This window comes from Psittacula echo (assembly GCF_963264785.1).
Source record: "Psittacula echo genome assembly, chromosome: 7".
NCBI classification, from domain to species: domain Eukaryota; kingdom Metazoa; phylum Chordata; class Aves; order Psittaciformes; family Psittacidae; genus Psittacula; species Psittacula echo.
In genome coordinates, this window is record NC_137740.1 from 25,319,266 (window position 1) to 25,391,354 (window position 72,089).

General features: G+C 44.1%; 2 protein-coding genes across 2 annotated transcripts in view; one reads left to right on the plus strand and one right to left on the minus strand.

Moving 5' to 3' along the window:
- Nucleotides 1-657: 657 nt before the first annotated feature.
- LOC308224212 (procollagen galactosyltransferase 2-like) lies at nucleotides 658-58,847 on the minus strand (the record flags this gene model as incomplete). Its single annotated transcript, XM_080623948.1, has 12 exons — nucleotides 658-934; nucleotides 1,402-1,608; nucleotides 2,042-2,169; nucleotides 7,354-7,486; nucleotides 8,297-8,403; nucleotides 10,284-10,360; nucleotides 10,861-10,980; nucleotides 16,079-16,283; nucleotides 20,598-20,732; nucleotides 21,522-21,639; nucleotides 23,249-23,359; nucleotides 58,579-58,847. 12 exons carry the CDS (start codon nucleotides 58,845-58,847, stop codon nucleotides 658-660), a joined length of 1,887 nt encoding a protein of 628 aa, XP_080480074.1.
- Nucleotides 58,848-63,095: 4,248 nt separating this feature from the next.
- Nucleotides 63,096-72,089, plus strand: part of TSEN15 (tRNA splicing endonuclease subunit 15) — a 12,342-nt gene continuing 3,348 nt past the window's right edge. The window contains exons 1-3 of the mRNA XM_080624337.1: nucleotides 63,096-63,286; nucleotides 64,007-64,088; nucleotides 65,324-65,459. Of these exons, the coding sequence (XP_080480463.1) occupies nucleotides 63,152-63,286; nucleotides 64,007-64,088; nucleotides 65,324-65,459 (353 nt within the window). The 5' untranslated portion in view covers nucleotides 63,096-63,151. The remainder of the gene's footprint in view (nucleotides 63,287-64,006; nucleotides 64,089-65,323; nucleotides 65,460-72,089) is intronic.

Here is a 72,089-nt window from a genome sequence, read left to right on the forward strand (position 1 = left end):
CCAAGACATCAGTTCTGGGCTGGGAGGCCTGTTCCAACGGGATCTAGCAAGTTTTGAAGTCTGCGGAGGGGAAGCTAGCAACAGCTTTCTTTTGAGATGAGATGAGGGAGCAGAGGCTACAGAGGAGCACTGCTCCAGAGCACTCAACATTTTTGGAAACCATCTTGATTCTGACAAGGATCAGTTTCAAAACCAAACAACCCAAATGCTTGCCTGCAGTTTCTCTCAGTGAACAGGGCTATAAAAGCCTGCAAACCTTCAAGAAGTTATAGTTACACAGCAGCCCAGTTACAGCTACCCAGAAAGGTATTAACACTTGTACACCTCTATATATTAATCTTTATAAATACAGTGTTCTGCATGAAGAACTATAGAAAGATGTCATTCAAGGCTGGCGTTTTTTACAAAAGCTTCTGAGGGCTTTTGTTCACATCTCTGCCTTTTTTCTGCCACTCTGGAACACTTGTTCTTTTTCCTCCTTCATCTCCCACCCAGTCCTAAGCGGCTCGGTTAGTCAGCAGGTCCAACCTCTGTGCTTTGCCACTCAAAGCAGTGGGAAGAAGGCCACATGAAGAGCTGCTCTACAACTTTCAAGGGTGAAAAGCCAAAGTGTGAGGCAGGTTCAGCTGTCAACAGAGTTCCAGGGGAAGCGGGCAGTCATAGCTCATCCCTGGAGGATGGTGCGTTGAGAGGTGAGTGGGAAGGCAGAGCATCCTTGCCCTGGGCATCGCTGTGGATCTTGCCCTGTTGATGGGCTTTCCAGGAGTGTGTTCTGTCCCAGTCCGTTGACACAGTCTCATTGTCCCAGATTGTAGAGGTCTCTGTGTCACTGAGGTAGCCTGGCTGCCCTGTGTAGTGCGTAGGATACACAAGAAGGGGTTCTGCTGAAAAGGCTTTCAAGTCTCTGGACTCATAGTACTCCATGTACTTCGCTCTAAAGAGGAGAGAAAAATCACCCCAGTAACAGAGTGAACGTTCACCAGTGCCACTGCTTATAACTGAGAGATACAAGCCAACTTACCAAGCAAACAGATCCCAGGCAGTGGAGGAAGTTGCTGGGTGGCGTTCTAGTAGAGAGTTCTGACTCTCTACAGCCAGAACCTCCCGTCTTACAACCACACACAACCTATACAATCAACACCTTCATTACCAGAGATAGCCAAGTGTCTCAGGACCGGTCCCTACTCAGTTCAGGGCCTGTGGACAATAACCCCTCTGCAGCAGGTCTGTCACCTCCTTTGACCTGTTTCAGGAGCTCTGCTCTAGAGAGCCAAAAAGCCCGAGTAGCCCTGTCTCCCACCAACCAGGCTACAGATGTGAGATACACCAACACGATCTGGCTTAAGGACATCAGCAAGATCCAGCTCATGTCAACATAAGCAACAAAGACTTGCTACTTACACGGGGTGCTTGTTGTACATAACTGGCAGAAATTCATCTACAGGCAGCATCTTGCTGAAAGGCTCAGCTCCAATGAGTTTCTGAGCCCCTTGGAAAGAGATTGCATACCCCAGGGTCCAATACGAGTAATCAGCTTCCACCAAATTCATGACGTTGGGAACTGCTTTCTCAGGCTCTTGCACCTGCATCCTTTTCCGGCCAATGTAGCTTAAAGGGTGAAAAAAAACCAAGGAAACTGAAACCAAAGTGAATCTGAAGCAACTAGGACCACAGGACTATTCATGTCAACCAAGGACGGGCAAAGGGGCAATCCAAGAACTAAGCCCTGACCAGGCCCATAGATTTCTATCCTGCACCACTCCCAGACATCCATGCCTTAACCCACTGGGTGGCAAAACTGTGAAAGACTTCACAAGGGAGCAAAGATGACATGGTCCAAACCTCAGGACTGAACCAACACCACCCATTCCAGCCTGCCCCAGAAGGCAGATCTGTCCTGACGGCAAGAGCCTCTGAGAAGTCTCTGCCACCTTCCCCTGCACTCCAGCATTAACCTGCATCTCCACCATGACACCGCAGGAGCTGCTGACCTCCCCTGTGTGCCCAGCAGTTCCCAGCTGGCTGAGGGACAGTTACTTACATAAGCTCCCAGTCTAGCTGGGCTTGTTGAATGTCACCCATCAGCTTCATGAGCTTCCTCTTAAACTGGTGTTCAAAGCGCACATCGTCCTCGATAACAAGCGTCTTCTCCAGTTCTCTGTTCACCACCTGAAAACAAAAGGTTCAGAAGCAATCACAGTGGCACATCCCCATCTGAGGTCGCACGCACCACCTAGAAGCCAAGAGCTGCCATCTCGTATGAGCACAGCAACCACCTCCTCAGACGAACATGCAGCAGCCTTTGATGCCAAAGCTGCTGTTCAGAAAACACTCCTTCTTAGGAGAAAGTGTTTGTGAAGTCTGTGAAGAAGAACAATCTAGCATATCCAGAGTCTGGCCCTGACAACCTGAAGAGCACACGTGCAAAGACATCCTGTACGTGGCTTCCCACATTATCAACTGATTGCTGCATTGCCCGACTTCTCAGCACTGAAGTCACTCCTGCTGGCTCTAGGCTCTTTGGAGCAGTGCCCTGCCCTGCTGAGAAGTGCTGCAACTAACACCTCCCATGGCAAAGGGCTGTCTGCATCTGAGTAACCACTGCCATTGCCCAGTATTCTTTCAGTACAAAGTCCTTCTCCCTGCCTCTGTCACACCGTACATGAAATAATCCCTCCCGCTGACGTCGGGCTGTGTAACTGCAGCATCTACGACCAGCACAGCCCAGATCCTCTCAAGCATCGCTCTTCAGGTGACCAGGGACACATGGAAGCTTTTATCACCCAAGCAAGATCTCTTAGCTCAGGTAACAGAGGTGCCTACTATTAAGCATCCTCATGACATGCCAACTCAAAAAAGCCAGTCAGCAGAGTCACTGGAACTGACTTCAGTCCACATGCAGAACAAGAGATAAAAAGAGGAGGTTTTTTGTGGAGACATGGTTAGCAAGCAAAGGTCATGTTCCCATGTCTGAGCTTAATTAAGCACAGATTCTGTGAAAGTGAGAAAAAACACCAGTTGTGTACAGTTGCCGACAGTGGAAAAACCCTGGAAGTTAACCAATAGAGATAGAAGACCAGCTGGCCTACCTTGTAGCTAAAAATTGCCTGAGAACTAGGAGCAGAGACCTTGAGAGGAGGAGGTGTATATGAGCAGGGGAAAATCACTGAAATGCACCTGGAATGTACCCAATGCTGTATATGCCAACCAATCACTACGGGAAGCTGTGTGTACGTGGCAGTTTGACACTATATATACCCATTATTTGAGCACAATAAACGGATCACTTTTATCAATCATATTGATTGTGCATGTGTTCCCTCCGTGCGCAACGACATATTGGCGCCCGAACAGGGACCAACAGAGGAACCCGGGTACCCGTAGTGGCTGGGAGAATTGCGCACAGAGCGGGAAAGCACCGGAGAAGCAGCATCCGGAGGGCTGAAAGAAGAAAAAATGCTCGGTTTTGCTGGTCGAAGATGCCGGGCAGAGAACGGGCAGTGAAAGAAGAAAAAAGAGGCCAATCCTGAAAGAGAAGAGGAGCCTATGATAAAAAAAAAAAAAAAAAGAATCGGACTACTAAGTAGTCCTAAGGTAAAGCCCGGAGAAGAGACAGAGGTCAATCCTGAAAGAGAATAGGAGCCTCTGAGCCTGGAGGACGAAGAGGGAGCCTCCGCCACCCGCTGAGTTGGCCTGCTTGCTGGTGAGCTGCATTGGTACCAAAACTTAAAAAAGAGAGAGTAGTGAATAATGGAAAGACAAGCGGCCTTTGATTTATTTAAGTGCTTCTTAGAGAAGTGGGATCTAGGAAAAGGGCTTACTGCCCTCTTTGATTATGGAAGGAGACATGGGGTGCTATCGAGAACGTTGTCTCCAGGAGAGGAGCTGCTGGAGCGCTGCGAGTGGAGGAGCCGCGAGTGCAGAGCTTTGCGCGGGAGCTGTGGAGGAAGGTGCCCCAGGAGGCGCGGCCGGAGCTCTCGGGCCACGCGGCCGAGCGGGCAGCGCTGGAGCTGCAGCGAGACTGCCAGAAACCGCGGCAACAGCAACAACGGCAGCTGCAGGAAAACGCGAAGTGGAGTCCTGGTAACACTCCCCTTTGTGCGACAGGGCGAGGGACAGGGGGGTTCCCCACAACGAGCGACAGCAACCCTCAAAGACTACCCTGGGGGAATCCTCCCTGCTGACGACAAATTGGCCCCTACAGAAAAAAAAAAAAAAAGAAAAAAAAAAAAGAAAAGAAAAAGTACCTTTATAGCCTTTTGAACATGTTATATGAGTATACAGCTCATTTGATAGTCTCTTTGTTATCCACATGTACTAGAAGTTAGGAAATATATATCCATGTATATTTGTGTTTCTATTAGCCCTTGGAGACTTTTTAAGGATATTGCTGACCACTTCTTCCCATGTAGGCTGGCCACCTGCATCGGAATGAGTGTGCATTTTGGTCAGTGTAAAAGCCCAAGGCTCATGCAATGTGGGGGAGGCAGAGCCTCTGCGGGGACGCCCGCTGAAGTTGAGCCTGCAACCTCACACTGTGATGATGCTGCTTGGAGCTGATTTTTGATTGTCTTCACAGGGTCCTTACGCCACGTTCCGTATGAGGGACTGTGTAGTGGAAGTAATGATTGTCTGGGCTTTGTGTTTTGAATATTGTAGTTGTATGGAGTGTGCTTGTGGGATCCCATACATATATGTGTGTGTGTGTGTGTGTGTGTTGAGGACAGACAGTGTTCTGTGTATTTTTTGTTTTTGGGTTTGTATAAAAGTTTTAATGGGTAGCAGATTAACATTTTGGACAAGAAAGGGTTAATGCAAAAATGTAGTTGCTGGCAGGTATTTATGGCTGCTGCTAAACAGGCAGGCAGCTGTAGCTTCACATTCCTTTCCCATCAGAATGTCTTTGAATCACTCTAACCCAGCTCCTTCTCAGGAGCTGATAGGGGGTATGTTTGTATCCTCCTACCTACAGATCCATGGTGGCTACCTGCAAAGTTTGTTAACCCTTACCATAAGTTGGACAGACAAGTGGAGAAACCTGATACCTCAGCTATAGGAGCTGACAGTAAATACCCCAAGCAGAATGAGATAGAGGAAGAGAAAAATAAATGATTGCAGGACATCACTTGGGGGCAACTGAAAAGTAACAACTTGAATATGTGTGCTTGTAAGGTAGCTATTATTAGAGGCTGTGATTTTGTGTATAAAACCACCTGTATTTACTAGCCAGTTACTAACAAGAAACTATACCTTGTACTGTGTGGATTTGTTACTTGTAAAAGAGATGTTAGAGCATGCAAATTTGCAGCAGCTACTAGAAAATGCTAAGACAAAAACTAGAAAGATTGTAATACAATGGCAGTGTAGAGGGTGGAAAAAAAAAAAAAAAAAAAAAAAAAAAAAGCCGTCTTCAACATGCTGCACAAGAAGCTGCACCAGTAGACCTGGGCGAGAGCCTGAACATCTGGACTCTTATCAACCACAAACCTTGAAAGAAGTGAAAGGGACAAGTTGGGAAGAACCGGAGAAAGAACATCGGGTGGAACCGAAGAGAGAACAGCAAGATAATTTCTGAGGACTGTAAATTTGAACACAGGAGGATGCTTAAGACATGATAAAGAATGTGTAGTCAAGGGGAAGTGAAAGTTTCAATATAATGAGTAGTGATGGCAAAGAACTATGTTTAGAAATAATTGGTCAAGCAAAAGTGCGTGGACAGTAATGTGATTAGCTGAGAAAGTGCGTGATCAATAAGATTGTTTCGTGATGGAAAAGTACCAAAGGAACTAACCACTACTAACTGCTAGGCAGAATACTATAAAAGCCTGTAAGCTCACTCAATAAGGGATTTTGTTTGTAGCCAGAAACGGAGTCAGTGCCTTAGTTGCCACAGGATCGGGCCTGGAAGGGGGTGCCGTCCTATGTAAAGTCCCATATAATTGCCCATGTACAGTAGGTATCTTAGGCATGTTTATCCCTAATAGCACTATGATAATATAAAAAAGAGGATTGTGTTCTTGAAGGTCAAAGCATGCTTTTCATTTGAGCTGTGATTACAAAGTAAATTTTTGGAACCTGGGTGAAATAATAGCTGCCTCATTTTTAGCTCCCAAAGTAGCTAGAGCTCAAGCTTTAGCAACATTAAATAAACTAGGTTGTTGGCTTGCAAGACAGACAAATGCTACTTCACTTGTTATAAGCGGACTTTTAACTGATGTCGATAGTATTCGTCATGCCACCTTACAGAATAGAGCAGAAATCGATTTTTTGTTGTTGGCACAAGGACATGGTTGTGCAGTTTGAAGGGATGTGCTGTATGAATTTGTCAGACCATTCGGAGTCAATCTATAAAAGCATAAAACAATTAAGAGAAGGGGTCAAACGACTAATGAAGGATGATGGTTTGGACTGGTTGACAAAACTCTTTAAAGGATGGGGAATTTCTGGATGGCTTAAAGATTTGCTTATGCAAGGTGCAACTATATTATGTGCAGTAGTCTTATTCGTATTAATAGCAAGTTGTATGCTGCGATGTGTGACGTCAATGCTTAAGAAAAGTGTAGCATCCGTCTGGCTTGCTCAAAAAGAAAAAGGGGGAATTGTGGAGACATGGTTAGCAAGCAAAGGTCATGTTCCCATGTCTGAGCTTAATTAAGCACAGGTTCTGTGAAAGTGAGAAAAAACACCAGTTGTGTACAGTTGCCGACAGTGGAAAAACCCTGGAAGTTAACCAATAGAGATAGAAGACCAGCTGGCCTACCTTGTAGCTAAAAATTGTCTGTGAACTAGGAGCAGAGACCTTGAGAGGAGGAGGTGTATATGAGCAGGGGAAAATCACTGAAATGCACCTGGAATGTACTCAATGCTGTATATGCCAACCAATCACTACGGGAAGCTGTGTGTACGTGGCAGTTTGACACTATATATACCCATTATTTGAGCACAATAAACGGATCACTTTTATCAATCATATTGATTGTGCATGTGTTCCCTCCGTGAGCGACGACAGTTTTTGAAACAACATTTGTTCTTCAAAACCTTCTTGCCTTCCTCCTAAACAAACTCGCTCCAAGCAGGCTACTGGATGGTTTGCAAACAGTCATGAAAGTATTCTGATAAAAATCGTTTATCTCTGTTGGCAAACGGAAAGCGGAGATGAGAAAGCTGAATACTGTATTCAAGAAAATGCCCATGCCTGATCCCCTACAAACCAAGGAAAATGGTTCCATCCTACAATTCCAGAAACCAGGATCGTACTTGATGCTCTGCCCTAGGACTGGCTGTGTTCCTTCCTCCTGCACCTACCTTCAGCACCTTCCTGCAGGAACACCAAGGCACCTGCAAACTCCTTACCTCCTTCCAGATGTAATAGTGACTAAGGAAGCAGCCAATCTCTCCTCTGGTTAGTGGTCTGGAAGAGTATGGGTCCCGGTATCCCGGGAGCATATCGATGCTGAGAGCTTTGAGCTGACTCGCGTTAAGTGCTCTGAGAAAAGAGAAAACATCTATCACCAGTTAAAAGAAAAGTGAATTCAAGTCAGACACCAACACAACACGGGAAACACTGCTGATGTTCAAAGAAAACCTCTATCTTGAGAAATGCCTGCAATTGTTTCACTCAAAAACCCCGAGAAAAATTAACTTACTGATTTACATTTCTAAATCAAGCCGACAAATCGTAGCCTTAACTCTGCTAACAGCTTCTTGTGGAAGCGTCAATGTGGCAGGTGCTTGACTCAGATTGTTTTCCTAAGAGGTCTTGAGGGGTGCCGAAGTCTTCAAGACCGCTAGATGGCATGTTGGTTCCTAGCTCCCTAGGCCTTTCACAACTCCCAGACCAAAAGTTTCTGCTTTGGTTTCTCATCATAAAAAGTTCTTAACTCACCTCAGAGTAAACTTGGAAAGGGCTCTGTCAGGGTTAATGCTGTAACACAACAGCTCTGCAGCACTAGGGTGGACAGCCTTCCCAGGAGATAATTGCTCTCGCTTTTACTGCTGACTCCTTTGAACTGTGTGCAAGCCTTACAGTTCACAGAAATCAGCATGATTTTAACCCCATTTTCGCCTTACTCTGAACCACCCTGCCCTGGTTCTCTCATGGAAACTGACTAATTGCAAAAGAAGAAAGAGAGCAAAACTGCCCCAAACAGACTGTTAGGTAGATAAAAGCGATATTCACCTCTCCCCTCAGCCCAGCCTTTCCCACCAGAAAGGAGGCCAGGGCATCCAAGGAGATGGTGTTACGCAGTTTTGCACAACCCGCTCCTGGCAAACACCAGCCCCAGCCTAAACTCACTTTCCATCCACAGCCTCCACTATCTTGACTGCAATCTCCTGCTCATAGAGAGTCCGTAGCATCCGATCCCGCCTGTCTTTCCGACGCTTCAGATTGATCATGAAAATCTGGATAGAAGAGAAAGCCATCAGCCTCCCAGTTTGGGACTGAGGAAGAAAAGGGAGTCCTGATCCACTCTTCTCCAGCAGCCCCATTGGAAAAGCACATCTTTTGAAAATATTGGGGGTGTTTTCATCCAGGTTACCTAGAATTTGCCAAAAAAATGGAGTTGGTTCTGAGTTGAAAGCTTAGAGGCTAGTTCTCAATCTTAAAACCATTTTTTATGGATGCTCACAGGGGAAACTTGCTCTTTCAGGGTCAATAAAGGTGAGGGGAGACCAGTCACAGCAAAGTCTGTAACTTACAGAGATATAGGATGCTTTGATTTACATTAAACACAGAGTATCATGGTCATCTCCAGCCTCAGTCCTAGAGGAACACTGACTCACGTACTTCTCCACAGCGCTGCCACTGCCTCTATTTAGTATTATCAGTGGGGCCACCATTCAAGTACAAAGGCACAGTAAGAAGAGGATTTTTGTCATTACTTCAGGCACTGAAAATCCACTGCTACGCCTGTCAGAGGAGAAAGCCTAGCAGAGAGCCAGCACTAGGGATAGAGACATCTGGGCAGGGCTCCACCTGGGCCTTGAGGAGACAGACTCTCTGGTGGAGGGCAGAGGACTTAAGCCCTCTTTTGCAGGTAAATTGCAGAGGGTCAGGGATATTTTTCAGTCCCTGGCAAGCAAGTGCAGCCCGGTAAGGAGCAGATCAAATTCCAGCTCAGTACAAATGCAAAAATAATAAATTGCATAAATAAAGTGCAGCCACAAAGGACAGCATGGAAGAAAACTACACCAGCTCTGTCCTCAACACAGAGACACAGAGCCAAATCAGTTTCAGACTTTACTATTCCTATAAACAGATAGAGCAGGATACACCAGGAAAACAAAGGCTCCTCTCATCATCACAACTCCCTTGGTCACAGTGCCACTGCCACTCTGGGAGAAGCACACACAGGGGCTGCTGGCTCTGTGAATAACATGGACACTGGTTAATTAAAGCACAGCAGAGCCCTATCCAGTCTGTTCTCAATGCCTGCCCTCTTCACAACATGAGTCAGAGTCGGGAGAGGAATTTCTGCGGCTTCTTGGGGCACTACCAGTGTCAGCAACCGTCTTTGTAGTTCACTGCTACTTAAGGCCATAGCAGAAAAATGTGGAATCAAGAAGGGCAGGGGGAGGAGCTGCCCCAGTAAAGAGACAGCGTGCATGCTTTTCATCACTCCTGACCATACCCAGCTTGGGCTAGAAACCAGCTGGCAGCCGGCATCCCACAGCTGCTCCAGAACTCCAGAGTTTCTCTCGGGTGAGAGAAATCACTCCCTTCTGTCACTGGAAAGCAGGAGAGGTTTCCCAAAAGACCAGGTATTGGCACAGAATGGAAGGACTGCCAAGCTGCTTTGCAGGATCGGATGTAGAGGAAACACACAAGAACTGGGGAAATAACTTGCACTTCAGGCCAACTTCTCCATCTCCTCCTGGCTGGATTCAAACATCCATACCTTCAAGACAGGAAGCCCAAAGGTTTGCTGGGCACTGCCCTTGCACACAAGTCTACACTTCTAAACGTGGTTCTCATAGCAGGTACTAAGTGCCCACAGACCTGACTGGCCTTGTGTCTCTAGAGCAAACACCACAGGGAAAGAGCATGTCCTGAGCCCTTTCCGTTCTGCTCCCCTGAGCTCAGCATTTCTCCCCAAATAAAAAATGGCTGTTTTCTCCTTGCAAAAGATTTAAGACCAAAAGAGGAGCGATCAGGAAAGAACTAACAATGTGAAAAGACAATATACTTTTAGGGAAATAGCTAGAAGCTCAGCAGCAGGGAGAACCCAGGTCCTCTAGGTGATGAAATGGGAAGACGGTAACAGTAAAGTTAAGTTCCTTACTTCATCAAATCCCATCTTGTCGGGGTGCTTTGGAGGAACAGAGACATACTGAGAGGGTTCAATGGGAGGACGATCGACTGAAAGAGAGGAGAGATCCCAAGCATCACCTTCACGTACATGTTGCATCGATACAAGGTATCGCCACGTGTTTTCATCACTGGGCCGAAAGCCCCAAGGAGCTGGGACGCGCGCAAAGTCAGGCCAGGAGCGGGTACAGCAGAAAGCATCCATGGTGCAAAGCAGAAGCCAGCAGCCACATGCCAGAGACAGACATCATGACAAAACAACGGGTTCTGCAGCATCTGCTCCACATTAAAGATGCATCTTTGCTTTTGATCTGGGGAAGTTGAGGGATTTTGCGAATGGGGCTGACCTGACTGTGAACTGATTACATCCCTGGGGAGAAAATGGGAAACCGCATATCAAAACCGCATGAGGACAATCAGATCAGGATGCAGGCTCCCAAGGGGAAGAAAGCTGGGCTGCTGGCAAGAGAGCTCCACAAACATTAACTGGGGGTACTGGGAGTGAGGGCTGGCGTGTGGGGTGTCCATCATGGCAGGGCACAGCAACTTACTCATAGCCTCGATTAGCATGTGCACAAAGTTCTCCGTTTCTTCCTGCAGTGTCTGCTGTGATTTCAGGGGCATGGGAAGGAAACCATAGTGTTCACGGTTGCAGATGAACATCTGTATTCCTGGGGATCACACAAAAAATGAAATTAGACTCAGACCTTTACCAGCAGATTCCACTGCTTTGTTGCTATGTCACCACAATCCAGCTTATGCCAGGACCTCAGTCCCAAGAAGGTCTGCTTCGGAAGCAATCAATCGAAAAACACCACAGTGCTATTTTCCGTCTTATTCGGCCAGCAGCAAGTGACCTCTCCTATGAGATCAATTTTTACTTGCTCCCTAACAGCAGGTATTTTTACCCTGCAATCAGTTTTCTTCTAGGAGAGACTGGAAACCCTCCTCTTAGAACAGATAAAGGATCTTTTTCAGCCTTTGCCTTCACACTACAGAAACAATCATACAGCAGAGGCATACATGCCCTTTAGCAGAAGCAGCGTCTGATACACAGACACATACAGCAGGACTCCTGCGGGTACCTGGGGAGTACCACAGGAACCCCCATCCCCAAAACCCCACCTGCACTGCTCAGACCTGGCACCTCACCTGACAATCCCTTCATAAAACCAGAGCCAAAAGCAGCAACAGGTTTTCAGCCTCTGAGTAAGCCAGCCTCGAGTGGTGCAATGGGCTTCCACCTGCAGCTATGATGAACCAGATGCAGCAGCAATCCTAGGACATGGGGCCTCCCTCCCTGCTCAGGGAGAGCTCAGGGAGACCCAGGGCTCAGCAATGGCCTCCAAAGAAGGGATGGGGGGGCGGAATGTGACAAGACAAGGGGGAATAGCGTTAACATGAAAGAAAAGAGATTTAGACATCAGGAACAAGTTCTTCACTTATGAGGGTGGTGAGATACTGCCATAGGTTGCCCAGAGAAGCTGGGGCTGCCACATCCCTGGAAGTGTTTAAGGCCAGGGTGGACAGGGCTTTGAGCAACGTGATGTAGTGGAAGGTGTCCCTGCCCGTGCCAAGGGGGTTGCAACTAGATGGATCTTTAAGGTCCCTTACAACACAAATCAGCCTATGATTCTATAAATGGGGCTCAAAAGTAGGGTAAACACACAGGTTTCAAAGTTCAGAGTGAAGGGTGGAGGCATTTCTACTCAGGAGTGGGCAGGCAGGACTCCTCCCTGAGCAAAGGAAGGCTGTATTTGTTACACATCTGCGAGGGATGAAGTGGTGCAGATGAAAGGGAAGCAGTCCTCCTGCAGGAGAGGAGGCCCTGCCATGCATGTGGGCACAGAGGGGTGCAGGTCTAGCAGAGCAGGCAGCCTTAGAGAGGGAAAAGTTCAAACAAACCCAGCATGCCCAGGAGTGACGGAAGCTTTCGTCTGCACTTTGCAAGGAGTCTCCGCCAGATCGCAGAAAGTATGGAATGACTCTTCCAGAGTGGAGGAGCCAAGGCTGATCCCCAGCTCCAACAGCACACAGTAGGTCAAATGTGGGCCCAGGCACTCAGCTCCCCTGGGACCACAAGGCATGGAGCTGCAAGGCCCAAGGCATCAGGATAGCTGCAGGGTCTGTTCCTAGCCTAACAAGGGATTCAGGCTGAGTTTTGCAGTCAAGCATTTTCCTGCTTCTGTTTGCCTTGGCTACAAAATAAGAGAGGATGTTTTCACCTGTGCTGGCAAAAGACTTTGAGGAATATATATGATGACCATCTTGGAAGTGCCAAGCTGCCACCAAACATCAATCCTTTCCTTTCCGATACTAGTTTGTGCGGTGCCCTGAACATTACAGGAAAATCCCAGAGAGAGACACCAGTAAGGAGAAGAGATCCTTTCAAAAAGAGGTCATAACATGACATCCTCCCACTCAAAAGCTTTTGCAGCTGCTTGTTCAAGGAGCTGAATCTGAAGGTGAGAAAACAGAGAGAACACACAAAGTCTCTCCTTGGAGCAGATGCCTTTGCAAGAGAGAGTCCCACCCACCGCTGAGCTTGTTCACTGGCAATGTCCCAGCAACCTGTGATCAGCAAAACCCTGTTCCCCCTGCACTGACAGAGGGTTTGCTCACGATCAGCTGTAACTGCAGCAGCACTGGGCCTGATGTCACATCAGGCAGCCCACTCAAAACCTACATCCAGAGAAGCCAAGGGAAAGTAGTTTGTTGTTTTTCATTGAGCTCTGGTGACACCTTTTACTATTTAACCACAATCTGAAAGACACTTCCTTTTTTTCCAAAGCTTTTCTTTTTCTTTTTTTTTAATTTTAGCTTTAATGAAATAAGCACAACCACCCCCCTCCCTCTAGGAAATAAAATGAAAAGCAGACACCACATGAATGCATCAACATACAAGGTATTAGTTCCCCTAATCCTTGGTATTTTTAGCAGAGCAGAATTGTCTGCATTAATGCCCCCAGCGTTTCTACCACTTTAAGTTCTGCAGTAAATTGCAGGCTACACTACTTGCCAAGACACACTCAGCTGTCAGCTGCAATTTAGGTAGATGGCATAATAAAAAATACTACCTGCTGACATTCACAGATTTGGCACTGATCTAATCAACTAATCTTATCTGGCCCACTGAGCTCTGTTCTTATCACCTGCTGACTTAAACACAGTTGATCTGTACAGATTCAAGCCAGTATTTCTGTTCCTTCTGGGATAAAAGCTGCTTTAGAATGGTAAAACTACCTTAAAATGGGGAGGCGGACTTGTTCTTGGGCTCTGTTTTTGTCATCAAGTAAACGATTGCTACCAGGGACAGAAAAGGTATAGATAGTTGTATAATGATCAGCCTTTGTCAGGCAGTGACCAGCATTCACAGCTACGCCCTAAACCCACAGCCACATTTAGGCAACTTCTATTTCCCCCAGGGCCCTGTGAGCAGACCTTCCTGCTGGCTGGCTCCAGTTCTTCAGAGCCTCAGCCTGAAAGGAAGCTCAGGATATCTGGCTGGCTAAATGCTATCTTGCCTAGGAGTGCAAGGGGCCCTACAGAGTCCAGCCACACTGAGATTTTGGTCTGAGTCAGTACTCCCACCACAGGCCACATCCTCCCAGCAGAGGTGGGATGGTCTCTTTGGAGCATCACAAAACAGTCGCTTTGAGCAGTAGATCCACTGTGGAAAACCCAGGGTTTGACCCAAGGCGTTTTCCCATTTCTGAACTTGGATGTCATCCTTTTACCCTGGGTGACAAAACTCAGCCCAGGACAACAATCTGAGCAGACCACTGGGCCAGGGTGTTGAAGCAAAGCCTTTGATGTCATGGGTCAGTCCCGGAAAAAGCTAAAGTGCTCCAGGATGGAAGGGAAAATGATGGATTTCAATCCCTAAAGTATTTCTTACACAGATGGAGCTAATGCAATGCAGTTACCACACTCACTGGATGCTGCATTTCTGGGAGAGCTGTCAGAGGGAACAAGTGGGGCAAGTAGACTGGAGAGAGCCTGCTTTGCTAGCCGGGCTTAAACTTCAGTTCTCCTCTGGAGCCAGTATTTCTGTGTCCTGACCATGAAAGTCAGGACCTCATCTCACCTCTGCCTCCCAAGGCTCCAGTTTCAGCTCTTGCTGCCTCTGCCATTTGTCTCTCTGATGTCATGCCCCTCATGCTCTCATAGCTGAGTTTCAAAATGCCTTGCTTAGTCTGCCAAGACAATGCCATCTTTTTCAGTGCTGTCAAGAACTTCACACCAGAAACATCCCTAAAAGGAAAGCTACAGACATCCGGTGTCTGCTGTGCTGGTCTGGAAACGGTGGCAAAGGCAGTTTTCTCAGCCCATCTCTTCTGCAGAAGCAACTGCCAAAACCAACCAGCTATACTTCTGCACTTTCCCTCTGTTTGTCTGAAGGACAGCCCTTCTTCCTCACCTTAACTTTGCCTCCTTTACAAACAGCACAGCTAAGACCAAATGCACGGCACTCGGAGGACCCACAAGCCATTTTTCTCCACTGCTTCACTTCAGTAAGTCAGAAAACCAGTCATGAAGCTCTAAACAGAAGCGCATTTCATTGGTGCTGCTGAGCTTTCATCAGTCCCTTTTGCCTTATAAGGCCCCAAACTTTCACTTTTTCAACACAGCAGGGCAAAGAACAATATAGGTGGCCATTACAACCATATCCTTCCCAGGAGCTCCTTTCAGCTCTGACACTGCTATACACAGGTCTGCCAGCCAGGACTTCACAGGAGACACAATACCCACCAGATACACTCTCCAAAAATAAATGGGACTGAACATCTTCACCAGAAGCACAGCAAGATCAGCCCTTAAAAGTTTTGACAGTGATTTCTGAGAGACAACTGGGGCTCTCGGCAAACACCAAGAGCCATTCCAGACAAGGAAAGAGGACACTGAGGTTGTGACTTGGCCTGAACGGACCCCTGTATTTCACATCTAACTGAAATCCTCCTGTGGCCACGTAGAAACCAATCATGGTATCAGCCAAAGCAGTACCCATTTTCTCTCCGCTATGCCCCAAGGGTTTCAAGGCAGCACAGTGCTCACCTGGTTCTCTCAAAGTACCAATAATACAATGGCAATCATGCAGCGATTTTACTGCTCACACACCAGCTCTGATCCACTTTTGCCTGCAAGAGATTTTCTCTCAGCACAGCCCACAGGCTCCACATCATTCCCCTAAAAGTTGCACTTTTGAGATGCTGCTTTCAAGAAAACCCAACCAAACAAACAAAAAACCCCACAAAACCCCAAAACAAAACCCACCTACCTCAGACAATTCCTGCTGAGCTGCCACGAAGCAAAACCTCATAAACACTGTGGATGATCATCTTGGGCTTTGTTTTCCACAAAGGCTGCTACATTTAAAGAGTCTCTGGCTTTCACCCCTTCCCCATGGATCTCCTAGAAGTGGTGACTTTAAATACCTTACCTTCAGTCTTCAGAATACTCTCACAGTATTCACCTTTGTTCACTACTCTCTTGCTGTGACACAAATTAAGGGTGGATGCCACAAATTTTGTCTCTGAAACACTGCCCCTATCCCAAGAACAGCTCCTATTTCCTTTGAAGCTAGCTGTGAATCAAAAGTCCATCACCAGTCCTTTGCTGCTGGCTATCCCTTACCAGATCCAAAAGAGTAAAGAGAACAGGGTCTTAAGTCACTACTGAAGTCACACAGGACTTCTGGCTTGTGAACTCAGTGTAGAGGTCTGCATGCCTCTACAAGTGAATCCTCCAAAGCAAAGGCTCCAAACATACCTGCTTGGCGACTGGAGAAGGCAAAGACCATGATATCATCAAAGCTCCAGGTGTAGTCCTGGTGGGGGGGGTAGAACTTCAGCTTGGTGCAGGCCTCTTTCCTCAAGTCAATGAGGAATGTGGAATGAATCATTGGGACAGCAAAACAGCCTGTCCTCTTCCATTCCCGTATCAGGGGATAATCCAGGGTTCTTTTGTAATAGCCCTGAAATCACAGCAAGGGGGCAGCTTGTTACAAGAGATTTCTGTTTCATAGATGAGCTCCTTAGCAAAAGCTCTCACCCTTAGCCCTCCCTCAGCAGAGATTGATCAGCTTAATTCTCAGATTTTTAAGTGTCTCCCATTTGGAAAGGGCTCAGTCAAGTATTTAGAAACAATCTCCATCCCAAAAGTTTAAGCTTGACCTTCTCTCTCCTTTTTACAGCTATTGGAAATCCAGGCCTTTCCATTGCAAAATTCCCTTGCAATAGTGCTTCAAACCTTGGACTATTTTCTCCTGGCTTTTCAAAAACCTTTTTTTGCACATACATCTCAGGTCTGATCCTGGAAGCTGCTGAGCATCCATGACATCCTCCATATTCAACAGGCACAGAAGACATTCATTGTCTCACAGAATAGGACCTGCAAATTACTCACTTCACTGCTGCAAAGGCATCATCTCAGTGTCCATCAGTTGTATAAGAATTCCCGCTTCCTCCATCCCAGGGCAAGCAGGTTTAATACTCACACCTGAGCTCTCCCCACACACCCTGTCTGGGGGAGGCACTTCAGTCAGCACATTTCTCTGTAGCCATGATCTTTGCTAGTCTTCCAGCATGCACATTGTGTGGCTCACAGCTGGTTTTGCAGGTACAGTATGTCTAAAGCTATCACATTTGGAAATAAATACACTAAATTCCTCCAGAAAGAAAATCCTAACAGAGCAATTTGACATCTGGTTGGATCCAGAGCAGAGTCTGGTCTTTACAGAAATGATGAGTCACTAAAGTAAGTTACTTTTACATCATATTTTCCATCAGCATCCTAGCAACAGCTAAGCAAATCACTGCAGAACCACCTTACCCTGGTTTTGTGTAGAAACATGGTATGATGCATTTGTCTGATGTATCTGTCAATCCTTCCCTCTGCCCTTCAGATGCTTTCTTGCCATACTGTGAGGACTAGGTATCTCAAACACAGCTGGTCTGATTTTCATGAAAAGGAGTGAGTAGGCAGAGATCTTACTAACATTCCCACTGAAGGAGGGGTTAAGATGTTCAACCTTTAACAGACATTCAAGAATGCCCACAGGTGAAAGATGCTGGAAATCAATCTTACCTCCTCCAGACACTCACTAAGGGGTTTGGGGGCTTTTCACTGCTCATAAATCCTGTGTAGTCAAGAAAGACTCCAATTTGTCAGCACTGCTGCCATGCTCTCCTAAGGTTAGCTTCATGACAACTAAATGTCAAGCAGGTGGGAGTTGTTTCTCAGTGCCAGAGGCTGTGTTTCAGGGTGTGCTCCAGCTGTTACTTCCCTCACCAAGTTCCCAGGGAGAGCAAGGCTGACAGCATGAAGCTGTGGGACTGCAAGCACAGAAACAAGAAGCAGCAACTAAGAATAATAAAATCAAGTGGGAACTTTCCATTTGAGTAGCTTTTCACCCAGAATTCAGCAAGATGCATTTGCTGCTATGTTTCCCACGCACACTCTCCTTTTGTCAGTTAATGCTGGTAATGATGGAAAATAGGTAACGCTAGGGGCCAGGGCTGAGGCTGGTGCACACAGGCAGAATCTACTTCATCCTGTGGAGCAATGCTGATTTATATCAGTGGAAAATCTGACTGTCTCAGGACTTAGCCTTAAAAACTTGAAGGACAATGCCTTCGCTATGAAATTTATATCTCCATTTCAAAACAAATACTGAAACAAGCAAACACCCCCCTTTCCTATATATTTACTTCCAAGAATCTGGAAAGTTCAGGGACTATTCCTGCTATTTTTAGCTTTTTAGCTGAATTGTGGAACCTCTTGCCACAAGATGGCGCGGGTACCCAAAAAAAAAAAAAAAAAAAAAAAGAGAGAGAGTAAAAAAATAAATAAATAAAAATAAATCACTGGGGGCTTTAAAGACAAAGATCTTCCTCAAGAGCTCATGAAGGAGATTCCCAGAGGATGGAAAAATAATTTGGGGAAGTATCATTCACTTGTTTGCTATGTTCTTATACTATTCCTTAGGAATCTGCTAGGAACTGCTGCTAACAGATGGACCTTTGGTCTGACCCAGTACAACTGTTATATTTTCACCCTACGTGTGGTCGCTGGTTGTGTCCTTGATAACGCTGGGAAGGAAGAATGATTTATTTTTTTTTTTAACGCCAGGTAAATAGAAGAAAGAGGCAATGGAGCTTGTTTTTTCTTTCACTCCAGTGATGATGACAACAATTAGTATCTGGTTAGCTCTCTAGAATAAAGCAAGAGGGAGGGATTGGCAGGACAATGGAGCCTCTCTAAAGTACTCACATGCCTCAGGGAGGGCTCAAAGATCTATGTGCAGCACAGGCTTAAACTCATTTGTCTAAGCAGTAGGGCAAGCTTGTCTTTATGAACAAGGAAACACAAGACTCCGGCTTGGATGTAAAAAAGGAAATCCTGAAGCTTTTGCAGGGCTAATGTGAGCAAAAAGGGAAAATTTTCAAGAGAACAAAAGCCCTCTTGCTATTCTAGTACACATGCAGATTAGGAACCCACTTCCTCAAAGGATGCCAACACACAAGCCAGGAGCAGACTGGCCAACAGGTCAAAAAGCTGATCTCATTATTGAGGCTTAGCTGGGATAAAAGAAAAGCATTAACTACAGTTCCCATTTCAGCTTGAATGTCTTGTAAAGTCCATTTAGAGCTTAGTCAAGAACATTTCAAAGGTCGAGAATGAAAAGGAGCAAAAAAATTACGGTGACAATAGATCTGCCTTTCTATACCTTTGATTCTGCTGCTGAAATCTTTTTATGGACAAGGTGATTGTAATGGGTTTGGTTGGGATACAGTTAATTTTCTTCATAGCAGCCCACATAGTGCTGTGTTTCAGACTGCTGACCAAAGCAGTATTAATAACAAGCTGATGCTTTAGCTGCTGATGAATAGTGTTTCCACAGCACTAGGCCTTCTCTGTTTCTCCCTCTTGCTCACACTTGCCTCCCATAGCAAGAGGTTGGGAGGAGACAGCTGGCACAGCTGACCCAAAGTGACCAAAGTTATTTTCTGTGCTCTGTAACATCATGTTCAGCAATAACATTGACATGAGGGGGGACAGAGAGGGGAGGGTGTTGGGCGTCCAAAGAAACTGGTGCTGGGGGAATGGCTGGGCATCCGTCTGGTGATGGTGACTGGTTTTGCATCACTTGTTTTTTTGGGGCTTTTCTTCCCCTATTCACTTATTAACCTGTCCATATCTCAGCCACTGAGGGCTACTTCTGGGCTTGGTCTTGGTTTTTTCCCCTTCCTGTTTTTGCCATTCCAGTTTGCTTCCCCATCCCACCAGGTGGGAGCAAGCGACTCGGTGGGTACTTACGTACCAGCCAGGGTCAACACATCACAGTAATGAGGAATAACTTGTAAAGCAATAGCTCAATCTCATTCTGGCTCTAAAAATAATGCTATTTCTACTACACAACATTTTTGTATCTGATACTTTCTGCAGTATATGTGATGTGAAAAAGTAACATTAAATTTCTAGGCTTAGCACTTCTGTCCTACACAGCAGTACCCTTTACATACACACTTCAGAGCACACACTCCCAACAAAGCAAAGGGTGCTGCCCCACTACATAAATCTTGTTCATATGTGAGAAAAATAACCTATCCATAATGGAGAGCTATATAGAGAAAAACAAATTCATCTTAGATTAGCATCACTATACAGGAAAAGCTGGTCTAAAATTATGTACCAAGAGTTTTAAGGCCATTACACAAACATATGGAAACAACTCAAATTCTGGTGGGTATATCAATATCTTTCATATAGTTAGTGGGATTGTATCACTTCCCAAAACTTTTGGCTAAGCAAGCTCTGCTTCCTCCAGATTCAGCTTTTTCACATGAGGAATCTCAGATAAGAAAGCAAGTTTAGCTATGTGCCTGCACACCCAATACAGAACATGTATTCCTTTGCTGATACATACAGGTCAGTTCGAAAACAAAAAAAAAAAAAGATTCACAGACTGAAATGTCCTCTCTACTCTTATTCTCAGATTCCCTATAAACGTATAGGCCTTTCCCAAAGATACTCACCCAAGATTTGAGGTGCCACCAACAGCAGGCACAAGCTGAGATGACTGCATGACACCACTATCCTCACTACATGCTAACACTGCCTCTGCATGTCTCAGAGCTACAGCAGTTTCTTTCCAGAAGGCCACTAAAAAGCAGATGGCAAAGCCCATAGAACAGAACCAATGTCCACTGCGTCACAGACACAAGGCAGGAGGCCTTTGAACACATAGCTTGCACAGTCACCCAGCACCATTCATGAGGTCACTTGCCTGCGGGGTGATGCCACACCAGAAGTTAGAGTAGAGGGAGCGAGATTCAAGCATTGGTGCCACCAACGTCTTGTTTTCTGCTATCATCAGGTTCAGGGTTTGAGGGTTGGTCAGTAAATTATCTGCATCAATAAACTAAAGAAGGAAGAGGGGAAGAGAAAAGGAAATCTGTTATTAGATTAAATGATATGCTTCCCCTGACAGCTTCTTGGTAAGAGGTTGACAAAAAAACCCAGAGGCAAAAAAACCAGCCAGACGCAAGAGGTTAGCAAAAACTCCACAAAAAAGCCAAAAAGCACTTGAGCTGGTGGTTTTGATACTACAGGGCACTGTTACAGGTAAGCCCATGGGTGGCTGCCCCTACCAGAAAGCTATGAGATGAGAAAAGGTGGAGTTTCCCTCTGACTCTCCACAATGTTACTCCAGCATGGGGGCAAGGGAGCTGCAAGGTGAAAAAAAACATTGCTGAAAATTCAGGACAAGCTTATTCTGTAAAGAAGATCACAAAAACTCTGAAAAAACAGGCCTCATCCTTGCTTTGTTCAGGTGGCAACACCACCACTAACTGCTGCTGCAGTGACCGAAGGCGTGCATCTTCCCAGAACTTTTCTGCGGAACAATTTCCCTTACATTTCATCAATAACAAGTGGAGTTTCAATCTGGGGGTCCCTTGCAGGTACCTACTTATGACCAGGGCTACATTTAATCCTGACACCTTTGGAGAAAACCTTGGGCTTACTGAGGGACTTACCTCCCTAGCTGCAAAATCCCTTGCTCATCAGAACAAGAAATAACACAGAGCATCTCGTTGCAGACAGCTTTATCGTTAGATGGAAAGGAAAATTTTGACAGCCCCAAGTATCAAAGTGACTACCTGAAAAGCTTTTGCCTGAGGTCAGTTAATAAATCAAACCTTGTATTTACCAGGATGTAGTCTGACCACTTTTCTCGTGCAGCACGCAGGGCAGCCTGTCGGAGTTTCATCACATGAGTGAATCTGGAGCTTGGCCAATGTTTTGGCCCCATTTCTTCTGGGTAAGACCTGGCAAATTAAAAAAATAGAAAAAGTGACTGCAAACCATGTCTGGGCAATATTACACGAGTCAAAAAAAAACCCAAAAAACAAAACCCCAAACAACAAACAAACCCAACCAACCAAAGAAACAAAAATAGTTCCCTTACTGCCTTCTTTCCAAAACGAAAACAGTGTTAGTAACCTCAGGCAACCCAGGAGAGGTTCTGAGGGAGAATAATTCCAAGTTTTGTGCTGGCATGTGTACACAGGGCAGCAGAGAACAAGCAGTGCCGCAGCATTTCCTGCCGACTAAGCAACCACAAGCACTATCAAAACCAGGAGTTTCTTCTGCAGCGGCAGCCCCTCACCTGGCATAAGCAGAGGTTACCTCACCAAAATGAACTGAAGTTGATTCACCTCATCTAACCCTCTGGCAGGAAGTCATCTGTCCACTGCTAGGCTTTCAGTTTAAGAAGGTAAATGCAGCCTCCTTATGTCCAGTAGAATCAACAAGCTGAGGATGTGAAGATAAAGGCTATTTGGATTCCCTCAGGGCCTGGGCTTTATCATTACTGTTAACAGATCCTAATAACAGCTCTTATATCTACAAACACCCAACACAACAGGACTAATCATGCGAGTGAAGTTATGAACATGTCTGTTTTCAGAATCCGGTCCAAAAGCAAACGCTTTGTAACAAAGATGGATGGAAACAGGGACAGATCCCTATGTGGAATAAAAATTCCAGACTTTGAAACAGTGCCAGCATAAGCCAGTGAAGGAACTAAGAATTTAAAAAAATTTACAGTACTTTAGAAAGCCAAGTTTGACAAGATTAAGAAAACTCAATTCCAATGAAAGGATTCAAAAAAGTCAATAAAACAAGCATTCCCTGTGGGTTTGTACCACACATGTCCCACCACTGCACCGAGGACCTTGAAAATCAACAACAAAAGCCAAACAAGCCTAAAGAAAGGGGAAACTGATGTAATCTTCTCTGATAGAAGAAATAGAAGAGAAAGAAAAATGAGCAACAGCTGATCTTGAGGAAAATAAATAAATAGATAAACCAAAGCAATAAAAGTCCAATACACTTAATGTCATATTTCAAAGCAATGATGCTGCAATTCATGCAGTACTGAATTAAATCTAGTTCACTCCTCAGAACTTACTGAATATTTGATGCATCTCAGAACTTTCACAGACACTGTGGGAATGGGCTATGATTTCTCTGCTCCTTTGCAAATAAATATGATCATTTTTATTCCCTGTAGCTTTTGATGCTATTTGTTTACCGTGCAAAGACAGCAGCTGCAGATGCTAAATAACTGAATGGAAAATGCTTTCTTCCCTGAAGTTCTGCACGAGTTGTTTCACTGAAGTTAGAAACCTTTTTATGGGCTCCATAAGAACACAACTTTGATGGAGCAGACCCACAAAAACACAACTAAAAAAAAACCAACAAAACAAAAAAAAACCCAAAATCAAACAACCCAAAACAAACCTGCACACCAAAAAACCCACAACATTTTAACGCTTGGACATTTAGTATATCTCCTAGTTTGAAAACAGAAAACCTAGAAAATTTGACATATACACCAAACAGCTTTAGTCAGCCCCTCACGGTAGTACTCACTGGGGGTCTTCCACTGGCCTCCACTCCACATCATGGTAAAGGTTCTGCACATTCTTCAGCCACTCTCTAAGGATTGCTGTGGTGTTATCAATATTGTGGTCAGTGGCCACCCTGGGGAAACAAGAGCACAGAGGAAGCCTGTTAACCCAAGATTTAAGTCCTTTGACTTTTCCCAGCTGGTAAATGAGTCAGAGGCAGAATCCATTTCTTACAAGCACATCCAGCACCTGGCAGAACTCAGGGCAGCTCCACAATTGTGTAAGTCCTTGCTAAGGTACACAGCAGTGCCCTACTTCCCCACAGAGACAGCACTCCCTTAACATAGACTTGCCTGGACACTTCTCTGCTTTCGGTCATCTCCAGCCTCACAGGAATCACAGCAGCTTTATCATAAGGCAGATGCAGGACTGAACACTTTGTTCAGTTCCTTCACTGGAAAAGACAAGACTGGCCATCTCAAGATGCATGGCCCAAGGTAAACTAACCACAAACATCCTATCTCTAGAAGCACCAGGATTTTGCTCTGCTTGCTGTTTCATCCTGCAAGCCCACTATTTAAGCTGCACAGCCCGGCTGAGAGCACATGTTCACTGTTGCCTCACCCTATGTCCTGGGAATCACTCATGCTAGGTTGGGGGACTCTGTTAAGACACTGAGAGGAGCCCCCGCTAGCACACTGCTAGCACAAGGAAGGAACACGTCACTCGATGCTCTACAGCATGGATAATTAGAACCAAGGCCTTGAAAGCCACTTGCCTCCAGTTTGCAACCTGCAATTAGCACAGCCCCTCACAACTGTCCTGTGTATAGCCAAGCTGAGGACAGAGGTGCCGGGGAAAGGCAGGTATGCTCAACATACCAGGATCAGCATCAGACTTCCTTCCCCCCACCCTGCTACAGCCAGCAAGCAGCAAGGCTGAGGCTCAGAGAGGCAGTTGCTTTCTTACTGTTTCCTGATGCAGAGGTTACAAGTTTGTGAAAACACACAGAGCTTTGCAGATGTTAAAACACTGCAGTAGCACCCAGTCTCAAACAGTGGGGTGAGAGAAACCTGCCTGCTTCCTCTCTGGCCTCTGCCATGCTCCCCGAAAGCAGCATCTGAAGAATGTTTTTCCCCTGGAATTGAATAGTATATCTGCACAAACTGGAACAGAAAGCACAGATCCATGTTTCTGCAGTAATCATGTGGAAAAGCTCCCAAAAGAGCCACAATGTCTGCCTGTGACCCTCAAGCCTTTGGGGTAGAGGGTGAACAAGCCAAATCACATCCCAGCTGCTCCTTTCCAGCATTTGTTTCCCCGGGATCAGGACTATGCACATCCAACACCTGGCCACCCATGTGGTCGTGGCAGCTCCCACAGCAAATTCCCTTAGGTGAAAAGGCTGCTCATTTTTCCTGGCCAGCAGGCAGAAAAGCACAGCCCTGTGGTAGGACACAGCTTGTGCAGCTACAGCTTGGCAAGCTCCACTGAGAATTTACAACCCCTTTATATTCCTCTGGGAGTATAAATACTTTCAAAAGAGATAGCAAAGATGGTGTGAAACATGTCCCTAAATGGAGTGCGCTGGAAGGACATGCTAGGCCCCCATCAACTGCTATAAATTGCCTATTTTGACCTCCAGTTCCAGAAACCCCAAAGCACTTCCCATAGCATCTTCCACCCTACTTAAAACCTGAGATACCTGTAATTAGGGGAGAGCACACAAAAGGGAGAGAAGGGGCACATCCCAAACCCTTGAGCTACTTCCAGCATAACACCTCTACCCCAAGTCATCATATGATCCTCCAGATGAGAATAAGGGCATGAACCATTTCTAGTTCATGCATCTGGAAGACATAATTCCCATGAGGTTTAGCCTGCTTTAAATTAAAAATAATAAAAAAATATTTTTTAAAAAAATCAATAATTTAATTTCAAGTTTATAAATAAACAGAAGAGCACAATCACTTAAAAACAGGAAGCTTATTTGTTGAATATTTATTCCTGCCTATTAAAACTACAAATAACAGAAGTTCAGCAATTGAATAGAGGCTGATTTCTTTGCTTTTAACTGCTCTGCTATGACAGAGCAAGGCTGGGTTTAGTTGTATCTTCAGGGTTTGATTTTGACCAAGACCCTGGGTCAGACTGCACGATAGATCTAGTTTACAGGATGTTTAACTGGACTAAAACAGTAATAGTGCTGACTTGGTAGAACAGACTAAGTCAAACTTGCTCCACTTTGTGGATCACAGCTTATCCACTTAACCCATGTTTTAGCACACTTGCTTGGGCCTCCCACAGCCACTGCGCATTTCACTAGTTTTATTCCACCTTCCTGCACACTCCAGCTGCACGGTCACTGAACAATGGCTCCAAAATCCCTAAAATACCAGAGAACTGTGAAAATGGCTTAATGTGCATGAGCATCACTGAAGTTGCAGTGGCACCAAGAAGCTCCTGCTATACAATGGGACCATACTGAAATTAGGTGTCACACAAACCAGGTGAAGATGATGATGGCCATCCTGAAGACTGTCAGAGGCAATCTTACACCATACTCATTGCCAGGTCCAGGCTAGTCTTGAGGATCCCACAAACCCTTAAAGTAAACACACAATTCCCAGTGAGGTCCTGTTTCTCTCAGCAAACATCATGCCAGTCCTTCTAACCCCACATAAGATCAGTGGGAACATGTGTAGGGGTTTGCTACAGTCCAGGGAGGGAAACAGGAAGCTTCAACTGCAAGCATGTTAAATTAGTCCTGGCTTTATGCTGGCTCCTCCCTTGTCTCAGCCAGGAGATTTTTCTCCATTCAGCTCTGTGCACACACAAGCCCAAAAATGTAATTGTAGAAAGCTGTTTGCCCAGATGTGCAATGGAAACCCAAAGCTCACAAATAAAACATCATTTTCTTGACAAAAACACACAAAACCAACCAACCAAAACCAAAATAAAAACCAAAACAAACACACACACAAAACAAACAAACAAACAAAAAAAAACCCACAAAAAAACAAAACAAAACAAAAAAAAAAAAAAAAAACACACCACCCCACACACCAGACATTCAACTTCAGAGAAAATTATTAACATAAAGGCTGTTTCCTCAGTTGCTCAGAGTTGTTTCATGAAGCCCAAAATTTTAACTAGCAGAAGAAACCTTGAAGTTGAAAGACAGTGGTTGAAAAGAGATATTGCAACTCTGCCCTCAAAAGCTAGCTACCCTCAATAGCTAAACCTTCTTTGCTTCCCCAAGCAAGACAAGGGACTGAAGGATGCTTTCCTCTCACGTCTTTATCTCCAGTTTCTACCAGGTCAGACCTCACAAGTTTTACTGCATGAACACACCACCATCCTAAGAGAAGAGTGCAGCACACCAAAGACTGCTATTACCTCATCTTGCCCTGCACTACCAGCTGCTTAGGGAAAGAATTTCTCAATATTCATTTCAGACCTCCCACACCTGATGTTCTCCATCCTGCTTCTGGTAAGGCAGCATGCCCTTGACAAAATTCACCCCAGCAGACCCCAACAGCTAACACCCTCCAGACAAAAGTGAGACGCATGAATGGGAGCCTGGAGGAATCCCTAGATCTACCTACAGGGAAACCACTAGAAGAAAAATGGCTGTAATTGGCATGATGTAGAAGGTTAATAACTTATCCCAGTAGGCCTTTACAAAGACATTGATGAGACAAAGCTTTGGCACAAAGAAAAGACTGCTGTCTCAAAGACTATCCACCCAGGAGCATTTCTAAGCCCAGAAGTTCTCAAAGGCAATAAAGTTTGCCACACCCTGGATGAAACATGCCCTATGACTAGCAGTTTGGCAAACTGTTTTTCCAGCTTTCAGCCTCAAAAAATTACCCAAAAAAAAAAAACAAAACAACAGAAAAACCAAGAAACCCAAGCCATTCCCAAAAGCAATTATCACTGTTAGTTTCAGAACAATTCACACTTAAGAACAAACAAAACCAGCACTGGGTCCTATCACAACATCTGAACCATCCCACCTAGGCACCATAAAAAAATTGCAGCTATGGTTTTTGCAGTACCACTGAATGGAAAAAACCACCTAGTGTTTTTTTCTTTAATGACAACCCCTGCACAAGAAAAACAGGCAAATAAAAATGTGAGCAGGACTTGCCACTGGCAGCAAAAGCTCCTTAAGCCATGAGAGTCACGTCAGGATATTCCCCATTACAAGTTCTTCTTCTGTGATAGGCAGTTTGCAGGACTTCAAGAAACTGAGTACACAGTTAGAACTTCAGTGCTCTGACTCTAACTGGATGGACCAGTTGAACCCTGTTCATTCTTTGTGCATTTTCAAGATGCTAAGGCCACTTCTGCTGCAGATCTCACAACCATCAAAGGTGGTCTCTTACCCGTGTTACATCTCCCCAGTTCTGTAAAACTGACTGCCCTTTCCAGGGGTAATGAGTCAGGAAGGGTTGAGACACATACACTTGTGCCGTGTTTGGTACAGGAAAGGAAGGCCACGGGATGAGATTGCTCATGTGATAAACTGGGTGTCAGAGAGCATCACATGGAAGACACTGTACTGGCAGTGTCCTGTGATGGCTCCTCTTGAAAAAGGCCTACAGTAGGTGAGGTAAAGCAGTACCTTCCAATACCAGCAGAAAAGCAACTTCAGTCTGCCCAAACTCCTCCTGACAGCACAAGCCAAGGTATCTTCTCTGCAAATCCTGCAAGTAAGTCTGATGGCGGGAGCATGCCATATATGAGACGTCATCACCTCTCCTCACTTGCCTGTCCTAAGAAAGTGCTGTTACTATATCCTCTGATCCTTACTGATGTATGCTGTGCACTTGATAGGGGGAGGAGAGTAGATCACCTTAACCCAGCTTCATTTAGCTCACCAAGAACACAGCTTGGCAGTCCACATGGCCCTTATACTAATGCAGTGTATTATACTAACCATACTGATTTTTTTTTTTTTTTTTTTGCATAGGTTGGTGAGCACAGTACTATTATTTGTGTTTGAGTCTATCAACGTTTTTCTTGGCCTGGCATCAGGTTCAAGTCACATTTTTTGTGCGGATCAGTTTGAAACATTTGCGCAGTCAAGATGAAGCAGGAGCTACAAGAAGATGTGCTAAGTACAAGGCCACAGGAAGAGGAGAGGTGAGCTGTCTGGCAAGGAGTACAATTCTTACCCATCATTCTCCAACATCATCTTCACAGTCCTCTGCTGGACTTGTTCATGCCTGTTAACATCTTTCTTCACCAAGGGGGCTCAAACCCAGATGTGATCAAACAAGTGCCTAGCAAAAGGGGAATAATTCCTCCCTGTGATCTCCTGGTTTACTTCTGTTCATGCTGCCCAAGATGCAGTTGAACTTTGCTACCAGGGCATACCACTGGCTCACATTCAGGTTGCTCTCCATCACAGGTCCATCACAGGGGTAATGGGCTCAAACTGGAACACAAGAGGTTCCACTTAAATTTGAGAAGAAACTTCTTCTCAGTGAGGGTGACGGAACACTGGAACAGGCTGCCCAGGGAGGTTGTGGAGTCTCCTTCTCTGGAGACATTCAAAACCTGCCTGGACACATTCCTGTGTAACCTCATCTAGGTGTTCCTGCTCCGGCAGGGGGATTGGACTGGATGATCTTTTGAGGTCCCTTCCAATTCCTAATGTTCTGTGATTTTGTGACAGGTCCACAGGACCCCTGAGGCCTTTTCATCAGAGCTGCTCCCCAGTCTGCATGATTGCTAAAGGTTCTTACTTTCCAGATGCAGGACCTGATGAAGTTTCTGCAGTCAACCCTCAACTGAAAGCCAACACAAACTGCCTGCAATCAGTAACTGGGGAAGAAGACTTAAACAGCAGAGTTCCCTTAGTATGGACAGGTTACATCAATGACATTGGCACTACAGAGAAGGCAACTTCATGTTCAAGAGCTGATTAACAGCATCTAGAATTTGAAAGAAAAAAGGTCTCCTGCAAGATTTACTGATTTAAAGCCTATGCAACACAGCCAGGGAGGACTGGTGGAGTGACAAGGCAAAAAGATAAAATTGCTGCCACTCTTTTCGGAAAAGAAAGTTTAATAAATTAAACTGGAACAGACTTCCAGAGGGACACTCCTGTTCCAGTAACTTGGCAGCTTTTCCCACTCAGATGGAAACTCATTTCCAAAAATTAGAAATCAAAATTCAAAAATGTTTGAGTGAGAATGTTCATATAGGGGCTTCTGTCAGCACAACTATAATCACTTCAGTATTTATTTTGGCTTTAACCAGTAGCCTCACTATGGACACAAGTCCTCATTGTCCATGCTCAGCCTTCCAAAGCGCCCCCTCCCAAAAAAACCTCCAAGTACCATGAGTAGTGGAAAAGTAAGCGCAACATTAAGCACCTACTGTTTTAATTAAGTAACATGCAAGTAGCAGCATATAAGGAAATCTGCTCCTTTCACAAACTGCTTGTATTTTTAGCCTGATAATGTCTCCTCAAATTATGTTTGCAAGAGGGAGTTAATTTAGGCTGTAATGGTTATCCTCCTCTTTTCCTCCCTAAAAAAAGGGGGGGAATAAATCACACTTTTTTACTTCTTCACATCCCCGCCTGTTCTACCAAGCTATTTACAGCTGATCTACCTCAGGCACTGGGTCAGAGAAGAAAATTTTCACCTTCACCATCTGTACAGGAAAAGTACTAGAGGACAAAAACAACACTGTGTGCCTCTGGCTTGTCAAAGTACAGGGCACATTGTAACACAAGTTGTGGAAAACTCTACCGCCAGGCCCCTACAGTAATTTTCCTACTGAATTCAACATTTACCAACTCTTCCCTTGGGCAAACAGGGAGGGAGGGAGAGCTTCAAATACAGGTAAGTACTTCATGTCCAAGAAGCATATACTGCAAAGCAGAGTCAGAACTGGAGGCAGCTAGCACTCAAAAACAAAAGCTAGGAGGAGGATCCTTTCCCTGTCAGTGTTTTGAAGATTTTAAGTCTTGAGAAGGGTGTTGGGTTCTCCCTTTACTGCTATGACAGCCAAACTCAGCCAAGCACATACCCCAGATGACAATAGTCAGAATGCTGCTGATGGTTAGGGTTGCAGTGAGAATGGCTCACACAAACAGGCTTTCCTGAGCTCTTGCTACAGCACTGAGTTGGGTATGTAATCAAGTCCCAGGAAACCTCATAGATACCAATTTTAGCTGTCTCCCTCGGTTTTTCCCTGCCTGCAGCCAGGTATTCAATTACCCACAAGGCTTCCTACTGAGTTCCACTGAAACAAGAGCCATATTTTGGCCACATGCCCTAAACTCACAAGGTCTTACCCAAATCAAAGCCCAAAGTCAATGGAAAGCATGTTAGTCGATCACTCCTAACAACTGGAACATAGAAACTGGTGACAAAAGCACCAGTAGCTCACCTTTGCCACCTTTCACAGAACAGAATAGCAATAAAGCATTCAGAGATAGGTTACATCTCAAACAGCGATGAAGGAAGTATATTTCTGTACACTGTGTTTTCTACAACTTGTGCTAACAGAGGTGCCCAAATACTCAGATTGTACCTAGAACCTCTCCATGTCCTCACATATTTGAGGTAGTGAGGCAGAATGGAAGGAGTTCACTTGCAGAGCCCTATCCTTCCCGTTTTGTTAGGGATAATACAGATGCATAGGGAATATGCAGTTCAGGCCCAGCTCTCTCACTGTTTGCTTGGCAAGGCCACTTAACCTGCCACCTTCCAGCTTATTAAGAAATGCTGAATTCTACAGTTTTTTGAGTCAGCAGAGCTGTGTCCCCTGCTCCTGGTATAATGGCTATAGCCAAAGCTGGGCTCACCAGATGGGAAAGCTCAGCCCTGAGAGCAAGACTCAGCATGTTTACAACTGCTGCCCTGAGCTAGTAGCATCAGAGCACCATACAGGGAGTTCCTCCGATGATCTGGGAAAAGACCGGGGATTTCAAACCCGAGAGCATTAGAAAATCCATGCTACTTCATCCAGCACTAGCTCTCACTATCAAGTTGCTACAACGGTCCAATGGTTTTTACCGCAGCACTAATGACACGCAATGAACGGAAAACTACGTGAATTTTAACACCTTAAGTATAACTAAAGAAAAGCAAAAATAGGGAAGACAGCAAGGTACTTCTAGCTTTGCAAGGCTTGCTACAGGCCTCCAAGTTGCTTGGATCCTTCAGCAAATGCCTCCAGCTTTCAGTCACTTTAGGCAGATTGAAGAGCTGCCTGGTCTGAGTGGAGAACTGAGCTCATTGTCACACACAGGCTATCTTGACTGATGACTATGCTTATCCTGGGTGTAAATTCAGCCCTGTCAAAAATAACTGAGGGAAAAAAAAATAAAAATCCAACAATGGATCCCTAATACGAATCAAATACAAATTTGGATTTAGATTTCCCAAAACAAGTGGTAAATTAAGTAACAGATGAGTCATTTCTCCCTGCCTTTTTGTCTGAATGCTGCCAGACTTAGAAAACCAATTCAAAATATATAAACCACCAACCTGACAGTTTCCACTGTGAACCAGTGATGAATTAGCTTGACTAGGAAACAGAGCAGCTGGAAGAGACTGGAATGGTATGGATCCTAAAGGGGAGGAAAAATATTCAAAACAAAACAGAGGCAAAACACTTCTGAAACCCAGTGAGAGAAAAGCTCCCAAGGCAGTAGAGAATGACCAGAAAGCAGTTGCGCCGTTACAACATCCTGAGACAAAGCTTCCATAGCTATGGTTCTATCTTCCCCCTGAGGAACACAGCACACTATCCACTCCAAAGCAGGTGGGTTTTACTGCCTCTAGCATGGCTTGATGCATGAGTAAAGTGTTGTTCAGCACTCATTTAGGCAATATACCCTGATTTCCCAAATCTTGTTCACCCAGCACTTTGGAGACTCAGTTAATAAACAATTTGCGTGTAGTTAGAAACACTCTTGTGTTGCTTTGCAGATATTTGTGCCACTCCATGGACTGCCAGCCCTACTTTTCATCTATTAACCCAAGACTTGATACCTCAAATCTCAACAGATATCAGTGCAATCAGAGGACAAGACATCATGAGACACTACCAAGCTAAGCCCACAACAGCGCAGTTCAAAGACTGTGTACAGAATTAAACCTTCTTTACCACCACTTATTTTAGTGCAATTATGCTCACACACTTCGTTAGTAAGGCCTGAACATTCAGATATGAGTTCAAAGAACTCTTTAAGCATTTTAAAAAGTTGCTAAAATCTTAATGTATTTGTAAGACATTCTGGCGTCATAGGGACTTGGCATTTGTTCTAGGGTTTTCCTTAATTCCTTAATAAAAGACAGACTTCTGGAATTTGGGAGGTCTTTCCCCACCTCTCCCCCCCCCCCCCAGGTTCTTTTAACTTGGCCCTAAGATGTCAGCCCCTGGTGGAGATGTGGTCTGAGCATGTATCAGTGGCAGGGAGCTGCCTGGGGTGTGGAGCCATCAACAAGAGAAGCAACGCTCTCCAGGCTGGGCAGCTGTACAAGAGCAGAACCTCACAGTACAGGAATGCAACAAATACGTCTCTTCTCTAGCTCTTTCCCAGCGCCCTTCAGCACCTCATGGATAATGGATTTTGCTGGCAGCAGCAATTTTGAAACCTGCAGTGGTCTTCCAAGCCCAAGCAAGAGAATGATTCACAGATGTATGTGTGTACATTTGCATACACCAAGATCTTTGCTCTCTTCACACTACCTCAAGAATCTCTCACTTTTCTGCTTCTCACTCCCTGAGATCCTCAGGTTGTCTCCAATCGTACTGTGGCAGGAATGTGCTTAAGCTAGTGCACACAGACACAACAAGTTAATCAACTTCACTCAGAAAAGCCATGCCAAAATATTTATATATATATATATAAAAAATATCCATGCTTATCAGCTTCTGTGGCACCCATATACAGGGAGTTCTCTTGGAGTGCAAGGGAGGTTCCTGCTGCCTCCATCCCAAGTCGTCTCTTTGTGCTGCTTTACTTCTCCCGGTGGTCGCTCTGCTCCAGACAAAGCTTTAAAAGAAACAAAAAAATCCATCTGCATCTGGCCTTTCGAATATTTCCAAGCAGACTTGGCTTCGAGGGAACAACTCCCCTAGAGAAAGCCCAGGAAATCTCATACACACAGGGTCAGGGCTGTGACTAGCTGCTGAAATAGATTTGCTCAAACAAGAAATTAACTGCAACAGTTCCATAATTTCTGAAGGGATCGCTTGTTCCCACAAGTGCTAATTGAAACACCAGCTAATGCAGCTGTTCACGATTAAGGGAAGTGTGTAAGCCACTGGGAAGGTACACTGGTATTTAGAAATATTCTTGGCTCTGGCAACAAAAAATAGATAGGTTTTAAAGGGCAGAATCTGTTCAAATTTAGGTGTTCAGTACCACTTATTTTTAAATGGAGACATTGAATATAGCCCCATACTGCATTAGTTAAGGGTCCCCCAAAATAGGAACATCTGAAAAGCTCTCAGTCTCTGGATCAAGCCTGCAGAAAAATGAGTGAAAGGCTCCCACAGCCTGCCTTGCCTCCAGTAAGAAGACTCAGGTCATGGCCCACCACTACATGCCCAGTATTGGAGAGAAAGGTAGACCCAAGTCCTTTCACCCCAGTGGCTTACTTTCTAGTTTTCTTTTTTTCCCAAAAAAAGTTATAACGGTGTGTCCTGGGTTCAGCAGTAGCAGTCATTTTTCTCCTTCTTAGTAGCTGGTGCAGTGCTGTGGTTTTGACTTTCAGCCTGACAACAACGCTGATAACACCGATGCTTTTAGTTGCTGCTCAGTAATGTTTACTCTGACCAAGGACTTTGTGAGTCTCATGCTCTGCCAGGGAGGAGGGGAAGCTGGGAGGAAGCAGAGACAGCATACAAGACCCAAACTAGCCAAAGAGGTATTCCATGCCACAGCACATCATGCCCACTATATAAACTGGGGGCAGTTACCCGGAAGGGGAGATCACTGCCGGAGTTGGGCTGAGTATCCATCAGCAGGTGGTGAGTGGTCATATTCTCTTCCCTTGTTATTTCCCTTATCATTATTATTATTGGTGGCAGTAGCAGTGATTTGTGTTATATCTTAGTTACTGGACTGTTTTTATCTCAACCCGTGGGAGTTACATTCTTTCGATTCTCCTCCCCATCCCTCCAGGAGCAGGAGGGAGAAAGGGGATGGAGTGATCGACCAGCTGCATGGTTTCTGAGTGACAGGCTGGGCTTAAGCCACAACACCGTGCCCTCCCTACATGTATCAGGAAGCACACAGTGCCTGTCTCCCAGCCCTCCACCACCATTGGTATAACTTGCACTTTTTACAGTTTTACATATACAATATTGAGATTCTCAGAATGTTAAAGTAGGTTTTGCAACATGCCAGGAAAGAAAACCTAATTGCTCTCTGCATCTTCCTTTACCTTCTCTGCCTTTCCTTGAACCTCACCTCTTTTCTCAGCTTACATTAACAGTCAAAAGCTTGTGTTACTACTTCAGACCAAGACCGCTCTTTTTTGCTGATATACTGTAGTACTGGTATGGATCAAAAGACTTCTCCTTTGAGGCAGGAAAAGAAAAATCGAGTACTTATTTCAGCATTATGTGGTTGAGACAGGTATTCTCCATTATTCCAAAGTGTTTAAGAATGTACCTTTCCAGACAAGAAATTTTTAGGAACTCTTGACTTAAAATATGAACTATGACTTCCCTTCTATTATGAATGGATTTCAATTCTAATAATATCCTACAAGACTTAATCAAAGTCATTTTAACACACAAACACGTTTTATTGTAATCCATATACTGTACAATTAAATGGCTACAAATAAAAGTAATTTTTCTTCACTTGCCCAGTGCAGGCTAACAGAAATAATATAAGAAAATAGGAAATGGAAACAGAATATTTTAAATCATGTTCAAGCAGCAATAAGAAACACACCAAGCTAATTCTGGAGCAAAGGAACAATATGCAATAATTTCACACAATAATTGACCCTTTCTTGTGAAAATTTTGCTGATACACCACAATAGAGACATTCTTCCCAAAGGCTCCCAGGCATCTTTTCTTTTAGGCCACAGGAAATATAAAATAGGAACACAGTGGTTTGCATGTCAAACCAGATCAAGACAAAGGAACAATGCTAGTAATAGTGGTCTCCAAGATTAACCCCAAATTTAGCATTTGAAGGTCTACTTCAAAGTAGGGAAGACCTGCAAGAGAAATGTAAGAACAGACCATAAACTGTTCTTCCTACAAACAAAGTGGCTGAGGATGCTTGGCCATCCAGAAAGATTTTTGCCTCTGGAAATTGAAAAATAGGTATGTTCAGAAGAGCAGGAAATGCTCAAAATAAAGTAGTCACTGAAAATCACTAGTGTTTCATATTTTCACATCAGTCTCCCTGAAACTTCCAACGTCTACACATGGCTTGATGCAAACCGCTGAAAATAGAGATTTCTTTCACCTGCAGTGACCTTCAGATTACAGCTCAACAACCTTCTCATGTTTGAAGAAATCCATTCAATCTACTCAGTAGTTTACAATTGTCCTTTATCTTTCCCCAAGTGTAAGCTTTCCCTTCAAGCTGCTATGCAAAGTGCAGCATAAGTGATAAAGACACATCACTGTCACACATCAGTAAGTCCCTGGGCAACATTCATTCTCAAATCAGACTTTCTCCTATTGAAAGCGCAGGTACAAACTCAATGGAACCAAACTGCTGGGAGCTCCCACTAGCACATGAAGCAGGACTGGCAGGTTGCACTTGCTGTGCTAAGTGCTCTCAGCATCCTGCAGACTTTCTGCGAGCGACATGCAGGCTTCAAACCAACAGTCAGTTGGGGGGCAAGGAACAGACCCCAGCAAGAATGAATGAAAAAGCCATCAGGCAACCATGACAAGGAGTCCCCAGTGCCCCTGAACTGCAAGGACATATGTCGCATCACATGGTCACCCTTTAGCCTGGTTTAAACAAACCAGGGCTGCTGTACACCAAAAGTCACTACTTTTTGTTAACAGCTTTTCAAGAAAACCCCTGCACAAACCAGGCAATAAAACTGCCACCCCAAGTTATCTCCTTGAAGTCAGATCTGCATTTAGGGCTGATTTCCATCCAGGCCCTTCAGCTCTCCAGTGGACCAGAAATTCCTTTGCTGTTGCTGCAGGCTGAATAGGACTGTCAAATGGACAACAGTACCAAGCCTTCCAGATCTGGTCTCCAACAAGTTGCAATTTGCCTACATACTCAGGTGCACAGAGACATCACATAGAAAACCTCAACTGTAAAACATTTCATGTATGTGCAGCAATTTCTGAAAAAAAATGTGGCACAAATGCTAGGAGCTATCCTCCAGTTCAGCTGGTCTTGAAGAATTTGAGGATTCAGGTACATAGTTGCTGAGCAACAGCTTGCTAAATTCCACCTCTGTAGGCTTTTGGATAGTAGTCATGCTACAGTGCTCTGTATTAAGCCTGCACAGCTTACTGGAGGTCCTCATGCTTTTCTGCAACCCTAGCATCCACCCCTCTGAGAAGGGTCCTTGGATCAACAGCTGCACAGAGTTAGAAAAAGCTGGGGCATACGTACATCACACGGGTACAAATCCGTTCCACCAGAAGCAACAATCTGTTTTTGCCCATGAAGGCTCAGAAAGCAGGAGTTACAGGCAGGAAGAAATTCTGGACTCAGCCACCATCCCAAGTTCAGGACTGCCAGAGTGCAGCAGTCTCATCGAAGAGTCTCCCAGCAGCAATACCTGCAACCACGAGAAGGATCCCATCAACTTCCAGGAGGCCGGAATTTTTAATTTGCACTCCTGGGGCATGCAGGCCAATGAGCCCAGTGCAAAGTATTTTAATTCTGTTGCACCACCATATGCAAATGTCTAATCATGAAAGACACCAAAACAAAAGTGGAGGACACCCAGCATTTGGCTGAAGAACTACTGGCCCTCTGCATAACCTGCCCTCCAACAGAAAAGGGCTGTTTTTCTGTTGGAAAAAAGGCTGTTTCTCAGCTCCACTGTCTTCTGGCAATGTACACACTGGTATTCACTTACACTTCCCCTGTTCCAGCTCTGTGTGGCTCACTTGCAGTGTAGCTGTTGAGAGAAATTAGCTTGGCCAAGCCTACACTACAAATAAATCCCCTGGCCAATTTGCATTCAGAAATATGACTCTGCACTTCTTCATGAAAGGACTCACTGTCTGGGCATAGAGAGGGCTGTGGTAGGAGCATGTCCCAGCAGAACAGATCATTAGAGACACATGGAGAAATCCCAGCACTGCTGTGAAAGTGCAGAGTATTGTCAAACACACAGCTCTCTCTTTGCTATGCTCTCACACCGAATTTTGCCAAGTTTAAAGGTTTAGACCCTGAGACGAAGCTCCAGGCTTGCCTTGCACAGACAAACCCCAATTACAATTTAATTAAGTTTCTCCCCATTGCTTATGCATGTACATCTCCACCCTGATGACCTGTAATACTACCACCAGAAACAGATGATACGGATTATAAAGACAAATCTAAACCCAAGGAGGAAGGGCAACCCCTTCCCTACTCGTAGCACAGGTTAATCTCAGGTACAAGGGGGTGTTGTACCAGGTATCAGACTTACAGAAACAAAGTCAGCAAGACTTTTTCAAAGGAATTCAACTTCAGGATGACTTGAGAACAGCAGTTTTTAAACTGTGATCAACAGACATCTGTGGATTATTTCTAGTTTGTTTGTGAAAGGTAACTTAAAAAACCCCAAACTATCATACATAAGATGCTATGCAGGCATCTGCATTCCCACAGGAAAAATGTGCTGGGTTTACACTTAAGCAACAGAATAACATTTCCCTTTTATGCTAAATGGATTAGATCAATGCCCTCATCAGAATCAATGTGCCCATCTAAAACTTTACTGTGTGATCCCCAGCACAGTGTCAGCAGGCAGCACAATAAGCCATCTGTTTACCTAGAAACTCATAACTCGAGTTTATTCTTACAGGGCAAGATAACAGGAGCAAGGCTGATATGGGCACATAAGAAACATTCCTCCTTTCCTGAGAGCTATGCAGTACTGGGAGCATACAGGCAAACGGGTCAAGCATAAGGACAATAAAACTCCAGGTGGTTGTAACATTTAGTACAGACAAAGTAGAAAGAGAAGTTACTTTCTTTACTGCTTCTTCTACAGCTGCTGTACTAGCAAGTCCTTTGAGACTGAAAGTGTTAACACAGAATCTGCTTTTAAAATACAGCCAGGAGGTACAGCAAGTAGAAGTCAACCTGGGATCTGCAAAAAATCCCTCACAAGGAGGAGAGTTGCCATGGTTTTTGTCTTGTACTTCATGTGAGATCCAGGCACTTGCCTAGACCACAAGCAAATCTGTAAGCAAGTTGGCCTTCCTCCTGCTGCCGGAGCACTTCCTCTTACACAGACCACAACGCACTGACCAAGCCTTAGAGCTGTCCTAAGGGGCAACCACCTCCAATGTTTCTGGAAGCAGTACCTTTAAGAAGAATAAATTAGTCTGCAAGCAAGGGAAATGCTATTCTTGCTTTTACAGCCAGAATATGTGTCAATTAAAGGCTTTGTCTAGAGCACAGCACAAGGTGAAGCAAGGAAAAGGACTGATCTCTTCATTAGATCACCTAATAGATCACCAGTCTGCCTCCTCACACACACACCAGCAGTGCCAGGGCATCACAAGCCAGCCTCTACAGGAAAAGCGCAAACAAGAATGCACTGGTAGAAACCAGGAGAAAACCTGGCCCAAGAGCTCAGAGCTCCAGGTGAACACTGGAGACAGCACAGCTGAATAAGCCAGGACAAGAGCTTCAGATGCCATCTCATGGGCAAGTCACATCACAGCTGATACTGGATTTGCATTATTTATCCCATTTAACATCATTATGTGCTGAAGCACATTCTTAGCCACTCAGGGGCATGGCTGCTAGGAAATGTCACAGCCCTCCAAGAAGTCACAGGGCTAACACCTCTCTCCAACCAAAGGAAAGCATTTCTGCTTTTTAAAACACTTCTGAAGCTCACTTGCAGTATCAAAAACAAGAAAAGAAACTTCAAAACACAACAGCAAATATCAGCTGTGTACCAGATGCTCCTGGGAAGACTGAGGCCTGAAACCCACCTAACACTACCTTCAGGTCCTTCCAAAGATATCCAAGTTGTTTACAACAGCTGCTACTGATGGGAGCCACATGAAGGAAACTGAACACACAGCTAAAAAACCATCATGACACACATCCCAAGATGTTGCTGCTTGCAATGTGGTAAGGCAATTAAAGGGCACAATGGGTGTAGGCCAGAACAATACGTCTTCAAGGCAAGGTATGTGCACTGGCTTTACAGTCTGCGTTAACATTATGAAGAATAAAGAACCATACAGAAAAGAATGCAGGAAAAGTACAAATAAATATATAAATTAATAAAAGTTCAACATCGATCCAACTGGCCAGTTACTGTCTCCAAATGATAAAATGGCAAATGGCTACAGAACTTTCATCTCTGCAGCAGAGGTTTACCCAAGAAGCAGGATAACCATAGGAGGGGAAGATTTGGGAATCAGGTTGCCTCTTTAGCTATTGCTCAGTACCTACATGTGGATAAGCCTACATCTTGCATTGTATTGCACCACCATCCAGGCCTTTAGGGACTTACTTATGCCTTCATGGACTTAATTAATTCAGTATTCGTTCCCAAGCACTTTGCCAGGAAGCGCAAAGTCTCTGCCACATCATGTCTTTCCTGCACTGTTAAGCTAAGTTTGACATTTGAGGCCCGACTTCCCATCTGTGCCCACCTTCTGAGCAGTTAGCAGATGCTCCTCTCCACCACTTATACTAAACTTGGTCTCTACCACCACCCAACCATGCCAAGTTTTTACATGGTGCCAGCGAGGGCTATGACTGAGATACAGTTTGTTCCTCTAACACTCCACGAAGTAGCACAGTCAAAGGCTAAAGCACCCTAGTTAGTCACATGGTCAGGAATAAAAGATTTTTGCCTTTTCATGGATTATCGGAGCTTCAGAGAGCACCCTTAAAAAGGAACACAGCCAGAAACATGCACGTCATTTAACTTCTTATATTCTGGGATCAAGGAATCAGCAATAAAAAGGCAAAACCAAAGTGTTAATGCTGGAGATGCAACCAGCACTTCTCTCCCAGAATAAGCTACACCCCTAACAGTTTAATAGCCCAACCAATGCATAATCCTTACGAACCTACAGGATGAAGTTAATTATATGCAGCATGTGAAGCATATCAATCAGACTGTACATTTCCCTTAATTTACTACAGATTTGCAGCAAACAAACAGTGAGTTTCATTATCCTCTCACTGGCACAGGTTTCACTTGGCATAAAGGAGTTTATGCCAAATTTTGCTGTCACCAACATTAAACTAAAGCTTACAGTCATTAGCAAGTTATTTTAAAGTTAGGCTTTGCTGAAAGCAGCATGGAACTTGAGACTTCATAATTTTGGCCTAACCCTTCTCTAGTAGCCAGTTACACTGGAAAATGGATATACTCTGAATTGCATGGAATGGCACAGTGCTTCAAAATAAATGGATTATGTCATATTTGCTGGCAAATTTACTCATAATTAAGTAAGAAATTAGAAAAACAACTCTGCAGCCAAGCAGAGAAAAAAAAAAATAAAAATCAACCGTTACATGTGAAGTAGAGACTTTTCCTGTATGCCATTTGTAATTTTGTCCATGACATTTCAGATGAAGAAACAGCTGAAAAGGTGACATCTCGTAAGCTGAGATGGTTCTAAATCTGGGGGAGAATAGAGAGGAAAGGGGAAACAACACTTTGATGGCATGAAATAGTCACGAATTAAAATTTACTGAATTTCTCCCATGGACAGATTTTACAGTGTTCTCACCTTGAATAGCTAAGTGTACCCATCTTCAATGTACTCTGGGAATTAGGCAACATGAATCAGACAGGCTAGAGGGTATGCCCGGAGGCCCCCAAAATCCATAGCAAAGGTCTCAACCTCCCCAAGCACTCCATTGAGGCAGCATTACAGCCTCGTTTTACAGACAGGAAAACAAATGCAAAGAGATTAGTGGATTTTCACAAGTCACAAAAAGGGAGTGGGTGTCAGGGCTGGGAATGATAAAACAAGCCTACACCCCTTCCAAAATATACACTGAAATAAACTACAGATATCCAGCTTTTGCAGAAGAGTTTACTTAACACATTCACAGAGTATTTGTCAGACTAGTGATAAATTTGTGGCCATGGCAATCTCAACAACTTTTCCTTCATGTTACTTTTAAACTCCTGCAAGCTCAAAGGCAAAGTCTCTCTTCCTGTCCAAGCATTTTGCCTTCCTCACTGAAAAAAACCCTGGGTTTTGGGGGATGTGGCTCTAGATTCTTTTTTTTTTTTTTTTTTTTAAGCAGTGAAGCACTTGTACTACAGAGGAGGAAAAAAAAAAAAAAAAAAAAAAAAAACAAAGCACAAGAAAACATCTCCAGGATTAGAAATACTTTTACATGCTTCTAAAACAAGTGGATGACTTGATCCAGGAGCTGAGGCCCTGACTCCAGCCTGTATAGTGCTAAACATGACTTAATACTGTTGCAGTGTCTCAAATTTAGGCCCAAACCTGTTGAGTTCTTTGCTCAACAGACTGCATCCTTTGCTGACCTGGTGATGTTTCCCCAGCTCCAGCCTCACAGGCACCAGGTGTGTGGATAATAGAAGGCTGTGACTTCAAGTTGGCTTATTAATGGCCTTTCATTGTTTTGTACTTTGAATTGCATGCTTCTAAGCAAGCTGTCAAACCTGGCAGCTAAACCTCTGTTCTTGCTGCCTGAGAACTCAGTTGGCAGGAGGAAATAAATAAAAAGAAAAGGTTTTCTGTCTGCACAGAACAACATGGTCCTCTAAACTAACACTACACCATTAACAACCCCAGCACTAAACACAGCTGTGTGTAAGCAAAGCATTTCTACTTTTAAGTTCCAAATACTGTGGGCTAGCTAAAATTTCTGAGTCTAAATCATCCGTTTGTGATGCCCTCTTTCACTCACAGCTGGAGGTATGCACACAGCTTCTCCTATGGAAGGAAGCGTGGGCACACATGTGCAGGACACACATGCAGTACACATGGCTACTGGTTGATGAACACACATGAAATAGTATGGATGCTAAAATCAGAACACATTTTCTATTGGAAAAGACTAAGTCTAGACTTAGACTGATGGAAAATTGGTGCTATGCTGATGGCTCACTTAAAGAGAAGAGAAAGAAAAACTGAGTTCTCAACGTTTCTCCAATCTTGTAAGCTAACAGCTCTGCAGCCTTCTGTAAGTAATGCTGTGTATTTCTCACCCCAAACTGAGGAAAAGGGATCATAAAAACAAAGTGACATTTAAACAAAGTATGGGATTGCTGACATTCCAGTACACAGCATAGCAATTCTCACTTCTGCTGGTCTGTCCTCTTCGTGGAGGTTTCAGGAAATGTCACTGGAAAGGTGCAAATTTCAGGGAGAGCAAAGCACTGAAGACTGCATCAGCAAGTGTGGTAAATGTACACAGAGAAGAATGCAAATAAACAATCTGTTTTAACTACTCAAGGTTTAATCTTGATCACAAGTGCAGTTTCAGGATAGCTGATTTCTTCTCCTTCACTGCCTGGATATAAACAAAAGAGAGGAAATGGGCACTTAGGTAATCTCAGTAATAATTTCCTAGTAAATTGACTGGGTAATTGGAAGCCCCATAAAATACACGTATGCCTTTATTTTGCAGAGTGTGGTTCCCAACTATGCCATTTTCAATGTGAAAGAGTCACAGCTTTGATACATCAATTATAGCAGACAAAGTGCAGAAGATAAAAGTATTTTCTAATCTCAGTGGAGAGACTCCCACACACATCTGCAGGCATTAGACTTGACTGTCCCAGCAGGGACATGCTCTGACCCAAACAGCCCTTGCACGCATCACAGCACTTGTCCAGCAGCATTTTCATGCTTGGACATTTGAGCTCCCTGGGGCTTTGAGACAATTTCAAAGGCTGGGAAACTGGATTTTTTAAATACCTGATAAGCCCATCACAAGGCATTGCTGTGAATGAAAGAGCAGAGAAGAAAGTGACTGCCAGCTTTAATAAACACACAGTCCCCTCAATTGAGTGTGCCGGAAAATGATCCCAGGCTCTCTCTCTGTCAGTGATAAACACCATCCTTACCATGATCCCAGTAGTACAACAGGGAATAGTAGACGATATGCAACAACTGTCATATGTGTTACAAAATATGTATCCACTTCATATAAAACAGCATATGCTGGTTTTAGAGACTTTGGGTTTTACACAGAGATGTGATGTACAAGGAGATAAACTGAAACCAAATTGCTTAATTTATTTGCTGACACTTATTTTCTTAGAAGTTACGTTCAAAGGTGTCCAATGAATCATTTAATCTGATCTACTACATACCATAGGGCAAAGCATGACTTAATGTCCCCATAACAAAATTTTTAGCATCATCCGTCTGCCATCAAACAAAACAAAACAAACAAACAAAAAAAAATCTCCAACACACCCCCAAAAAACCTAAACAGAAAAACCCCACAATCTTTCTTTTTCATTTTTCTGGTTTTCATCTCTAAACTGTCCCAGGCCCTTTTTCTGAAATCTTTCAAATATTCCATCAAGAGCTTCATCTAAAATCCCTACAACAGCAGCAACTGATGTGCAAAATCAGCTGCAACTGTCATATAAGTAACTGACCACTAGAGGGATTTCTTAAACGAGATAGAGGTAATCAGCTGATTTCCTCTTGGAAAAACTGAGACACTAGTTCAGTCTCATTCGAAAAAGTCATTCTGCACTCTCAAACATCTGCCAGTTTCTCAGTCACTGCCTGGGAAGCTGACAGGGCAGATAACAGGGTTTCTAACCTTCATGGCCACTGAGGATGTTTTCAGTTAGCAGCCCATTTCTCAGGCTCCAAACCTAACCACCAGGCAGGCGACCAACACCTTAACAAACCATTTCAGCATAAACTATTTTTGCCCTGTAACAGTTGAGTAGAACTTTTGTTTTAAAATGTTTCATTAAGCTATTCAGATCATGCAACCTGATACAAGATCCTGATGCAAGCTGAAATCTCAGATTCTTTGGCTCCATGTTTGATTTCTTCCAAGTATATTCTTAACTTCTACACCAGAGTTAGCACAGCTTTATAGCTCCATCTGTGTTGTCAGTTCAGGAGACCTGGAAGAAATACATCCTCCAGAACAGAAAAGTCTGGAGTTTGTTCCAGCTATGTGCCTGAACTGTTACAATCAGATGTTTCTATCAATGAGCTGTCTCAAAAGCGTATGTGTAGTATGCAACTTGGAATCACATTCTGCAGTAGCAACAAGAGGTGGTCAGATTTGTCAGGCAGGCAATTACTGCTGTTAGATGTAATACACAATTACTTTTCCTTAGAGATTTCACTCTACTGGAGAGGTAAAAATAATTGAGACTTTCCTCCTCAGCAAATCTCCTCTGTGGTACACTGAATTTACGCTTGCTAACACTTGTGATTTAAATCTATCTGCTCTGCAGTGGCTGGGCAGTCTGCATTCAAATAAGGATGCCATCTATCATCCAAGTGCAGCAATAAATGATGCACCTTGCAGCAGACAATATAGCAAACCTGAAGGTGACTGAAGCTCTTCTCAGGTAGCAGGATCAACCAATACCATTGTACTGGCTTTACAATATGTTGGAGGGTAGAAAAGAAGTTACTGCTTTCCTCAGCCCCAGACTAGCTTTGAACACATATTCCTCCCCCCTTAAATTTGCATCACATTTATAGACAGATGTGATGTTTGTAGTGAAAGCTGCTAGAAACACCATTGGTAGCAGCTCAAGATTCTTGTTCCATAAACCAGAGCTTCCTTCAAGGCTCAGGTATTAGGCAAAAAACTCCTGGCAACAGCCTTAGTCTGTGTGAAGTCAGAGCATGGTTCTGCCAGCAGACAGCTATGAGCTCACTAGTCTGAAATAACAACTCATTGACAAGACCTTTTGTGGAAGCAACAACTAACTTGTTTGTGTGAGGAAAAAAAAGGGGGGAAGGAGGGAGCATGGAAACGTGCATGTGAGGAGTGATAAAAACATGTATCACAAGCCCACTCCCCCACTCCATGACTTAAACAGTTATAATTTGCATTGCAATCCAGTTTTAAGGGGGGGGGGGGGAAAAGGCATTTTAAAAAATCATAAATTAAGAAGGTATTGAGCAGCAGTGACATTTTCATATTCCAATCACACACACTCAACTTTTTTCAGATTAGTGTTTTGAAAAATGAGTGTAGTTAAAATGACAGCCAGAGCCAGAGGGAAAAAAAAATATTTGAAAAGGAGAAAGACCCAAAAGCAATTATTATTCTCTGCTAACCTATGTAGAAGAGTCCAGATGGGCTTCTCCAGAACCCTGGAGCCAGTCTGAGACAACTAAATAGAAACTCCATCAGAACTTCCTACTGAAGAAGTATGTATCATTTGGAACAAACACCAGCAGCATCCAGAAACTGATTTATGTGAGTGAGTCAAGTAAATTTAATGGCGTAAGACTGGCAAAACTGAACATAGTGCTGGTCTACTACTCTGTTGTTCCTTGCTTGGTTACAGGAACTGGTTACGCTGATGCCTCTTCCCAACAGCTACCAGGACTGCACATTTCATTTCAGGCACAAGGAAATTTCAAGCCTTTTAGTTTGCAAGGAGAACATCACGCCTAAGACCCTACCAACTCCTGGCCTCTTTCTCATTTTGTCAGCTCCACAGAACACTTTGGGGTTTGGAACCGTTGCACTCTCCATCCTTGCCCCTAAAACAGATACTAACAGGGTACACATCAACAGCACAAAAAAGCACACAGCACTTGGCTCCTATCAGCGACAGGCCTCTTTCTAAACCTCAATGACTTGAATAATATGCTCATATCTCAGTTTGAAGCAGCCTGAAACTCCCAAGACCTAACCCTGGCGTATACTGTTCTGTACAGCAAAAAAGAACATAAGGAATTCACTTCTACCAACATCTTACCTCCATCTGACAGCACCGAAGAAGACAGAACCAAGCCAAACTATGGAAGTTATAGAGTTCCAGGCATTAATTCCAGCAGTATTACCAGAAACCCCATACATACACTAATAGAGAATAAAATACCAAGTCAACACCAGCCTTCTTTCCAACTCCACTGGTCACACAGAATCCAGCAACAATTCAGATTTCCAAATCTTACTCCTATCCACAATCACCTAAAGAACCCCAGGGGGATCACTCTGTATAACACACACTCCACCATTATAAGCCCCTTTTCTCCATCTGTAGGATCTGCGTAGGTCAGAAATAACTGGAGTTCTCAAAGTCTTCCACTCCCAAGATGTAACTTCAATTCAAAGCCTCATGTAGTAAGGGATCATTTTCATAATGAAAGATATTACCAGACTTTGGTCCTTACTGACACCACTTCTCCTCCTGACCTTTTAAGTCTGGACAAACAAATCAGTAAAAAAGGTCCCTGAATATTTGGTTTTAAAAATCTGAAAGCTAACCTCCAAGCTGTTCCAGTTGTAGTACACAGAGGTCCTTCCTGTATATCAGAGCAGAATACACAGCTGCTCACTGACACCAACCCTCTTTCCCATCTCCTGTTGCTGTGGTTTATAAGATCTGCAATTGCCTCAAACACTAGCCTCAATTATAACTATCAGACCCATCCAAAAAAGAACACACTGCATTGACAAATGCAGAACTAAAATAAGCACAAAGGCTATCGCTTGAAAATCTAGCAATAAGATGGGGCTCTTGAACCAGGATTTGGTTGGAGTTTGTAATATAAGCATTCTAAGACACAGAAACCTCCTCAAATGATATAAGAAGGGCATAACACCTTGGTCTCCACCGGGCAACAAACCCCTTAATTCAGTAACAGCAGAATCCAGTGCCTGGACTGTTAAATTTCCTAGCCATAATCAGAAATAATGGATAAGCTGTATCATAAAGGAGAACATAAGGTGCTGCCCTCCCGCTGACCACAGACTCCTTTCCAAGCCTGCAGGCTTCATTGAATTCAACAACCTTGAAACACTACATTCTCCAATTATATATAATCCCCTGACCCACCCGTAATCCTCCTTGCACACAGTAATCTCAAAAGTGAAACAGAGTATAAGTCATCATCCCCAAATGGCAACAGCTTCCTACCCAAATCTGTGGGCCCTGCACAATTCCAATAAACACTGGCTCTGAAGTTTGAATTTTGTATGCCTAAACCCTATCACCATCTCCATTGCCTGCCACAGGAGCACTTCTCGCAGTAACAGAGAAGCACAAGCTCCTGACCCCTATCCCTGATCCAGAGAGATTTCTAGAGAAAATCTGAACTTCTCCTCTGGTTTTTGTGCCATTTCAGGCTTTATTTTCTAAATCCTAACACCAATCCCAATTTCAGTTATCCCTTCAGGAGAAATTCCCAAACAGAATACTAGTCTGAATCCAAGACAACATTTTTACCAAACATTATTAACCTTACAATAGTTGATGTCAGGGACTCATTCCTAAACTATTAGGCCCTCAGCAAGGTAAACAGGCTTCCCAAACCTTTTTTCCTAAACCTTAAACCCACCCCACTCCTAAGGACTAACCTTAATCACAGCCAGGAGATGGATCTGTACAGAAAACTTCATGCAGACACTTGAATGAGCTTCAGCAGTCTCTAATGGGACATCTTTCTCCTCACTGGTTCTCCAAATCCTATTTGAGTTCTGCAATTGCAGAACCACCACCAAAGAGCCTTTGTAATGTTGTCAGAGTACCAAGTTTCCAGCCTCTCCCTCCTTGTGAGTCTTCACCCACTACTCTTTCAAGAGGGTCTCTAGCCATACCTCCTTCATTGTAATGCAGGGGTTCAGGACCTTTGTTCTGAACAGTCTGTCTGAAGATCCTGTTTTCCTTCCATTCATTCTCTCTAAGGACACACAGCTGGCTCATCTCCTCCCACTGCTCTTTCACCTCCCTACCCAACACCTGAAGAGCACACCTCCCCCATGCAAGGCCAACACCAACATCATACTGTATCAACAATATAGCAACACGAAACACAGTTTCAACAAACCGAGTAACAAACCAGGCACTTCAATTCTCCTTTTCCCAATCCTTACCAGTAAACCTACGTCAGAATTGAGGAAACATAAAATCCAGCCATCAGATCCTGAAGACACCAGAACTCTTTTTTAATCCCTCCACTTTCAGAAATGAGAAAAAGCATGAGGCTTGTTGTTTTCCAAAATAAAAACATAAGCCTTTGCCCTAGTCATATAGTTCCTATGCTGACTTTTCATCTTTCAATGTCTTTTTTGTTAGGATTCTTGCTATTCTAGTGTAGTGACTTCTGCTTTTCACTTAGCTTTAAATATTTTTGTCACTCTCCTGATGGGTTACGGAGTCAATTACAAGTTCTGGTTAGACTATAGGAAGGGACATTTCATTTCAGAAGAATTTAAGAGCAAAACCACACCCTCAATAAACCTCAAGGGGAGTTAATAGCATTAATAGGCATACCAGCTTTGAAACTCCACCAAGCAGCAAATCTGCAGCTGTAACTCAGGATCCTGGGATTTCACACTGAAGACAGCACTGAAAATAGGCACCTTGCGACAGTACCACCCCCCACACTCCATCACTCCTCTCCATGGGCTGTGTCACTGTTGCAGCATTTATTTATCTTCACACACGGAGCTGCAGCTTGGAGGTATAACTACCCCAAAAAGTCACTTCCCTACTGGCAAGCAGCAAGATGAAGCAGCCAAGGACCACACGCCAGCATGCATCACGGAAAACAGCTAACCAGCTGCAACAAGCTGAGGCAGTGCAGCCAAGGTCAGTGCTATATGCACCTGTTTTCTCTGCAGCAAACATTAAATCACCCTGGCTCCTTTCCAATGAGCTTTTAATCTCACTTAAACACATTGGTTTGTTTTTCTTGATACAGAGATGACATAACATCCCTGCTTCCTCACATAAACCTGTAAGTGATGACAATTGAAGGGGAACAGTCTTGCTGCAGAGCTTCATAGGCCACATTCCTCTTTGCCCCCTAGACATAAACTATAGGAATGGAAAATGTTTTTCATTGCTTTTACTTGTTGTCTTCATGCTCACACTTCCTGGTTAACCCTTTTCTAGGACTTGCCACAAGATGGCTTTTGACCATCTAATGACACAGTGTGCGCTGTAGTCTGGCTATGGGAACTTGCTTATGTTCACTTGGCTGAAGTCTGGTGGGGATGGATTCAAACTAATAAACTGGAAAAGAAAAAAAAAAAAAGGAGAGAAAAAAAAGGAGCATTCAAGCATTTGCATTTGTCAGAGTTCAACATTTAACTTCCATATCACAATTAGCAGTTCAATGTATGAATACTATAAAAGAGCTTTTTCCTCCAATTTTCCTAAGTACCTTGTAAGGCCAAGAATGATAGAAAATACTGAGGAAATAAGTCAAAAAACAGCCTTAAATTCCTATGCTATTCCCAAAGGTACCATGCAGCATTCATTTTAAAAGCAGCTGTTAAGCAAGTAGCAAAACCAAGATTCTGATCTGCTAACAGAAGAGATAAAGCAGCTGCTATCAGGGTCAGGATATAAACTAACACTTCACAGTTACTGAACCTAGTTTTTGCCACTGGGCAAAATTCAAACCAGACTGCAGCCATGCATAACCTTTCCTCTGCAGAAGGATCAAAGAGCAAAAACAAGCAAACATTCCTTCTAGAATTAAGGGAAGTCTGTACCCTGGGGAGGAGGGGCAATAATAAACCATATTTTTCCTCCTTACAGGGAAAAAACAAAAAATCTTAAGAAAAAAAAAAATCCTTATTGGAGCTGAAGCCTTACAAAACTAATGTGAAAGAGCTTATATGAGACCTACCATGGCACTGCAGTTTACATGGACTTCCACTACCTTCTGCTTTGGCATGCAATTTAGATGCTCATGAGCCCCAGGGCCCAAGGTGGGGACAGCCTTAAACTTAATGCATTTGCTGGTTCAGATCAAAACCTGCTTATTTTTAGAAGAGGTGCATTATTCCTATCAGTGCACACAGACAGAACAAAAGGGAAACCGACAGACACCTGTACTACAACCACATGGGCACCAGGGAAACATTAAAGCTGACATCTCCAGCAGTGACAGTGTTTTAAGAGTCCCTGGAAAAGGAGCAAGGACAGACTTTGTTGTAAACATATTCCCATCCCAAAACAACGAAATAGGCTTTCATGCTGTTTTACCTGACAGTATATTTACACATTAGTAAAGGGGAAAGACACATTGACTATGTAAATAATTGGTCAGAATGAAAGCAGAAGATAAACCACCCTTCACTCCTTAATAAGAAGGTGTTATTTGCCAGTATGTCTTACAGCTATCTCAAATAATCCCAAAGAAACATAGGAAATACTGTATTAATGTAATTCCAGTCCTCTGCAGTGAAACTCCCTATCCAGTCTCTGGTACAAAATTAAATCTTTTAGCAGTGCCATATGTGTCAAGGAGAGGATCAACATATTACACTACAAAACATTATCACAACCAAAGTGGCTTTTAGAAAACTTTGGTATATGATTTCAAATGGAGTTTGGTCACTGTAGTAAGCTAGAAAAAGTTTAAAATCACCACATATTTATTGAGTCTTCCATTAACTTGCCAGCAATAAAACCAGAGTCATTCTACAGTAACAAAAGACCAAGGTGTCCAAGGACACTGATGGATAGATATCCATGTGCATGTGTGCACACATGTATAATGGAAACCAATCATTTCTATGTTTAAAACCTGGATTCAGGCCCTAAATGGAGCAAATAGTGAAGTTTCATTAAAAATAAATAAATAAATTTAAAAGTCCCTTTTTCTTTACTGATAAGCCTATTAGTGCCACAAGCCTGTCTGAAGGAACTGAACATTCTGACAGAAGATGGCAAAAATCCACCTTGTAGTGAAAATAAATTTTGTTCCTCTAGCCTGAAGTTTCTATGCATGTGGGCCCCATTTAGATGTAATCGACCCTTAGCAATGAGGATCATCAATGTACATTATGCTTCAATAAAATAAAGGAAATGAGATGCACATAAACATGTTGAAATAATATTATGTCTGAGATATCACCCCACAGGCAGGAAATTCCAGGTTCTGACAGACAGCACCCTGCATCAACTCAGACGTCTCTCTACTCTGTAGCCCGTATGGTCTTTAGGAAGTTCCCCAGGACCAAAGAATGACAGTGAGCACTGGCTATGGGCAGCTCTCAATGTTCTGCACACCATGTGTATCACAGATCTATTTTTAGAGAATCCCGATCCGGAATATGGAGACTTTCAATTTCAGGGGACTGAAACAAATAATTGCAGCTGTTGTGATACTTTACACAGAAGATCAAAAACACCCTTTGATCTATGGTTCAGCATACATCCTGACAGGCAACATAGCTGTCCTGCTATCCCCTCCAGTCCCTCAAGCAGAAGCTCCTTCTTTTCCTGTCCTAAGGCAGGCCCATGCCATACCTCCCAGGAACCAACCACTCTCCACTTATACTCAAACACCTGCGATTTCTTCCTCAGGAGTTCAATTAGCAGTGACCAGGGAGCCTTCTGAAAAAAAAAAAACAAACAAAAACCCACATATCAAGTTAGCAGAAAGAACATAAAAAAGCAAAGAAAGCTACTGGAACAAAAACTACTGGAACAACAAATCTTTGTGCAAGTCTTGTCTTTATCCCTAAGGTTTGCGCCTCCGATAGACCCGCCCTCAGCCAACATACATTTCCAACACACTCCTTGTCAGTGACTACCTCACGGGAACAGGTTGCCCAGAGATTATGGAGTCTCTCTCCCTGGAGATACTAAAAGCTTGAATTCAAATGGTACTTGGCAGCCTTCACCTGAGCCTGCTTTGAGTAGGGGTTAGAACTAGACAATCTTCAGAGGTGCCCTCCAACCTTAACCATTCTAAAATATCCATGCCTAAGACCTGGGATACTCCAATTGGAGAAGCACTGAGAAAGGGAAGAGGCTTTTGTCCCTGTAGTAACGGGATGACAGCAAGAATTAGGCAGGCTTGCCCTGAACCAGGACTAACTCATCCCTGCTTCCAGATTCACCAGAAGTTTAGCTGAAATAATTTGTATGCTAGGAACATATAGGTGAAACTGGCATTTTTTTAGGGGCAAATTAACTCCAGCACTTTACAGCCAGCCTGGTTGCTGTTGGTCCTTTGACACATTCCTGCAGCTGCCTTCCACTTCCCCCACAATTGAACAGGCCTCAAAAGACATGACAGTACACAAGTGCACTTGGCAGACACCACCCTTGACTGGATGGGGAATCCCAAACCGGGGCAACAGGCAAATCAGGGATGAAGAAGTATCTTGCCCCAGGCAGGAATGAACTGGATGACGTCTTGGGGCCTTTTCACCCCTACTTTGTACATATTAAAAAAAAAGAAAAAATCTTGAAAACTAGCTCTCCCTGAACATTCAAAGCATCCAAAGTGTTACAATAAACAACAGTCTCTGATACTGAACTTTGTCCTGCTGGTTTTTTGTGACATCTTTTTGACATCTAGCATCTAAACACAGCACCTGCATTACAAAGCATCAGGCAGACAATTACACAAATGACAGACACGGATAGACAAGCAATAAAACGGCAGACCTGTCTCAAGACATAATTGCCAAAAACTAGCAGACAAAGTAATGGCTGCGTTTTCAGAGATACGTAGCATGTAGGATTCAAAAATAAAATTAAAAAAAAATAATAAAACCCACAAACACACACAATCTATTATATTCACTAGTCTTACATCATTCCTACACATTTCAAGTCATACTTACAATATAATCCCCTCATCTCTAGAAGGCTACTTGTTCATTTTATGAAAGATCCCAATACTCACATTCATGTCTAGTATGATGTGTGGGACAAGATGATCTTTAATGGCATCAAAAAGGTATGAGAATCAGTCAATTTGTGAGCACAGTAAGAAAAATAAAGAAACTACTGCTACCAAGCAAACTGCCATCACACAGCTGATGCTGCTCCTATTATTCCTCTACAGAACAGCAAAGGTTTTAGTGGAAGAATAGTTCAAGTCTTGCCATGCAGACCTCAGTGAGGCACAGCAGTAATTTTCAGCTTTCCTTCAAAGGATTCTACTGAACAATTTCATGATGTCATTTGCTTAAGTTTGCCAAGACTTAGATGAGGGTGACAGACCCAAAAGACAACAAAAAAATGTTATTGCAGATATTGGGATGGAATAATTTCTATAGCTTCCCTGATTTTCCATTTCTTACATAAATTTAACACACTTCAGTGTAAAAGAGACCGCAGTAAGTAAGAAGAATCAAGAAATGTCAGTTATGAATACTACCTCCAGTCTTAATAAATTCAAAAATCTTATGTAGGTTACTTCAATTTTCTAGCTGCAGAAATTGGGGAAGAAATTTTAAGTATTTTACTCCCATTTTTCCTTCTGATATATCATCCAAATGTAAGTTCATTGGCAGAAAGTCTCTATACATCTTGTACAGCCTGAATATCACCTTAATCGTAACTCCAAGGCTATGCAAGCCTCATCTCACTCTTAGGCCCACTTGGTCTATGTTATTAAAGCTATATAGTAAATAAATGCAAACATCTACAAATACGAATGGGAAACTGAAATCCCATGAGTTTAAATGACAAGCCAAGTGAAAAGTCAATTTAATTTTCCAAAACCAAAATTTTAATATTGTCATGTGGAACTCTCAGCACAACAAGCAAATTTTAAATAGATGAAAAACACCCATGGACTGAAGCAACAGACAAAGCCAGCAGACTGGAACTTCAGCGTTCCTAAGTGATTAATATTGACCATGAAGATTAAAGTGACCTTGTTACACAAATGGAAACAAGGACAGAAAACAGCACATTTAAAAGCCAACACTACCCAGTGAGTAATAACACCCATCACAAAAGTTTCAAATGATCCCTGCATCTTACCAGAAACTGTCCTCTATGTAGAATTTTCCACATTTGAAAAGTAAACTGTTGAATAAGAAAATCCTCAGATACCGTACCACCAGCTAATTCTAGACTAATAATACGTAATTATGAAAGTTAATTATTATACTGATCTCATCAGCATCTACTTTCATCTACAACTAGTTCTTATATGTTGAAACCATACACTCACTGGAGCCAGTGTTACAGTATATCCACTGATCTCTCATCTGGGATTTATTCCAGCTTTCCACCAATCTCACCTATCATTTCTCTATTATTATTTCTGAAATATAAGCATACTCTGAGCTGCAAAGCAGGCACAGATTTTCAAGCACAAAAGAACCTAATTGATGCTTCCAAGCACCAACTCATTCATGCAGACACTTAATCCCCAGGTATTTTCAGATGAGGGGGCAGATGGCCCACAGCTATGAACTATCAGGTATTTAAAGATGAAATTACAGACAACTTTCTTTGCTATACTGTCACTTAATCTGAGGCTAAGAAAAGTGTAAACTGGTGTGATAAACTGCTGAATACACATGCTTTCACTTTGCCCACTACAGCCAAGATGAACCTGTCTGACAAACGCTCCTTACCTGTCATTGAACGAATGTCATTGAGTCAGCATAGCTAATGTTCAAAACAAACAAACAAAAAACCACCAAAAACCCACAAACCCACAACCTCAAAACATCCAAAAGTGGCTTGGGGCATGCTGGCTATCACTTCCAGATCTCTTTTTTCCAACATAAAGAAGAGCATTTTTCCCTCCCTTTGCAGTTGTCTAACACCAACACAAACAATAGCGCAAGTGTGCCTAATGTGCCCAAGATTCCTAACTCAGCTAGGCTGGGTTCACAGCACAGCCTCATAGACACAGCCCTGAGAAAAGCTCAGTCCACCCCAGTAAACACACCAAGCACAGTCACAAAAGGAGTGTTACTAGAAGAACTTTCCCTAGCTGAAAAATAGGTTGACATAGATCCAATAGCCATGTTTTCTTAAGGCTCTCTACTGTTGCTCAGCATTAGCCTATTTCTCACAGTGTTACGTATTTTTGAGCCAAATGCTTGCTAGGGTTTCCACAAGCACCTGAGGGGAGGGCTGTGACCCCTTCCTCCTTTGCCAGAGGGTCAACTGTCATCTCCAGCATTACTGTTCCACAGCTACACATGCACCAGCTTGAAGAACAGAGAGGGAACCTGGGTTCTACTGGTAAAGTGGGGAGTCTTTGCTGTTCCCACCTCAGTGGCCAGTACCAAAGGCTCACAGACAGGCTGCAGCAAGCTAAGCAGGGCCATCACAGAGCAGTGTTTCACAGAAATTCATACCATCTTGTTATTAGCACAATCCTAGGATGACCCAGTACCTGGATGAACCTGCACCCACACTGGTACTCTGACAAAAGGATGGCTGGGGTTAATACAGGCCAGCAACCATCCCCAGGAGGCAGTTTGGATGCAGCTTCCCAATTCTTGGGGGGTGAAGGAAGAAAGAAAGGAAGCGTTTAACTGAAAGGACTTGAGTCACAACATGTCAGTTGGCCTCAGACCAAATGGCCTGCTCAATTCATTAGTAGCCAGCAAGTCCTTCTGAGGTTGGTCACAACCTCAGCAACTGAAGAAGTCAGAATTAAGACCAAAGGGAAGAAGAGAGCATGAGATTGTCCAGCATACACCTTTTGCTCAGTTTCAGGCTAACAAAGATGAAGATTAATTGATATAGGCTACAAAAAGAAAATTTAGTGTCTGCTTCAAACTCATTCATTGTCTTTTAACCCACCTTTACTGTCACTCATAAAACTTCCACCTGAGAAATCTGAGAAATCCACTGCTGAATTTAAGCCCCTAAGCAATTCAGAGAGCATATGGGAATTAAGAGATGATATATGTTTTTAATTTTCATTTGCAAGACCTACACTTAGACTTTTTAAAATGCTGACCTACTCAAGAAAACTTTGAAGTAAATTGAAGTGGCAATGAAGCAATGCAACTTTTTGCCACTTCACTGCTCTTCACACCAAGCTATCCCAGTAATGCAACACCACAGGGACACAGGTAAATCATGGAATTTATGTGTTGAAAGGACGCATCAGGCACAAAGTCTGAAATGCAACGCACTTCCAGAAATATATTGTATTGTTTCTTTTGTTCTCAAGAGACTTGATAGATACTGTATGTGAGCTTCCTCTTGGTGGGTACTTTGTGTCCTGAACATTCCCAGCACTGAAAAAGCTCAGGTCATACTGGGCAGCTGGAGTGAACAGAAGGACTCCAAGATCTCCAAGGAATCACTGCCTCCTACAGGCACTGATCCATCTCTCTGGCAACTCGGAGCACCTACGGAAGTTGCTTTTCAGCAGCCATGACATTCTAATCATTCTAATTTTATAAAGCTTGTTATTTTTAACAACAGATTTTCCAGTTCAACCATGCCTTGTGTCTGCATGCAGACCTCTTAAATGGGGTGATACTCTTCTAAGAATTTTAGCATATTTTAAGTTATCTTACACTTGGTATTATTTCATGAACAGTCCCCACAAACACTTTCACACAATATTGCAGAGACCTTAAGTAAGGATAAAGGAAGCAAGGTACTCAAAATGCTCTGCTCAACTTCAAAAAACCCCAAATTTATTCTGCACTTCTACACTGAGACACATTTCAGAATCCACCCCTGCTTTGGTGATCAGGTCTGCACTTACTGTGTGTTTTATAACAGTTTTATAAACACCAAGTTTTGCTGAATCCATGGTACAAACCACATGCAGGTTCAGGTAACATCTACTCTTATACGTGTCTGCTTTGATGAAATCCAAAACAGCAGAATTCCTATTACTATCAGTGAAACAAGAGTCACGGACCTGCACACAAATGAGTCCAGCATTCAGTCACTGCCATATGCCAGCTTGTAATTCCACAGCCACATTCAGGATGATATCACAATCTGGTTTGTGCACCCTAAATTCAAAACGGGGGGGGGGGGGGGGGGAATGCGGATGGGGAGGGAAGCAAAAAAAGAGCCATTCACTGATTATACCAGCCCCTGTTTTCTGCAAAGACCTGAAGAGTACTTGAAGATAAGCAACAGCATGCTCCTGAAGCACGCACAGAAACATCTAATGCTGTCTGCTTAATGACACTTCAGTATCAGTGATGTGAAGGTCCTCCCCACATTCCTTTATGCAAAGTAAAACTGAACTTCAGTGACTTTTGAAGTTAGCAGGAGTCTTCCCACTAACTTAAGTGAACTCTGGATAAGGCTCTACAGCACCACTTCCTATTTTACACGATTACCACACTTGTGTCTTTCCAATTAATTTCTGTTCCTCCCAACATTTATGCCAGGTTGAAAGATTTTTTTTTTTCTTTTTACCCATACATAAATGCAGACTAACCAGCTCCCATAGTGGTCTAATTTCTCCATCCCGACATACATTTGACTGCCACAGCTGCCCCCATGCTGCGACTTCTGAATACATCTTTTAATCCATCTTTCAGACTACAGCCTTGCAACAATGCTCCTTTTCAATGCCCATCAGCACCTACTCAGCAGGGCTGCCCTCCAGCCCCGGCAAACCCTCACCATCTCCCCACAAAGCCCGGTATTTACCAGCCAGGGAGTGAAACACCGCTCTCCCACCATGGCTCTTCGCGAGTTCTTCGTGTCTGCGGATTCGGACAAATGCTAAAGCGGTGAATACTCCCAGGCTTCAGGCCAGCTTCGCTCGAAAAACCACAGCTCGCTACCACACTGCGTACCGCTGCAGCAAACCCCTCTCTCCCCTCGCTGCTGTGGGACCGTGTTCCCAGAACATGCGGGTCGTGGGGCCGCCCTCGGGAGGACACAGCGTCCCTCGCCCAGCTGCCGGCTGGGAGAGCTCTTTCCCGGCGTGCCAAAGACAAACGCCGGCCCTTTAGCTCCAACGGTGGGAGCTGCGCCCTCCATGCCTCTGCCTCGGCTTGGCCGGCCAGAGGTGCTCGAGCCCCGGCTACCTGCGCTGCGAGGAGGCAGGACGGCTCTCCCTCCCGGTGGAGAGCGAGAGGGGACGGCCGGAGGAGCTGAGGCATCCCTCTTCCCGTCTTCCCGGCACGGCAACGCCGACGGCTCCCCGCAAAGCCCCCTCTCCCCGACGGCAGCGGGAGCCCCCCCTAGGCACAAGCAGGGCTGGGGAAGCCGGGGCTCTTCTCGCTCCCTGAGGGGCCGCAGGGTCCAGGCCACAGCCACGCGCCGAGGTCCCGCAACCTCGCTTCGCCCCCTTCCCCTTACCAGAGGGCGATCCTGTTCTTGGGGTAGTGCAGCCTCTCGATGCAGCCGAGGAAGTGAGGCAGTGTGTGCGCCGCGTTGCGGGCGATGATGGCCAGGAGCACGGTGGGCTTCTGCAGAGCCGACTCGGGCAGGGGCTGGGGCTCGGGCTCGGGGCTCGGTGGTGGCGGTGGCTCCGGGGGCAGGTTGGCCTCGCAGCCGCTCAGCAGCAGGAAAAGGAGGAGGAGGAGGGTGAGGAGCCGGGGGTCGCGGGGTCCGGCGCACGCAGCCATGATGGGCGCGGGGAGCCGCGCCAGCAGTGCGGGACGGCCGCTGCAGCGCGCCCAGCACCGCGGGGAGGAGCAGGACGAGCAGCGCCGCCGCTTGCCCGCCCGGCCCCGCGCCCCCGAACCCGGCCCTCGTGGCCAGCACGGCCCAGCGCTCCCCTCCCAGCACGGCACGGCCCTCCCTCCGCAGGCTGCAGGGGCGCTGAGCAGCAAGCAGGGCACAGGGGGAGACCAGGTGAAGATCCTCTTCTCTCCTCTCCTCCAGTCAAGCCCAGCCGGTATGCACCTGCGCAAGTTCGGTCCGATAAAAGTTGCAAAACCTCCATTTATCAACCGAGCTCTTAGGTTGGAAAAAGCCATTTGGCAGTTCCCGCTATAGCCTACCCTCCAAGCACTGATGCTAATGCAAAGAGATCTCAGTTTGCTGCTTACGTGAAGATCTCACCCTCATCTTTCACACCCATTAGGGACAGAAGTTTATGTTGTGCTTTTACGTCAAAAAGTATTTTGCAAATATCCCCAGGATGACAGGGCAAAGCAGGCTCACACACCATAAGCATTCTACACTGCAGGAGGGATGTGGAGGGTGCAATTCTCCAGATGGAATATTGCTGGAAGATTAAAACATTCCCTGTATTTCACTGACTTGCCCACTATAGAAACGTTCCCATGAATGGAGCGACAGCAGTTAAACAACAAAATAAATAAAACATGTTACAGCAATTAAAATTACTGGGTCATGATCTTGAAAGGGGCATAGTAATCTCAGCTCTTTTAAAAGTTAATAGGATTTGGGCATGTTAAATCCTTTTCAGGATGAAATCTCTAATTAACTCTAAGGACCCATCACAGTCTATCCGGTTTTTACTGGGAGTAGGTAGCTCCTGCAGCTTGCAAAAATTCACTTTAAGCAGGCAGCACTGTTGTCTGTGTGCTTGCAAGACTCAGAGGGAACATTCAGCAAACAGACAATTGTTTAGCAATTATCCCTGATCTCATTGTGAATTGTTTGCAGCCCAAGCAGCATGTATATAGTTCATGTCTGCAGTGTTGTTCGTTTACAGAACATGATTTATCACCCACACCAAATCATATTGTCTCAGTTTCCTGACCAGATGACTCTCCACAAAACTAATGCAAAAAGAAACATCCCAGGAAAACAGTAAACTTCAATAAAAAATCTACAGAGGTCAAATCATCTGCACTAAAATTTGAGAAGCTTCTGCAATTTGTAAGCATCTTCCCCAACAATTAATGAAAACATGTTCCTCCAGTTTGCCCTTCACAACACCTTTATAATTTGTCCTTCTAGAATGATACATTAATGGGGCTTTTCTTTCATGGTTAATTTGCCACATGTTGCTTTTATGCTTGGATTCATTAACCAAATAGAAGGAGCAGCTTTGTAGTCTGTATGAAGTGATTAGGATTTTGCAGGAGCCAGCCGAATCCATGTGTACACAATGCCACTGTCTCCCATGGGACCACTTGCATTTGGAAGATGGGGACTAATGCTACTGAATTATGCTTGATGTGGAAGGCTGACAGCTGGTTTTTTCCATCCACATGGATCCAGGGATGTTCAAGCTGGGTCACAATCCCATTTTTAGGAGGCTGTGCGGCAGCTTCAGAAGAAACATGCACCTCCTGTAACACCTCTTTGCCATGACTCCTCTGAAGGGGCAGGTGCAACAACACAGTCTGTGTACCAAGTGCTCCCTTGTGCCTTGCAGGCACAGCCTTCCCCTGTAGCCCAGAGCCACCAGGGCCAAGTCAGGGTCAGGGCCAAGCAGAGACTACTTCCCCCCACAAACAAAGGAAGATGCAAGAGGCAGAGACTGCAGAGCGATGGCTCTGTCCTATGTGCAAAGCAAAGTGTAAAGGTGCGATCCACACATCATTGCAATCAGCATGTTTGCAGAAGGTTGAGAGTGCTTTTTAGCCTGTGCAGCTCTTAATGTCTTCAGTGAAATCAAAAGTACCTTCGAGTCTTTTCAGACTACTCCCTTCTTTTTGTTTTGTGAGCAGCACCAGAACCATAACAATTTGCTGGGGGCAAAGGCAATGCCTTCAGCAGCATCCTACAAATGGTAATTTTCTCTTCAAAATGATGTTTCCCTCAGTCACACAAGTCACTTTGCTGGCTGCTTCATATTGGTACACAAAAGAAAAAAATCTGGCCTTACCCAGGAAAGAGAACAGTAGATGCCTGAAACGTGAGATGCCTCTCTATGCATAAGAGAAAGGAGACAGTTCAGCTTAGTTTCTTACTCCCAGCCACATAGCATGGGTAAAAGTTAGGAAAGTTCAGGTAAACAGTTACCCTTACAATTCATGTCATTCTTATATGTATAAATGCATATATCTTTATGTGTATATACAAAGAATACTGTATACATTTTGATTTCTTTATCAGTGCCCAAAGTTATATCCTGTATTTTTTCAGGGCAAAAATCAGTCCTGCTGTGACAGGACAATTAACCACTCTTTGGTGAAATATCCTAGCTTTGAGGAAGAAACAGCTTTTTGCAGATGTCACATAGAAATAAATGTAGGCCATTTGTTTCACCCTTCTCTAAATATCTGCAGCAAACAGGAGGATTCCAGCTGTGAGAACTCTCTCTGGTAGTGGCATACCCCCTCTGTTTGGGAGAATTTGTTTGGCAGGTAACAAATTCTCTCAGAGGCAGTTTTCCTGTAATTTAGACTTGATTCCCATGCAGCAGAAAACAGAGGATCCATCTTTCTGGTAAAGCATATCATGTATATGGACCTACAAGAGTCTATAGACAAGACTATCTCCTTTGCTGAAATCATAGAATGGTTCAAGTTGAAAAGGACTTTAAGGATCATCTAGTTCCAAGACCCTGCCATGAGCAGGGATACAATTCATAAACTATCCATCAGTGGCCCATCTTAGTCTAGGATATTCTGGTTCTTTTACAAGAAATTTGGTTCTTCCAGAAGGCTGACCTTTCAGCTAGGAAAGTAAGTCTTTCATGGGACAATTATGAGTATGATAAATGGGGAAATTCTCGTACACTGCGTCTGTGAAAAACAGCTCAGATGGCTGGTAGCACTGCACAGACTATGGAGGCTGCCATAACAATCAGGTAGAAGGCAGTGGTCAGGAGCAGAGGCAAACATTTGCTTCTTCACTTCTGAGGACTCAAATCCGTGCAGTTCTTTTGCAGCAGCCAAGTGAAACACTGTTGCCCACTCTTCCATGAAAGTCTCAAAGACTTTATTTATTTATTTATTTGTTTTATTTTTATTTTGTGCCCAGGGAATTGAAGTGCTGGCTACAAACCACTCACGGAATTATGTACTCAATACATAGAGATCAATTTTCATTGGTGCTTTATTATATAATAATCATTAAGCCTATAAACAAGACAAGGTAAAGACAACACTGACAAATTTTCACTAGGACCTGCATCAATCTGATCATCTCAAGATACTCCGGGTTTCCTCTAATCACTGTAGCTGTTTTGCAGTTTCTAGCACGAGCCAGGTTTTCCTTAGGGTAGCCTGATCAAGAACGAGCACAGCATACAAGCAAGGGCTTTGGAGTCTCTCATCTGATGTTACAATACGGTCTGTTGTATGTGCCTGTTAAAGACAGCACACAGTGTTTTGGGTTTGGTTTTTTGGTTTTTTTTTTTTTTATTTTTGTGCATGGATGCCAGCTTGAAGCTACTGAAAATGTTGTAAAGACAGGCTGACTTCATTAAAGCCAGTGTTTGAAATCTATGAAAAGAGGTGTCAAGCAGATGGAGCTGGTAAGCCAGTCCTGCGATACTGCAAACTGTATTCACGTTGAAAGTCAGAGATATTTCTAGCTAAAGCAGTCCAAGATGCTGTAACAATAGCTTGAATCTAAATCTCTTAACCAGTCTATAAAAGCTCTGGAAACCATACATTAATACCATATTCTTTGCTTTTGTTTCTGTTTTACTCTTCTCCCTTCACACTTTCTCTCCAGGTATCTTTCTTTCTCTTTCCAAGGAGACTTTCACTAATGTTACATGAAGGAATAAAATTGCCTCCTTGCAAAATTATACCTTGTGATTAGAAAAACGGACTGCCAAAGGACATACTGTGATAAGGTATATGTGTCAGTCTGGCCGTAAACAGCGTTTAAATAGGGCTTAATGCAGCGCTTCTGGCCGTGGAGGAAGACTCTCGGCTCCGGGGATGGGGGACGCAGCGGAACAAAGTGGAGGCGGAACGGGAGCAGCGCCGGCTGTCGGGGAGTGCAAGGCTGCGTGGCGCCGTCCGGAGCGCAGTTGTGTTGCACCGGGGAGAGCATGGAGCCGGCGGCTGGCTCGGCTGAGGGGAGCTGCGGCCCGGCAGGGAGCACTTCCGCAGGCACGCAGGAGCCGGGGGACCGGGGCGGCTGGGCCGGGGGGACCGACGGAAACTGGATGGCGACTCACCCCACGGTAGGCATGTGGGCTGCGCTGGGGCTGCGGAGCGCTTCGGCCGTCCATTGCCCGGGCACTGACGGGCGATGGCGGTCCTGAGTCACTCGGGATGAGCGTCCCGCTTTCCTGCCCAGGCCCGTTGCTCCGGCGACTGATTCCCTCCGCCATGGCTTTGAGGGGCACCTCACGTAGGTGATGGCGGGGGGAGATATTAATGTATGGTGTTTGGTTGTATTGGGCCTGTTGAAGGGTCTCGGCTCCGGGCCCGTGAGGAGAACCGATGGGGTTGTTGGGGAATGCCACTTGAGGCAGAGAACGAGGTTGTAAATGCTGAAACTGCAGCTGGAAAACGCAACCGTCCTAAACTTTTACTCCCTCTTAATTTTTAGTATACTGAAAACATTTGAAAACAGTGTTTAATTTGGCTGTCATCCTGCGTTGGTGTGCTGTAGCAAAAATAGGTAAAATTCGTAGCCCTTCTGCACAAAGCTAGGTCTGTTCCAGGAATAGTTGTGATTCCTTATTTTTATTTGGCTTGCTTTCTTAAGCACCAAAATAGGGGGAATGTGGAAAAAACCAGCTTGTCAGAAAACAAGTCCTGCTTTTTAATTGCTGTTGTTCCTTAAAGCTGGCTTCAGATTTCAGTGGCTTAGATAGCTCTACAGATTCTGGGTTTGGACTGTGCATTCTTAATATAACTTCTGCTTTCCTTCACCAACGTTACTGTTTGGGTTTCAGCTCACAGAAATGATGTCTCTTGATATATCTGACAGTTCTCAAATCTATGCTGCATTTGTGGTTTACCTGGACCTCTTAGAAGGTAATTCAGTGAATATTTATTTTTTTTTTTGCCTTTAGGTGCTGTTAAAGTTTGTCCACTTTCCTACAAAGTCTTTGGTGTTATTTTTGAAACTTAGTGGTGATGGCTACCTAAGAAACAGGTAGTATTTTGGCACTGAAGATTTCTATCCTGTACCTGTCTGGAGCCTTTAAGAAGATGAGGGCCCATTCTCTTCCAGGGCAAAGACACTCTGCATGGAGAAAAAAAAAATCAAAAAGGAGTAGGAGAAGGAAAAGGAACATGGAAAAGTGAAGTTGCGAGTTCAGTGGTTGTGCTGGTAATAGAGTCCTCATTTGTAGATTAATGTCGAAGTTACTAAATCAATGTTTCACTAAAGGTATCATTTTAGCAACTGGGTGTTGTATGCTGACCTGACTATGATGCTGTTTTCTGGAAAGGGTAGGGATTCCTTTAAGAATATAATTTAGAAGTCTGGTGGCAGTTAATTATGACAAATGCAGTGTAGTCTTCTGGTGTCTTGTAGGAGTGGAGCAGAGTTACTTGGTATATGAACTTCTGCCTGCAATTCTGCCAAGTTGGCTTTATTGAAAAGGGACTATGTGTAGGCAGGCAGCCAGCCTAATAAAAATATTTTGTTTTCTTTTGGAGGCTGGTGGTTCTCAAGGTCAGGGAAGGGAGGAATTTTACAGACCAGAAAGCACTGTGTCTGTTACTGTTATACCTCTGAAGAAAGTGCGTCAATAACCAAGAGAAGGCTCCTGTAATTCTGCAGCAAAAAAACTTTCAGACTTATCCCTTCAACCAGAAGGGAAGAACTGTGTGTTATCATTAATCATGCTTTTAGCACCTGTTCCTTCACAGTTTTAGGATACTGATAAAGTCCAGATTTGGATTACAGTTTTATGCTGCAGATGACTAAAGGTTATGTGGTTTTTTTAAACCGTGTGGTTTTTATCTTTTTTTTGCCTTTTTGAAGCAAAGCTTTGTCAGACAGATCCCTAGTCACCATCAAACAGCGTAGCTCTAGAGTAAGCAGACTAGTACTGTTCCCCTGGGTTTCTTTAACAGTGTTGTGTCTCAGAAGGCAAGCCTGATGGTTCCGGAGGGTGGTTGTCTCTCATGAGAAAACTCCTGTGAGGGAAGGGAGGGAAACAGAATCTCAGATGTTAACTTAATCAATCAAATATCCAATTTGGTATTTAAAACTTGTGTTTTGTGTTCCGGTCCTTCTCACTGATGATGAACCTTTCTAGGGAGAAACTGGCATGAAGTGAATTATGTTGGAGTAGCAGAACTGCAGCTCGTATGTTTACATGCACGTGCAAAAGAACAGGACAGTCTCCAAGTGATGGTGCCGGTACCTGTGCACATATTGTTGAGCCATGAGAGGTAAGGATGTGGTCAGTATTTGGTTCACACTATCAGTAGGATATTTAACAGGCTGCTGGTAACTTGGTCAAAAGGGGATGGGGGAGAAGACAAAGGAGTCTCAGAGGAAAGCAATACCTCAGCTTGTGAGCAGTGTTGTTTTGGGTGCTGCAAGCATACATGCAAAGTTGAGATTTCTTTAATTTTCTAAGCTGTGTCAGTCTCTGCTTCTCCTGCTCTGAAGGTAGTACGCCATTGATGTCAGCTTCCCACAGCAACTGACTCCTGCTGATAAACACTTCATGTTGTTTGTGCAGAAGTTGCATATGCTTTAGGAGATAACAATGGATATGAAAGTATGTGTTTGAGAGACAGGGTTAGAACATAAGACTTTCACAGCTTTTGTTTTGAACATTCTTGTGTTTCTTTCATATAGTCTGGAAAAATCTAGCAATGCTTTTTTATGTCACTGGGCTTTAAAGTATTTAAGAAACATCCAGGAGAATTTCTGTCTAAAAATAAACCTTTCTTTTTTTAGTCATTTAATCTATGGATAAGCCTGGTGTGTTTGGTTTGGTCTGCTTTTTGTTTTGAAAGTATAATTTGGCTACTTCCAACTGGAAATTCCTTTTACTTACCCAGAGTTTAATGTGTAACTGTCCCTTGAGCTGTGATATTTTTTTTTTTTTACACTTGCTTTCCTGACACATGCAAGACTAAGTAATTCTCAAGCAGAGGACAACACAGTTATGACTTTGTGATATTGCAGATGTTTGCAGCCTTGAGAAATTCCACTTGAGTAATTTTACAGTATATTTTAACTGGCCTTTAGAACAGCCTCAACCACACAGTATCATTTACTCTCTGATAATGGCTGCCTTTTGCTGGTATTTGCCATTCTTTCCTAGGATGTCTCTGAAGACCTCAACTATTTCAGCTGCATCATATGGTATTACATTTTTCAGTTTTCTCTGTTCCTGCTCTTGCTAGGACCATGTGCTCGGGGCTGACTTTACAGATCTTGCTAGTGTTTGCTGTTTCCTCTTGCTGTGTGGGCAGCAGCCTGACACAGTAGTAGGTAGCTAATGAATTGCACTTAGCAGACATGTATGCACTCTAGGAATGACATTTCAGACATGCTATGGTTTTTGCCTTTTTTTTTTTTAAGGCTTTTATTAGTGACAGATGAGCTCTTGCAAACAGGCTTCCATCTTCATTCTGTTACATTTTTTCCCTAAGTGCGTATTTGTGAGGGGGAAGAAAATACCTTACTAGACATTGATGGATTTGGGTACTATATGTGCTGAAAAAATCTTTCATTTGCAAATATTGGTCAATTGCTCTTGTGGGCTTGGTCTGAAAGAGAAATACCGTGTGTTCTCCACAACGGAGGAAAGCTGCTGAGAGGTCTTGCAGGATGGAATGCTGAGTGCCTCTCTGCAAGAAGCAGATCACTGTTTGTGAAAAGGACACACTGCTATTCACAGTTTGGACTAGATTTTAGGTGGGAAAAGAAGGCATCAAATTAGGATATAGGATCTTTGCGAAATTACGTCTACATGCTAAGCTGCTGTGCTTGTTTAATGTAAGAGGTTTTCACCTGGGTTGGAAACTGATTCCTGTCATTGGATCAATGCCAGCAAGTATGTTCTAGTTGGCTTTTAATGACAGTGAGAGATTGCACTGCATGTATGTCCTATCTTACTGTTTCATTGGAGCTTTTCATTTGGAACCTCTGAACTTGTTTGTACTGTGGTGATACTGTTTGCTCTGCTTCTGGCACCAGAGCAGATGGAATCCATTACTGGAAGGATGTGTGTTAGAGAAGCAAAAAGTGAATGCATCACATTGACTGAAAGTACAGTTTGTGACTAGGTTTAGGTACAGAGCAACTACATAGAGCATATTGTCACTAAAAAGAGCTGAATACTGGGCTGTAATGCCAGGTGAATCCATTAAAGTCTGTATGTGTTTGATAACCATAGGTGATGTTAGACAGGAAAATTATATATGCTTGTATTGTATTATTATGCTTGTGTTATTAAACAAGCATGTGCATATGTATGCTTGGCATTTCATTAGTGCTGATGCAAAAAGGCCTGGTCTGTCCGTGTAGGAAAAGAACAGCATCAACTCCTCAGCTCTTTTGCTGGAACAGCAGGCAAAAACCGGGGGGTATAGACAGTAGCTAGCTCAAAGCTGTGTAGCACAGAGGGAGGCCATTAAAAAGGCATCCTACAGAAGGAGTTGGAGGCAGTACTACAGTACTGCTGCTTCTTTGTTTTGACAGTGATGAGTGTTTTGTTGTGATTATTTATAGAAGGAGGCTTGTTAGGTATCTGATGTCTTTGATAACTTTCTTATTTGACTTCCCAAGCTACAGAGAGACAGAAAAGCTTTTCTACTTAGGTGCTTTGCTGTTTTGTTCAAAGCAATGCTTCAGGGTTTTGTGTTACTTGCTAAAGGTGTAGAGGAAGAGGTATGAGTAGAAGTGAATGCAGCTCACTTACTGTTGAAAGCAAGCTATTGAAGGGGCTTGGGAAGGTGAAAACATTCTGTCCTCATTGCTAGGCCTGGAAATGTGCTAACTGCAAAAGCCACTAGCAAATGGCAGCATTTATGGACAGCATTTCCTTGCTTAACCAGTAAGACCTGGGTCTGCAGGGGTGGTTTTCCTCTCAAAGCCACTTCAGCCAAGCTTTGCCTTCCCAGGTGTCTCATAAAGATTCCTACTTGGCTGATGCTCAGAGGATAGTGTCCTTAGAAGGCCGTAGTAAAGTTGCTGTAGAAATCAACAGCAAGACACCTAACCAAATCATAAATATGAGCACCCTAGCCTATTATAAGGTTTCATCATGTCCACTTTGTGCATGACAATTAACTGCTTAAGGCAAAAGCTGTCTGCTTACTAAGCTCACTGTCCACTTCTACAAACAGCTTGCTGAAAGTTGATCATCCTGTCCTGCCAGTGTAAGGCTGCACTGAATCACAAAATTATGGGGTCTGGAGCAAAGTGACCACCAGTGTCAGTGGTAATCTCATACAGTCTGAGAAATGACTTCATGCTGTGCATGCGTGCTCTTAGAATGAAGATTGCTGAATCTTCTGTGAATAAAGACCTGGAGAACAAGTTGCAACTTCTGTTTATCTTGGACCACTGACAACCACAAACAGCTGGCTGAGGTTTGGAGAACCTTGTGTTTGTATGCCTTTGAATTTAGAAGTGATTTGTACTTGAGGAGGAATTTGTCAGTCCATTGGCTGAGACAACTTTGCTGCTAACTATTGCAGATGACACTTCAGTACACATCAAGTACCCAATTGTCAGTACATTCCAGAGTTGTGGCTCCTCAAATTGGAGGAAGCAGTTAGTCCTGCTTCAGAGCTAGCAGCAGTGACTTGCATAAACAAAGCTCAGCAAGTGTAGGAGAACTCGCAGTGTTGACACCTGAATTTTCTAGGTAGTGTTGAAAGCCTTGTGGCTTTCCAAGGACCCTTCCAAGGACCAAGGACTTAGATGCTGGATCTAATGGAGTTATGTGTTGTCTGTCCTAGACATATAACATTGTCCAAGCAAAATGCTACTAATAACACATCAGATATTAAATACTGTGTCACTGCCCTGTTTCTATTTAGTACAGAAGTGCTGGAAATGAAGAATAAGTCAGTTGCATGAGGTTATGGAGACTGCAAAGTTTGGTTTATGCTAAGAAGGAAAGGGTTATTTCATTAAAATGGTAACTTAATTTTAGAAAAAGAATACATAAATGCTTCAATTTTAAAGCTGAGAAACATCCTTAGAAGCAAATCTGAGGACCAGAAGTGATTTATCCTCTTCTAAATTTGTAATTTGTGAAACAGATCTTCCTCTAATCTGAAGTGGTTTTGCTTGTAAGAAGTAGTTACTTTAAATGCACTGGAAGTGTGCCATGCATTATCTTATAGAATCATAGAATAGTTAGGGTTGGAAAGGACCTTAAGATCATCTAGTTCCAACCCCCCTGCCATGGGCAGGGACACCTCACACTAAACCATGCCACCCAAGGCCTCATCCAACCTGGCCTTGAACACCGCCAAGGATGGAGCATTCACAGCCTCCCTGGGCAACCCCTTCCAGTGCCTCACCACCCTTACAGTAAAGAATTTATTCCTTATATCCAATCTAAACTTCCCCTGTTTAAGTTTTAACCTGTTACCCCTTGTCCTGTCACTACAGTCCCTGATGAATAGTCCCTCCTCAGCGTCCTTGTAGGCCCCTTCAGATACTGGAAGGCTGCTGTAAGGTCTCCACGCAGCCTTCTCTTCTCCAGGCTGAACAGCCCCAACTTTCTCAGCCTGTCTTCATAGGGGAGGTGCTCCAGTCCCCTGATCATCCTCGTGACCCTCCTCTGGACTTGCTCCAACAGCTCCATGTCCTTTTTATGTTGAGGACACCAGAACTGTACACAATACTCCAAGTGAGGTCTCACGAGAGCAGAGTAGAGGGGCAGGATCACCTCCTTCGACCTGCTGGTCACGCTCCTTTTGATGCAGCCCAGGATACGGTTGGCTTTCTGGGCTGCGAGCGCACACTGCAGCCAGCTCATGTTCAGTTTCTCATCGACCAACACCCCCAAGTCTTTCTCCACAGGGCTGCTCCAAATCTCTTCTCTGCCCAACCTGTAGCTGTGCCTGGGATTGCTCTGACCCAGGTGTAGGACCTTGCACTTGACATGCTTAAACTTCATAAGGTTGGCATCAGCCCACCTCACAAGCGTGTCAAGGTCCCTCTGGATGCCATCCCTTCCCTCCGGCGTATCAACCGAACCACACAGCTTGGTGTCATCAGCAGACTTGCTGAGGGCGCACTCAATCCCACTGTCCATGTCACCAACAAAGATGTTGAACAAGACCGGTCCCAACACCAATTCCTGAGGGACACCACTCGTTACTGGTCTCCAGCCAGACATTGAGCCATTGACCACAACGCTTTGCGTGTGATGTCCAGCCAGTTCTTTATCCACCGAGTGGTCCACCCATCAAATTGATGTCTCTCCAATTTAGAGACAAGGATGTCATGTGGGACAGTGTCGAAGGCTTTGCACAAGTCCAGGTAGATGACGTCAACTGCTCTGCCCCTGTCCATCAGTTCCGTAGCCCCATCATAGAAGGCCACCAAATTGGTCAGGCAGGATTTCCCCTTAGTGAAGCCATGCTGGCTGTGACCAACCACCTTGTTGTTTTTCATGTGCCTTAGCATGCCTTCCAGGAGAATCTGCTCCAAGATTTTGCCAGGCACAGAGGTGAGACTGACTGGTCTGTAATTCCAAGGGTCATCCATTTTCCCCTTCTTGAAAATGGGGGTTATATTTCCCTTCTTCCAATCATCGGGAACTTCATCTGACTGCCATGATTTTTCAAATATGATGGCCAGTGGCTTAGCAACTTCATTTGCCAGCTTCTTCAGAACCCACAAATGGATTTCATCAGGTCCCGTGGACTTGTGTACGTTTAGGTTTTTAAGATGGTCTCGAACCAGATCCTCCCCTACAGTGGGCCTAGGGTCTTCATTCTCACAGTCCCTGCGTTCACCTTGCAAGACTTGGGTAATGCAGTCAGAGCCTTTGCCAGTGAAGACCGAGGCAAAGAAGTCATTAAGAACCTCAGCCTTCTCCAAATCCAGGGCAGCCAGTTCTCCCGATATCTTCCGGAGGGGGCCTACATTGTCCTTAGTCTGTTTTTTATTCGCTACGTACCTATAGAATCCCTTCCTGTTATCCTTAACATCCCTAGCCAAGTTTAATTCTAACTGGGCCTTAGCTTTCCTAACCTAGTCTTCACAGTTTTGTCAGTAACTCTGCTGCTATAAGCATCACTTGAGTTTACTCATACAGCAAATCACACATTGAAAATGCAATTAATTGGTTTTAAATGCAAACTCTTCATTAATAGTTTAAAAGTGATTGTTTGGCTCATACAGCTGAGTTGGTTATGCAGTGTTACAATTGAACATCCTACAGCTGGTGTGTCTTGTAGAGCTTTGCTGAATTCTGATTCCTCCCTGTTGCATGCTTTGTTTTGTTTTTCAGTTTCCATGGAAAAAAAAAATTTATGTTCCTTGGGGTTTCAGTTCCTTTTCCTGACCAATGAGGCACATAGTGTAAATGGACAGCAAAGGAAAGACTTTCTCCCACCACCACATGATTCTTCACATTGTATTTTAAGGCACTAAGTTAATATTGTTGCCTGCTCTGCCGCTAGATCTGGAATAGTGGTGAGCCATGCTGTGCTGGTTTAATACTGTTGGCTAAATTCAAGGTATTGTGCTTTATGGGAGGTTTCTTCTGCCTTGGTTCTGTTGTCATGAGGCTTATCCAAAAAAAGTCAGGTACCGTGGTACACACTGAGGCACAGAGTAATGATCTCTGTGTAGTGGTACAGAGACCAACTTGTGCTGACTCTCCAGCCCTGCCTTGCATGGAGGAGAGGGAGCTGTTTGGGCTGGCCAAGCCTGGAATGAATTATTCATCCAAGTATAAAGGGTAGATTGAAAGCTGTTGGCTTTTCTGGTATGGAAGGCAGTAGTTCCATTTCAGCTTAATGAAGCTCTATGCAACCACCATAAAACATCTCTGAGCATTCAGTTTTACTGCTGCTTCTCAGAGGTGCTTG